We start from the raw sequence: 72,089 nt of genomic DNA, 5'->3' as shown, positions 1-72,089 counted from the left end.
GCACCTATGACCCCTGCAAGAGTCCAGTTAGGTCACCCGAACTTTGACATATTTTAGCATTTCTCAATGATATAGGGGTTAAAAGTGGTCCATTGTCTTCCTTATCTTTGAAGTGTGCATCAAACGAATCACAGGGTAGTGTAGGGGGCATATGGGGCTATTATTTCCCGGTCTCAAATTTAGGCTGTAGGGGTACCACCAAGTGGCTCCCAGGGGTTCTGGCTCAATTCAGAGGTTTATATCTCACTCGAGATTGACCACAAGAACTTGGTAACACTAGGATTAGGTAGAGGGCCTCAGGAGGTATTCATTATAAGCGTTAGAGGGCACCTATGACCCCTGCAAGAGTCCAGTTAGCTCACCCGAACTTTGTCATATTTTAGCATTTCACAATGATATAGGGGTTAAAAGTGGTCCATTATCTTCCTTATCTTTGAAGTGTGCATCAAACGAATCACAGGGTAGTGTAGGGAGCATATGGGGCTATTATTTCCCGGTCTCAAATTTAGGCTGTAGGGGTACCACCAAGTGGCTTCCAGGGGTTCTGGCTCATTTCAGGGGTTTATATCTCACTCGAGATTGACCACAAGAACTTGGTAACACAAGGATTAGGTAGAGGGCCTCAGGAGGTATTCATAAAAAGCGTTAGAGGGCACCTATGACCCCTGCAAGAGTCCAGTTAGCTCACCCAAACTTTGTCATATTTTAGCATTTCACAATGATATAGGGGTTAAAAGTGGTCCATTATCTTCCTTATCTTTGAAGTGTGCATCAAACGAATCACAGGGTAGTGTAGGGGAGCATATGGGGCTATTATTTCCCGGTCTCAAATTTAGGCTGTAGGGGTACCACCAAGTGGCTCCCAGGGGTTCTGGCTCATTTCAGGGGTTTATATCTCACTCGAGATTGACCTAAGGACTTGGTAACACTAGGAGTAGGTAGAGGCCTCAGGAGGTATTCATAATAAGCGTTAGAGGGCACCTATGACCCCTGCAAGAGTCCAGTTAGCTCACCCGAACTTTGTCATATTTTAGCATTTCACAATGATATAGGCGTTAAAAGTGGCCCATTATCTTCCATATCTTTGAAGTGTGCATCAAACGATTCACAGGGTAGTGTAGTGGGGCATATGGGGCTATTATTTCCCGGTCTCAAATTTAGGCTGTAGGGGTACCACCAAGTGGCTTCCAGGGGTTCTGGCTCATTTCAGGGGTTTATATTTCACTCGAGATTGACCACAAGAACTTGGTAACACTAGAATTAGGTAGAGGGCCTTAGGAGGTATTCATAATGCCTCATTAACCCCTATATCATTGTGAAATGCTGTAATATGACAAATTTCGGGTGAGCTAACTGGACCCTTACAGGGATCATAGGTGCCCTCTAACGCTTATTATGAATACCTCCTTAGGCCCTCTACGTAACCCAGTGTTACCAAGTTCTTGTGGTCAATCTCAAGTGAGATATAAACGCCTGAAATGAGCCAGAAACCCCTGGGAGCCACTTGGTGGTACCCCTACAACCCAAATTTGAGACCGGGAAATAATAGCCCCATAGGTCCCCTACACTGCCCTGGTATTTGTTTGATGCACACTTCAAAGATAAAAGAGATAATGGTCTGCCTTTCACCCCTATAATTATCTTTGTGAAATGCTAAAATATGACAAAGTTCGGGTGAGCTAACTGAACCCTTGCAGGGGTCATAAGTGCCCCTAACGCTTATTATGAATACCCCTTGAGGGCCTTTACCTAATCCCAATGTTTCCAAGTTGTGGTGGTCAATCTCAAGTGAGATATAAACGCCTGAAATGAGCCAGAGCCCCTGGGAGCCACTTGGTGGTACCCCTACAACCCAAATTTGAGACCGGGAAATAATAGCCCCATAGGTTCCCTACACTGCCCTGGTATTTGTTTGATGCACACTTCAAAGATAAAAGAGATAATGGTCCGCCTTTCACCCTTATATCATTGAAATGCTAAAATATGACAAAGTTCGGGTGAGCTAACTGAACCCTTGCAGGGGTCATAGGTGCCCCCTAACGCTTATTATGAATACCCCTTGAGGTCCCCTTATAATCCCAGTGTTTCCAAGTTGTGGTGGTCAATCTCAAGTGAGATATAAACGCCTGAAATGAGCCAGAAACCCCTGGGAGCCACTTGGTGGTACCCCTACAGCCCAAATTTGAGACTGGGAAATAATAGCCCCATAGGTCCCCTACACTGCCCTGGTATTTGTTTGATGCACACTTCAAAGATAAAAGAGATAATGGTCCGCCTTTCACCCTTATATTATTGTGAAATGCTAAAATATGACAAAGTTCGGATGAGCTAAACCGACCCTTTTCATTGTCATGGTTGTATTCTATGAAGGTTCACGTCAAAACATGGCTGAGAGAAATTAATCCCAATTTCACCTGATAATTTTCGCTGTTTTTGACTGCGACATATGATAATGTTTATGGAAATGAAATCACAATGCTGTATGTTCTATTGTCGCATATTCGTAATAATACGATGTCTTTTAAATTTTCGATTGATGTTGTTTCCGGGGGAGTGAAAAGGCCCGAGGATAAATTTTTAAACACGCACATGTTCAAGTTCGATGTAAACAAATTATCTTGCCACACTGGATTGGCTTGGGGTTTTATTGTATTTGTATCGTTTTATGCGGCCTTTTAATTTACTTTAATTTATCATGGCTTTTATATCATAATACATTTGCATATCACTTTATACGATGCATATAGTTTTTCTATTTGTATCAATAAGACTACACTTAGGATAACATTATTTTCATAACTAAAAACCCCTATAGACGTAATTCATTTCTATTTAACAAAGACGCATTTATAACTCTTATCCAGGCGAGCTTTACTGCTTCGGAAGTCCTCAATGCTCGTACAAATTATTGAGCATTAATCATTTTGATATTATTTAAAATATGTCGATAATTAGGTAAAATATAATTTTCTGTTCGAGTACTCTCAGTACTTTGATGAATTTCCTTATTGGCTGCTAGCTTCTACGGGCTTAGTGGCTGCTGTTAGTGGCTGCTAGCTTCAGCCTGGCATGTAAAGCTATCCACTGAACAATTAAGTAATCGAGTAAATCATAAGGATATAAGTTAATGAATTACAAAAATCACCTTTCATTGAAAATGTCCAACACTATTATTGTTTACCTCAAAAGTTCACATCGTATAAAATTATTGGCGTTTGATTAAAACACATACAGATTTATCTCCCTTTTTTGCCAATCAAGGCGACCACTTATGTGAAAACTCGAAACACTTTTGACCAACATACTTTTTTACGCAAAAAATCATACAAAAAGATGAACATGAATATTGTCGTTAAAATAGAATGGGATGAGTAACATACCTCCTCCATTTTTGTAGCAAAGATATGGGAATCTCCAAATGTTGCCCAAACCAACTGCATTACCGATACAGGCGAGCAGAAAATCAAGCTGGCTTGACCATTGGGCACGCTCCTTCAAGCATTCTATTTTGGGTTGTTCGATTTCCACTGAAGTCTTCGGTTTGTTTCTCTCATCCATAGTTAATACTGGTGTTTAACATTAATCTGCAATGTTTATAAGTAAAATATCGTTTGCATTTTTATGAAAGTAACATTTGGGTAAGTTTAAAGTGAAGTTGGTTCTTTGTTTCCTCTTTCCATATATGATATCTGCACACTATTGTACAGACATTGCAATTATGTATCTAACCCCCCCCCCCCCCCCCCCCCGCCACTGGTTGGTTTTCTCGTTACGGCCATCTATATCTGGCAGAAGGTGGAGGTTTAAAAAATGAAAATGATATTTCTGCATACATTATTAAAATGCAATTTTTAAAATGCATTTTGCTCTCAAATGTGCACAGCTCGTAGTCTTTTCTTTTTACTTTCTACCTCTTCTGGTGTTTACAAATAATCCTCATAGTCAAAACCAATAAGGTGTATTTATAATGTTCTAAAACATTTAAAATACAGTTTCCTGTTTTGATGCACATTTGATACAGGAGTTACCTCCCTTGACTTAGATGCTCATTACATTTGGCTGAACTTTTAAAAATCATTTTTTAAGCAATATGCTTTTATATTTAGCAATATAAAATAAATTAAAAAAGATTATTATAAGTGGAATTCAACACAAACCCACTAAATAAATATAATTTATTTTAAATATTAAGCCATATGAACTCAAACTTTTATTTAAATCACTTTGAAATTTGAGGGCGATACACCCCCTTAGTTACAAAACGAGATAGATTGATCTAAGATTTGAGAGCAACACAGCCCTAGCACCAAACAGCTGTCTCACCTAGTCCAAAACACAAGATTTTTGTGCTGATCCACCACTAGTGTGTGTGTGTGTGTGTGTGTGTGTGTGTGTGTGTGTGTGTGTGTATATATATATATATATATATATATATATATATATATATATATATATATATATATATATATATATATATATATATATATATACACACACCATCGTTACATTCTCACTTTCATTGAACCTAGATTGATAGGTTCAAAACTTCAGAAAGGAATAAAAAGCAACACTAATTGTAAAACGTTAGTGCTTTTATTTCATACCTGCAGACGTTTTACAGTCGTTAAAATGATAGTTTGATGACTTTCATTTCACACAAAGTTTGCCTATTTGCGGGCAAATGCAAAAGTGTAAAATGTCTACTAGGTTTCATTTGTGTGATTCCATCATTAACGTTTTGAGTTAAGTTGATGAGAAGATTTTTTTTTACAGCAAGTGTAGTCTCTACAATTTATGCCACGTGTCGAGGAATCTCATATATGTATTTAATTAAGATCCATCGTGTTGGAAAAAAATAAGATATTGTAATGATCACCTCTCCTTGCCTGAAATCTTGTAAAAAGGATTATGAAACCTACATGTATAATTTTGGTTAAAAACTCTAAAATCATAATAGAGTGTATGATCTGATATTGAAAAGGTGCAAGACTGAAAGGAAATAATTTCCCCATATTTGTTAGCTTTCAAGACAGTCTTTGTATGTATGTTTTCATAGACAAGCTAAGTGAAGATGGCTAATATACATAATATTTAAAACAATCTCCAATCCCCAGGGAACAGACAGAAACTTTTTTCTTAGGGCATTTATATGAAAAGAAACATGAAAATCTACCTTTTTTCTCTCATTTCTCATCCTTTCAGATTTCCAATATTTCATCTTTATAATATTTTCACCATCGATAGCTGGCATTTATATTAAATACAACCACACCCGTCTCGACATCAGAGGTGAATTTTAAACATGAGGCGAAATAACGCGATACCCTTTTATGTCGTTTGTTTTGCACATAAATCTATTCATTGAAATTCGGATTGACTGCGAAAACTACGACAATGTCTATTATTTTACAAATATTGAACATAACCATCGTTTTAAAGCGTGCACAAAATTTGATATAGAATTGGACCAAGCAGCTTTAAGAATTTATTGCACGCATTTTTCAAAATTTATTGTTTAAGATTAATTGTTATATTTCATTTTATCAATACGAAAGAATAGAATATAAAGACAGGCATACGTATTATACCTTTTGTTCTTAATTTTCCCGATCCCTTAAACTTCCGCCAAAATTGACATTCACAGTATCATCATGCCTGTTCTTCGTATATAGTTACTCTCTAAAGATGTGAACAAGCACTGCAAATATATGTGTACTAATACATATTTATGTACATAGCACTTAATCGGATACATTCAATCAGGATTAATAACAAGAGAATTAGTTGTGCAAACCTAGTTGTACAAATCCTGTATCCGGTGTCAAATATGACAAAGACGTCAGCAGCAGATGTACGTGTAACCTTGACACAATTTCAATCTTAGGGAGCAGGCAAAATTTGTCACAATGATGGAAGCGGTAGAAATAAAAATTCATTTTAAAAACATTGACATGTCCCATGGCTTTTACATTGAGAAAAATAGATGTTGTCCATGCCTTTACGCTTTAAAAAAAGGCTTTAAATAACAGTTTTAATTTCAATTTGTACCAATTTTGCTCTCCGATTCTATCAAATAACATTAAAGCCCGAGGGGCTCGTAACATAAAGCATGCTAAGATTTTGACTTAAGTAGGGTCATAAGTAGGACTTAGGCGGAATCTTAGGACCTACATAAGTCCTGCTTAAGTATGTCTTATACCGTAACATAAAGCAAACATAGCAATGTCCTACCTAAGTAATGTTAAAAAGTAAAAACGTATTTTTCATTTCTTTTGTCGAATTTGAATGTATTGGTTTTATAGATACACGTGCATGACATCTTTGATATTAGATGGGGTAGATGTAAATGTACAGACACAACATTGTAGGTGGCATGAATATATATACATATGTGCCTAAAATTTCTAAAAAGCTCAAAGCGATGGATCTCGGACAATATATTCAGTCATTGTTGTTGCTTGTTTATTTTGACGAATATTTAGGTCTTTCCACCTTTCATGTGAAAGACCTTTTGTATTTCTTATGTTTTTTATTATTTTTAGGTCTTTACACCACAGTGTAAAGGCCTATAGATATTGTTCTGTTTATTAGGGTTTTCCGTTTTTCAACGGAAAACCCTTCTGTTATTCTACTGTTTCTTATTAGGGTTTTCCGTTTTTCAACGGAAAACCCTTCTGTTATTCTACTGTTTCTTATTATTATTTTTTTTTTTCCCGCAAATTTTGTGCACGAGATTTCTCGAACATTTTTTGTCTGATTGCTATGAAACTTTCAGGGTATGTAGATGATATTAATATCTCTAGACGTTTTTTTCAAATTTTTAAAATTCACTTCCGGTTATGAGTTATTGCCCTTTAATTGAAATTTGGGGGGTCTTTTGTCCAGAGTTGATCTCGGGAACTACAGATGATAGATGCATGAAATTTGGCAAAATTGTCGGTAACATTTTATAGTTTTGCTGGCATGAAAATTCTGGTAATTTCTTTGTTAGTTTTTGAGCTATTTGTCGCCAAAGTTTAAGATTTTTTCGGGGCTGAAATTGTGTTGCTTTTTGTATTATAACCTTTAAACTAAAAATGTTTTGTTAATACATATAGAACAAAAGTTGTTTAGAATAACGAGAGCTTTCATTTAAAATTAGGAAAAAAGGGCTGGCCCCTATAATTAGGGGTCAGCAGCTCATACACGTATTTTTCTGATAGCAAAAATCGTTATCATTTTATGAAAAAAAATTAATTCAGTTATTGTTAATATATTAAATAATGTCATTTGGTATCAAATTAAACAAGTTCTGTGCTATATTTTTTTTCAAATTTCATATAACAAATATGTGAGAATCGTACATGAACGAGTTAATATGTCTACATAGACACACAAGCGAACAAATGCCACATTAAGGCCCAGGAATTTACTGCATTACGTTGTGTTGCGTCTTAGATAAATTGTTGTGATTCAATTTCATTTTTTTCATCTATATCATTTATGAATTCAATGAACACACATTATTTAAACGTTCTATGTGCAACTATTTGTCGGGGCGCCCCTGTTTGTAACCCCCGCGCGCGCGCCGAATGTAAACAGTAACGAACGGCATTGTAGAAAAGAGAGAGCCGTAATGCAGAAGAGAAGTTGTGTATTCTTTCGGTGTACACATGCATTTTCAAGTTACTGTGAAACATATGAACATGCACAGGGAACAATACTACACATTTGTATAAGGAGGGATATGTTCTCGTGTGAATCGTTTACGAGGAAATTCTGACAGCCACACTTCTGTCGACGATCAGCCGTTGATAAGCTACGAGTAATAAAGGAGAAAAGATGGACATTAAAGTGTGTGATTTATGTGGATGTTACTGAAGAAGGTGAGGCTTTTACTCCTTTTAAAGTTTCTTGTTAACTGGTTAAAATTTAGTATATAGTATAGATGTACATGTAAGTACGTGCACACTGTTAGATGTTTTTGTTATGGTGTGGGTGTTTGTTTACTAACGTGTAATTTTTACATGTTTCATGGATGTTTAGACTCGCTCGAGGTTCATGGGGGACTGGAAAGGGTAACTGAATTTATCTATTTAAAAAAATAACAGATTGTGAATTTTCAACTCAAAATTCAAAGCAGGGTCTAACTAGAAACATATCATATATTCTTGTGCAGAAGACTCCAAATGTAGTCATGAATACCCTGTAGACATAACTTAAAGTAAATAAAATTGTATACTTCAGACTTCAGAGTTAAAACATGACTTTAATATCTTTATGATGCCGATCATTGTATCATTAAAGAGGTTTAGCAGACCAACGGGTACCCGGTACATGTACTTGTACATGTACATGTAGGTTACAAGTTAGAACTATGCCTACCATTCTACCAGTTCACATAATTTTTCTTGTTTAGCAGTTATGTTGTGTACTTAAATTGTCCTTGTTAATGTTTTAAATGTAATTTTTTATTCTCTGTTTTTAATCTGACTACTGGCAGTACTGGCGTGCGAGCAGTTCTCGCCGAGGACCATTTCTCGCTGGTGCACTGTTACATCATATTTTCGTATATAATTTTATGTGCTGATAATATGACGTAACAATGCACTGGTGAGAAATGTTATTTTTTATTGAACAACATTGTTTAAAATAATTCTTTATATATGTGACGATCAGACCGGTTTGAATACCAGTGCCAGATAGCTCAGTTGGTAGAGCACCTGACTAGAGATTCAGGGGGCCCAGGTTCAAATCCCGGTTTGGTCCTTCATTATTTCTCCCATCCTGTTACAATATTGGTGTTGTGACCAACCCCTGGAACTAACAGGTTAACTCCTGCCAGGGGTGATCTTCAAGGGTGAAGATCATTTAAGGGGGGAGGAATGTGACGGTCAGACTGGTTTAAATACCGGTGCCAGATACATGTAGCTCAGTTGGTAGAGCACTTGACAAGAAATTCAGTGGGCCAGGTTCGAATCCCAGTTTGTTCCGTCGTTATTTCTCCCATCTTTTACATATACATGTATATCAGATATATGACAGATGATTAAGGGTCATCACATGTTTTGCAATATACAATAAGTGTTAAAAACCTTTACTTTACAACACAATACATTTAAGGGAATATTTATGTTTCTTGTTATTATTTGGTGTGGTTTTCTTGACAGTGTCGCATAAACAATTTACCCGCTCCTAAAACACAAACTTTCTTTTTGTGGATTCAGCTTACCGCTTATTGGCTGCTGTTGCAGCAGACAAATAAGATATGCACGCACAAAACACAATGAACTTATCAGAGAATGAGTTGAGTTTATTTAAACTGTTGGAATTTTTTTTTTAAATGTATACTTGTGACAAAACATATATGTGGTACATACAGCTGTAGCTTTATGAAGAAAATTTTGGTTAGACCATATATACCTATCGTGCAAGTAAATGATATTTACAAAAAACTTGCAATTTATGGCGCACGAAATATACGCTAGTTTTATAAAGATTGACATACATGTAATGTACCACATTCTTTGAAAAATAATCTATTAAAAATTCTTCATTAAGTTTACTCTTACATGTTTTATGCTTATTACACGTAGTATTGTTTTTAAAACATGTAATTTATAAGAAAATAAACAAAAACCCTCGCTAAATTTATTTGCCAAAAAAAAAAAACACAGTAGAATTGATAAAAAATGGTATACCAGAAGCTAATACCAGTACATGTACTTTGACGCTGTTCGGTGGGTAATATTCGTTTGTAATTTACGAATTGAAATATTGACTGTTGCACTACAAGTACGGTAATAAACTCTCTCTCTCTCTCTCTCTCTCTCTCAAACTCTCTCTCTTTCTCAATTTGATAAGTGTTTATACCTATGAAAATTTTTTAATATTATATTATGACTTGATATGCAAATTTTTGATCTTGTACTGCCTAAATGTTATGTCATGTATTGGGATATGTCATACTTATTACACTGCATGGTCAGTGTATTTTTTCCAGAAATACTATGCATATGTTAATGTAAACACAGCTATTACTAGTACATGTATGTAAACACAGCTAATTATTTTTTTTATTTATTTCAGCTCAAAACAGACTCTTGTTACCACATGGCTTTTACCGGTACCTGTTGATTCTTGTGGGTCAGCTCCTGAGATTAACCTGTCACCTCTATCCACATGCATATTCCTTGTGTTCTACAGACTATTTACCGGTAATTCAAATTAAATCCGATAATGCATGAACAATAATTGAACTTGCAGAAAGCATCATGCCATGTTGTGGTTTGTGTTTGATAAGAAATTATGAAAACAAAATTAAGGCTGTTTAAAGAAATTCATTATTGCTGTGAAAATTTGTTTTTCAATAAAAGTATCCAATTATGTTTCCTTTATTTTTTATTTCATAAAGATATTTAGATGTTTTTACATAATTGAAAAATCCCCCCCCCCTCTATTTAATTGTCTGCATTAAGATTACATGTAGGATATGTAAATGTACATTTGACTTTGAAATTACATCTGCTATGATTATTACTTTTGAAATGAACAAGAAACAACCTATTTCTACCTTTCTAAGGTATATATGCATAAAAAAGTAGAAAAACATGTCAAATTTGAACATTTTTCATTGAAATCAACTCTGTCTCCAGCTACCTGGGTGTGTTTGAATTTAATTCTAATTTAAGGCAGATGTCTAACTTGTAGGTTGTAACTTACTGTTTTAGCATGGTTAGAAGAAGACTAGAAATCAGAATAGATTAGATATTCACTAAATATGATTGTTAGCTTACTTTTTTCATGAAAACAAGAAATCACAAGCAGGACAGCTGTCTATTTGTTAATTAAAATGGTACAAATCATACAATAAACAAATAAAGATCAAATTTTAGAATCATTGATGATTGTTTTCAAATATGTGTGAGAAATGACTCAAGGAAATTGCCACACGTTTCATAAAATTAGGTAAAACATTTCAAACCATGACTTTTTATGAAAATCAAAAGATTGGGGGGTGGGGGGTATACATGTAAGGGTATTTCTAAGTGATGTGAAGCTTTTATCATGATTATATCATGTAGGCATATGTTGTATTGAATAAGGTTTCTTTTTAAAGGTGGTTGAACAAAAGTTGACCTCTAAAAGGTCAGGTAAAGATGTTTTACTATGGAGAACCCTGTAAATCTGTGTTTACTAAAGGAAATTGGAAATGGTGGGTTCACTTAAATGGCCATATTTTTATTAAACCTCAATGGAATTGGCAATATGTGGTATTCTTTTTCTCAGAATTGCATTAGCTTTCTTATTCTAAGACAAACCGTCTTTTCATAAAAATGTTAGTGTACTAAGTTAAAGATACAAGGAACAGTTTCGGATAAAGTACCGTCAATATTTTTGTAAAATTGAGAGTGACTGTACTTGAAGGTTTATCATTGTTGCGTAGATTCATGAAATGAATTTTAATGATTATCAATAGTTAGAGGGATGTCTCTTGTTGGAATTGGTAAGCAATATTAAGGTCCCTAATTTTAAGTACATGAGAAGCAGAAATAAATTGTGAAACTTGCGGCTTTGACAGATATGTTGACTTTACAGTGAAATTGAAGGTTACAAACGGGAGGTTATATAACATGAAATGTAGGTGGATGGGATATTATATGCCTATTTAGTATTTACTGGGTATGAGGACAATAGCAAGTTTATTGTCCCCCAAGACAGCAACTATTTAATGAGGCAAAGCCAAGGGAAATAGTTGCTGTGGAATGGGACAATAAACTTGCTATTGTCCGAATAGTCAGTTAATTGGTATTTCATTATACAGAAAACTTTATTTGTCAGGGATGCAGAATTTCTTGATGATAAACAAAGTACAGTTAAATCAAACTTTGTATTTAATGCGGCGATCTTATTAGGTCAGAGGTGTTCCGAGTTTAAGGTGATATGGGACACTTCCATGTTGTGACGTATTGTTTATCGAAATAAACAATAAAATAAAGTGTAATTATATAAGTACATGTAGTTTCTTTTCAAAAATGGTCACCTAACTCCTTAGCACAGTGGGTTAGAGGGTTTACTAGGAACCTGTAAGTCATGAGTTTGAATCCCGCTGGGGTTTTTACAATTTTTACCTTTTCAAATATTTTTAAAAGCTATTTTTTGGTTAAATATTGTAAAATGTGAAAATTCTAAACCGGTGAAAAGTTTTCAATTATATAGTACTTTAATCCACATTAATATCGACAGATGTCCCATACCACCTTAAAAAGGAGGGAAATCAAATTCTGCTGATGAATGGTTTTGATGACTATTCACCATGGGCAGATAGCATGGATACTATTTTAAATTAGATAAAAAGGCATGTTTATGCGGGCGCCTTCTAGTGATCAATTTGTCCGTCTGTCCATCCGAGATGGCTTGACAGGAGCATAGTTTTTCTCCCCTTGGCCCAATCTGGCTCATACCTCATCCACAGGGTTCCTTTGGTTGAAGGATGTGCAGTGACCTTGAACCATGTTTTTAGGTATAAGGTTAAGGTCATAGCAGAATTATATATATAAAATCCTTGTCTGGGGCATATCTTTTTTCCCTTTGGTCCAATCTGGCTAATACTCACAGAGTGTCTCTATGGTTAAACAATGTGCAGTGAACTTGCATGAAATTTCTAGGTAACGGGTGAAGATCATATCGGATCATGCAAAAATCCTTTTTTGAGAGCATATATAATTTCTACTAACCCCTGTTTGGCTCAGACTTCACATAAGCAGAGCTTTTGAGTAAAGGGTGAAAGGGTGTGTAGTGACCTTGAACCTATTTTCAGTGAAAAGAAACTGTGAAGGTCATACCAGAATTATATTTTTAAAAATCCTTGTCCGGAGTATATCTTCTCTCCCTTTGCTCCATTCAGCCTCATACTTCACCCACATGATGCCTTTGTTCAAAATATATGCAATGACCTCGAATGATATTTGTAGATGAAGAGTCAAGGTCATATCAGATCACACAAAAATCCATATTTTAACAGCATAGATATACTCTCCTTTTAGCCCCTATTTGGCTAATATTTTACCTTTACAGAGTTTATTGGTTAATGGCGTGCAGTGACCAATAGAACCAAGTCTGTCAATGTGAAGGTCATAGCAGATCTTTTTAAAATTAGTTTTAAATAGTAGATTATTTTCCAAATATGCTTAATCTTGGTCAGATTGAACAAAAATGCATGTGTGTTAGGGGGAATGAAATTGAATTAAAAGTTCTATGCCAGCTGGAAAAATTTCAAGTTATAGGTCAAGGTCAAAGCAGAATTCTCTGAAATAACATAAGCGGGGCCCTTTGAAATGTTCACCATTTCAATGTTGTCTGGTTCATAGTAATTTTACATAGAAAATATTCACAGAAGTACAGTAAAGTAAACTTTACATCGATAAGTTTCTGACAATTAATGACGCAACGAGCACACAGTACGAAAGGTCAACCTTTTGAAAAGCAGTGAAGAGGAAAAGTTGCTCAGAATTATGTTTTAAACAAAATTGATTTTTTACATAAATTTTAATTTTGCATTCTGGGTTAAGAAAAGATATGTTAGTTCAAGGTAAAGTAAACTTGTACCTAAAATGAAGTCAAATTTGTTAAGTCGTACTTAAACACATTGTTTTTTTTGTTAAGTCGTTCTTGAAATGGTTAAGGGTTTTTGGTTAAGTCGTACTTAAAAACAATCGGATCATGTTAAGTTGTACCAAGAATCATTCGATTTTTTTTTTATCATTTTGTACTTAGGTTTTTTTGTTTCTAGATTAAGAACTCTGCTTCTTAGACGTACTTCTAGCGTTGCTTTCGACAATAGCGGAAAACCCACTCGTTGCTTTGCAACGAGCTTTGCTCTAGTTATTATTTTTTTTTTTATCCGCAAATTTTGTGTAGGCCATTTCTCGTACATTTGTTGTCTGATTGTTATGAAACTTTCAGGGTATGTAGACAATGTTAATATCTCGAGACGTTTTTTTCAAATTTTTAAAATTCACTTCCGGTTATGAGTTATTGCCCTTTAATTGAAAATTGGGGGGTCTTTTGTCCAGAGTTGATCTCGGGAACTACAAAAGATAGTTGCATGAAATTTAGCAGAATTGTTGGTAACATTTTATAGTTTTGCTGGCATGAAAAGTTTGGCAAAATGTTTTTTAGTTTTTAAGCTATTTGCCGGTAAAGTATAAGGTTTTGGGGGGTCTGAAATTTTGTTGTTCTTTGTAAAATAACCTTTAAACTAAAAATATTTTGTTAATACATATAGAGCAAAAGTTGTTTAGAATAACGAGAGCTTTCATTTAAAATTAAGAAAAAAGGGCTGGCCCCTATAATTAGTGGTCAGCAGCTCATACACGTATTTTTCTGATAGCAAAAATCGTTATCATTTTATGAAAAAAAATTAATTCAGTTATTGTTAATATATTAGATAATGTCATTTGGTGTCAAATTTAAAAAGTTCTGTGCCCTATTTTTTTTCAAATTTCATAAAACAAATATGTGTGAATCGTACATGAACGAGTTAATTTGTCTACATAGACACACAAGCGAACAAATGCCGTTTTAAGGCCCAGGCATTTACTGCATTACATTGTGTTGCGTCTTAGATAAATTGTTGTGATTCAATTTCATTTTTTTTTCATCTAGGCTATATCATTTATGAATTCAACTACTTATTTAACACGTTCTAATCGGCCACGCAGAACAAATGTTTGCAATGTTTGTCGCGGACCCGCGAATGTAAACAGTAACGAACGGCATTGTAGAAAAGAGAGAGCGTAATGCAGAAGATAAGTTGTGCATTTTTCGGTGTACACATGCATTTTCAAGTTACTGTGAAACATATGAACATGCACAGGGAACAATACTACATATTTGTATAAGGAGGGATATATTCTCGTGTGAATCGTTTACGAGGAAATTCTGACAGCCACACTTCTGTCGACCATGTCGACGGATGTGTATGTTTCCATTGATCAGCCGTTGATAAGCTACGAGTATTAAAGGGGAAAAGATGGACATTAAAGTGTGTGATCTATTTGGATGTTACTGAAGAAGGTGAGGCTTTTTATTCCTTTTAAAGTTTCTTGTCTATAGTGGTTAAAATGTCAGCATGTTAACTGGTTAACATTTTGTCTATAGATGTACATGTAAGTACGTGCACACTGTCACTGATGTATGTTATTTTTCTAGTCCAGACAATATAAATCCTTTTAACAGAATTGAATCCCAAATGTTGTACCTTTCACTTGTTTTTTTCTCCTTTTTACCAGAATTTTGTGTAAATTACAATTCAATTTATTGACAAAATCCACATGTGGCGAAAGTCATACATACAGTATACAAATATACATGTAGTTGGTACTGTACATAGATTTTCTTATGATATGTCCATCGCGTATGAATTTACAAATATATCGTGATGATTTAACATCTGCTGGGTTAAGAATTTTATAAGAATTACAGAGTTAGATGTTTTGGGGATGGTGTAAAAGTAGTCCGGGACATATGTCCCGGACATATGTCCCGCGATGTCCCAATTTTCTACTTCGCGTCTAACTTATTTTCCAGTTACTTTTTTCAAAAACCGTTAATCGGATATCAAATGGCATCTTAATCTAAGTCGATGGTATTCTTTCTGCTTCTTAAAAAACACTAATAAGTTGAAAATCGCAAATTTTCCTTCGTCGAAAGTGTAAATGTAGTCCCGAGAATTTTTGATTTCCGGTTTTTGTTTTGCCTTTGTATATACATTTAATATACATATTTCTATGTGTTTTTTCTTGTTGTTGTCTCTTTATTATTTGTTTATGGTAGAAATATTAAATATTTATCAACTTTAAACCTTAAAAGCAGTTATTTACACTTTTCCCTGCGGGACATTGAAGTTTACGTACAGCTGAAAAGATATAGTACAATTGGAAACCCAACAAAGTTACATGTAAGAGTTCCGAATAAAATTCACGTTTATCAATAATTTCATATAATATTGAGATGAATTGAAAAATATATATTTGTAAGCAAATATTAGTATTATTATTAATAGTAATTTTATTTATATTACTTTGATACTACTGAGAAAATGCGTTCAATCATTAATAAAAGGATTCCAACAGCAATTATCTTCTCAAAATCATTGAATAATTATTTGATTATTTTACTTGTTGTTACAATAATTATTGTCTCGATCAGTATTAGAATTAAGATTCTCGACAGTGATTTAATGATGAGCTGTCAACACGAATATATTATATGTAACAATGTTATCAACATCGTAGAATTTAAACAATGCTATATTAACATGCTTGAAACATGTACACATAGTAGATTAGTGCTAACATGCTTTATTTTCAATCACGATATATCGTTTTTCTTTAGATTCATAACTGTCCCCATTGGATAATATAAAACGTCTGTAAAATGTACACATGTAAATAATAGATTTAGTGCTTTTAACTGCCTTAACAAATATGTTTTACTATTTTTCTAACAATAAAATGGCTTTTAATAAAGGAGGCCTTCACGTGGCAAGAGCTGGGCAACGGTATATGATATATAAATGATATACCGGCTAACATCCTTTACAGAATCGTTATACGGAATTGTATATACTACCCCTGTTGGGTTTTCGGTTTTACTTTTTATTTTCTGTTTCTTGTGAACTGCGATGTCCCGCGAAGAATTGTGTAAACAATTATCTTAGGGATTGAGAATGACTTAATAATTATGTTTATATTATAAAACAATATTTGATATTCAAATACAGTATATAAACATATAGAAATATGTATATTTAATGTATATACAAAGGCAAAACAAAAACCGGAAATCAAAAAAACATTGTCGATTTCTCGGGACTACATTTACACTTTCGACGAAGGAAAATTTGCGATTTTTAACTTATTAGTGTTTTTTAAGAAGCAGAAAGAATACCATCGACTTAAATTAAGATGCCATTTGATATCTGATTAACGGTTTTGGAAAAAAGTAACTGGAATATAAGTTAGACGCGAAATAGAAAATTGGGACATCGCGAGACATATGTCCGGGACATATATCCCGGACTACTTTTACACCATCCCGATGTTTTGTTATGGTGTGGGTGTTTGTTTACTAACGTGTACTTTTTACATTGTTTACTGGATGTTTAGACTTGCTCGAGGTTCATTGGTGACTGGAAAGGATGACCGAATTTATCTATTTAAAAAAAAATCAGATTGTGAATTTTCAACTCAAAATTCAAAGCAGGGTCTAATTAGAAACATATGTCATTGATCATATTCTTGTGCGGAAGACTCCAAATGTAGACATAAATACCCTGTAGACATACATGTAACATCAAGTAAATAAAATTGTATACTTCAGACTTCAGAGTTAAAACATGACTAAAAAGTCTTTAATATTTTTATGATGCCGATCAATGTATCATTAGAGAGGTTTAGCAGACCAACGGGTACCCGGTACATGTACTTGTACATGTAGTTTACAAGTTAGGCCTAAAAAAAAAATAGGTTTGTTTCCGCTTTCCCGACCGACCCTAACTTAAACCCGCCGACCCAAAAAATTTTTTCGAGTTTTTTTCGTAAATTTCCGTTTTTATCCGTTTTTTGTTCAAATTTCGTTTTTATCCGATTTAAAAATTTATTGTGTCCTCCAAATTTAAGTCGTAAAAACGCTTATAGAACTTATTGAGATGTCATCAGTGTTGTGTAGATGTTTGTTATTTACAAATGGCAGCACATGTTCGTGCCAGTTGAGCTCGAGAAATGTTCCCACCAGCCGGGGAAAAAGTTCAACACATCATTTAAATAATGACAACAAATACTTGGTTTTTTTTATCTTACCCAGTTTAATAGATTAAATGGTTTAATATGCACAATTGAACAGATGGAGAGGGAAAAAAAAAAAGATTGAAAAAAAAAAAAAAAGCCGACCGACCGACCCTAATTTTTTTCAGCCTGAAAGCGGAAACAAACCTATTTTTTTTTTAGGCCTTAGAACTATGCGTACCACTCTACCAGTTCACATAATTTTTCTTGTTTAGCAGTTTTGATGTGTACTTGAATTGTCCTTGTTACTGTTTAAAATGTAATTTTTCATTTATATTCTCTTTTTTTAATCTGACTACTGGCAGTACTGGCATGCCAGCAGTTCTTGTCGAGGACCATTTCTCGCTGGTGCAATGTTACATCATATTTTCGTATATAATTTTATGTGTTGATAAAATGACGTGACAATGCACTGATGAAAAATAGTACTCAACGATAACTGATCGCATGCCAATATTGATTAATTACAGACAAAAACTGAAGATTGCAAGTGTTATTTTTTATTGAACACCATTGTTTAAAATAACTTTTTATATATGTGACGGTCAGACCGGTTTAAATACCAGTGTTCAGTTGGTAGAGCACCTGACTAGAGATTCAGGGGGCCCAGGTTTAATTCCTGGTTTGGTCCTTCATTATTTCTCCCATCCTGTTACAATATTAAGGCTTGGACGTTTCTGTACTTAGCCGATTCGGTACATATCACTATACATGAGATGCGATACGATACATATCACGATACATTGCAACTAAATGAAAACATGAATAAGGGTTAAAAATTTATTCAATCTGTCGATGTATTACCGCATGTCCAAAGTTATTTTGATATATTTAAAATGAGCGTTGCACAATTTACAAATTACTTAAGTCTCATATACACTACTTTTTCATTAACAAGTAATCCAAAAGTTGTCCACACTCCAGATTTAGCTTCCTACAGGTTTGACAACTTTACGAGGTTATCCGCCATATTTGTACTTTCATATTAGGCGCGCAGACTAAAAAATAGCCGATATATGAAGCTCAGATATTTTTGGAAAATAAAACAAAGTCCGCATAGGTATCGTAATGTATTAATGGTAAATGTAACAATCCAAATATCGTCAAAATAAATACCGTGATGCACCTGTGCATCGGTGGATCGTTCCATCCCCATACAATATTGGTGTTGTAACCAACCCCTGGAACTGACAGGTTAACTCCTGCCAGGGAAGGAGCCAGGGGTGATCTTTGAGGGTGAAGATCATTTAAGGGGGGGGGGGGGATGTGATGGTCAGACTGGTTTGAATACCGGTGCCAGATACATGTAGCTCAGTTGGTAGAGCACTTGACTAGAGATTCAGAGGGCAAGGTTCGAATCCCAGTCTGTTCTGTCATTATTTCTCCCATCTTGTACATATATATCAGATCTATTCAAGTCAGTGCCAGCTACATTATGCATAAACAATTTTACCCGCTCCTAAACCACAAACTTTCTTATTAGTGGATTCAGCTTACTGCTGATTGGCTGCTGTTGCAGCAGACTTATAATATATGCACGCACAAAACACAATGAACTTATCAGAGAATGAAAAATTCATCGAGTTACTTTCAACTGTTGGAATTTGGGTATTTTTTAAAAATGTATACTTGTGACAAAACATATGATTATGTGGTACATACAGCTGTAGCTTTATGAAGAAAATTTTGGTTAGACCATATATACCTATCATGCAAGTAAATGATATTTACAAAAAAATTGCAATTTATGGCGCACGAAATATACGCTACTTTTATAAAGATTGACATACATGTAATGTAACACATTCTGTGAAAAATAATCTATTAAAAATTCTTCATTAAGTTTACTCATACATGTTTTATGCTTATTACACATAGTATTGTTTTTAAAAAATGTAATTTAAAAGAAAAGAAACCAAAACCCTCGCCAAATTTATTTGCAAAAAAAAAAAAACGGTAGAATTGATAAAACATGGTATACCAGAAGGAAATACACGTACTTTGAGCTAATTATTTTTTTTTTTTTATTTCAGCTCAAAACAGCCTCTTGTTACCACATGGCTTTTACCGGTACCTGTTGATTCTTGTGGGTCAGCTCCTGAGATTAACCTGTCACCTCTATCCACATGCATATTCCTTGTGTTCTACAGACTATTTACCGGTAATTCAAATTAAATCCGATAATGCATGAACAATAATGGAACTTGAAGAAAGCATCATGCCATGTTGTGGTTTGTGTTTGATAAGAAATTATGAAAACAAAATTAAGGCTGTTTAAAGAAATTCATAATTGCTGTGAAAATTTGTTTTTCAATAAAAGTATGCAATTATGTTTCCTTTATTTTTTATTTCATAAAGATATTTAGATGTGTTTACATAATTGAAAAATCCCCCCCCCCCCCTCCCCTCTATTTAATTGTCTGCATTAATTTACATGTAGGATATGTAAATGTACATTTGACTTTGAAATAACATCTGCTATGATAATTACTTTTGAAATGAACAAGAAACAACCTATTTCTACCTTTCTAAGGTATATATGCAGAAAAAAAGTAGAAAAACATGTCAAATTTGAACATTTTTCATGGAAATCAACTCTGTCTCCAGCTACCTGGGTGTTTGAAGTTTATTTTAATTTAAGGCAGATGTCTAACTTGTAGGTTGTATCTTACTATTTTAGCATGGTTAGAAGGAGACTAGAAATCAAAATAGATTAGATATTCACTAAATATGATTGTTAGCTTACTTTTTTTCATAAAAACAAGAAATCACAAGCAGGACAGCTGTCTATTTGTTAATTAAAATGGTGTAAATCATAAAATAAACAAATAATTAGGATCAAATTTTAGAATCATTGATGATTGTTTTCAAATATGTGTGAGAAATGACTCAAGGAAAATGCCATAAGTTTCATAAAATTAGGTTAAACATTTTTAACCATGACTTTTTATGTAAATCAAAAGATGGGGGGGGGGGGTATACATTTAAGGATATTTCTAAGTGATGTGAAGCTTTTATCATGATTATATAATGTAGATGCATGTTGTATTGTTTCTTTTCAAAGGTGGTTGAACAACAATTGACCTCTAAAAGGTCAGGTAAAGATGTTTTACTATGGAGAACCCTGTAAATCTGTGTTTATTAATGGAAATTGGAAATGGGGGGTTCACTTAAATGGCCATATTTTTATTAAACCTCAATGGAATTTGCAATATGTAGTATTCTTTTTCTCAGAATTGCATTAGCTTTCTTATTCTAAGACAAACCGTCTTTTCATAAAATGTTAGTGTACTAATTGCAGTTAAAGGTACATGTACAAGGAATAGTTTCGGATAAAGAACCGTCAATATTTTTGTAAAATTGATAGTGACTGTATGTGAAGATTTACCAGTGTTGCGTAGATTCATGAAATGAATTTTAATGTTTATCAATAGTTAATGGGATGTCTCTTGTTGGAATTGGTAAGGCCTAAAAAAAAAAATAGTGTGTTTAGGGTAACACTGATGAAAAAATTAGGTTAGGTAGGTGGGGATTTTTTTTTATTTTATGTATTTTTTTTTGGCCTGAATCCTAAGAATGTTTGTTTGTTTCATATTTAAAAACGTATTTTTTATTGGAAATAAGATGAAATTCACAGTCGGATAAAATCAGGCATCTAAAAATGGTAGGATCGGGCCATTTTTGTAGGTTAGGTCGGGTTACCTGAAACCCACAACTTTTTTTTTTTTAGGCCTAAGCAATATTAAGGCCCCTAATTTTAAGTACATGAGAAGCAGTAATAAATTGTGAAACTTGCGGCTTTGACTGTTGTGTTGCCTTTACACAGTGAAATTGAAGGTTACAAACTGGAGGTTATATAACATGAAATGGAGGTGGATGGGATATTATATGCCTATTTAGTATGTACTGGGTATGAGGACAATAGCAAGTTTATTGTCCCCCAAGACAGCAACTATTTCATGAGGCAAAGCCAAGGGAAATAGTTGCTGAGGGGTGGGACAATAAACTTGCTATTGTCCAGATAGTCAGTTAATTGGTATATTATTGTACCGAAAAAAACTTTATTTGTCAGCGATGCAGAATTTCTTGATGATAAACAAATTAGAGTTATCAAACTTTGTATTTAATGCGGTGATCTAATTAGGTCAGAGGTGTTCCGAGTTTAAAAAGGAGGGAAATCAAATTCTGCTGATGAATGGTTTTGATGACTATTCACCATGGGCAGATAGCATGGATACTATTTCAAATTAGATAGAAAGCAAGTTTGTGTGGGCTTCTAGTGATCAGTTTGTCCGTCTGTCCATCTGAGATCGCTTGACCGGAGCATAGCTTCTCTCCCCTTGGCCCAATCTGGCTCATACCTCATCCACATTGTTCCTTTGGGTTAAGGATGTGCTGTGACCTTGAACCATGTTGTTAGGTATAAGGTTAAGGTCATAGTAGAATTACATACATAACATCCTTGTCTGGGGCATATCTTCTCTCCCTTTGGTCCAATCTGGCTAATACTCACAGACTGTCTCTATCGTTAATCGATGTGCAGTGACCTTGCATGAAATTTCTAGGTAAAGGGTGAAATATCATATCGGATCATGCAAAAATCCTTTTTTCAGAGCATATATACTTTCTACTAACCCCTATAGGGCTCAGACTTCACATAAGCAGAGCTTTTGAGTAAAGGGTGTGTAGTGACCTTGAATCTATTTTCAAGGTAAACTGTGAAGGTCATAGCAGAATTATATTTAAAAAATCCTTGTCTGGAGTACATCTTCTCTCCCTTTGCTCCAATCAGGCTCATACTTCACCCACATGATGCCTTTGATCAAAGGATATGCAATGACCTCGAATGATATTTGTAGATCAAGTGTCAAGGTCATATCAGATCACACAAAAATCCATATTTTAAGAGCATATATATACTCTCCTTTTAGCCCCTAATTGGCTAATATATTGCCTAAACAGAGCTTATTGGTTAATGGCGTGCAGTGACCTTGAACCATGTCAATGTGAAGGTCATAGCAGATCTTAATAAAATTAGTTTTAGACAGTAGATTATTTCCCGGATATGCTTAATCTTGGTCAGATTCAACAAAAATGCCTATATATTAGGGGCAATGAAACAGCTAAATGCCAGCTGGAAAAATTTCAAGTTATAGGTCAAGGTCAAAGCAAAATTCTCTAAAATAACATCAGCGGGGCCCTTTGAAATGTTCACCATCAATAGTAATTTTAAATAAAAATATTCACAGAGGAATAATAAAATTAAGTAAACTATACATCGATAAGTTTCTGACAATTGATGATGCAACAAGCACATAGTACGAAAGGTCAACCCTTTGAAAAGCAGTGTAGAGGAAATGTTGCTCAGTTTTATGTTTTAAACAAAATTGATTTTTTACGGACATTTTAATTTTGCATTCTGGGTTAAGAAATTAGATGTTAGTTCCAGGTAAAGTTAACTTTTACCTAAAATGAAGTCAAATTTGTTAAGTCGTACTTAAAACCATTCGGATTTTGTTAAGTCATACCAAGAATCATTCGATTTTTAAAATCTTTTTTGTACCTAAGTTACTTTTGTCATTAGATTAAGAACACTGCTTCTTAGAGGTACTTCTAGCATTACTTTCGACATTAGCGGAAAACCCACTCGTTGCTTTGCAACGAGCTTTGCTCTAGTTTTTATTCTTTTTTTTTTTCTTCCGTAAAGCAAAGTGAATGTTTGTTTCGCGACTTATCGAAACGCTTTCATTCACGTCGTACTGCTTTCTGAAAATGATGTGGGCATTTGACCCTGCGTCTCAGAAACACCTCGCGTTTCGTTACTATTGACGCGCGCACGTAAGAGTTTGTTATCGCTACTCCGCTGAAGCCACAACACTCGCAAGTTGGAAACCTTCGCGGATGATGTCGGCCTGAAGGGGGGTCGCAGATGTCCGAAAGTCGAAAGGTTTCGCAGTCTCCGCTTACAATAACTGTCGACCGAAATTCTTAATTTTTAGCGTATAATTTATAAAATGAAAACGACTGATCGAAGGGACACGGAACCACTTGCGATGACTTTGTTACCTTTCCGCATGCTGAAAAGGTCAAGGTCAAAGGTCAAGGTCACTCCGAAATGGGGAACGCTGTCTTGTCGGAGAGACTCCTGCGCTTACGAAGCAGTCGTATCCGCTGAAAGAGTAACCTTGACCTTTGACTTTGACCTCGTGACCTTGACCTTTTGACCCTGAACTACGGTAAGCGCCCAAACATTTGAATAATCTCATCCAAGAGGCATATTTTCTCTATCCTTTCCCCCACTTCCAGTTTACACGTTATTGAAGCTTTTTTTTTTTTTTTTACAAATTAAAGATGCCTAATTTCATTCTTACACTCTTCTGCAGCATTGCTCCAAAGATCAGACCCAAACACGAATTAACAAAGATATCAAGTTTACGGTTTTTGAGTCTACAATGTCGTTCTGAGGCCTTCAGTGCAGAAAAGATTCCTACTCCCGATTCCTAAGACCAACCAAATAGAAAGATGGAAGAAACGTACTTCGAAACCTATATTTTCTGCCAGTTCAACTTGAAAACAGATTTAAACAATGTCAAACAAGAAATTTTTACGGCTAAAGGCCGACAACTCTAATTCTTGCTTTAGAAATTTCACCATGTCCTGTCTGTCGAATGTAAATAAAAGCTTGTGCTGCATGTTTGTGTCTTGTTTTCGTTTTAATCCACAACTGGGATAGCATCTGATGAACACACGAGCATTAAAACCCACAACTATTCATTTCCCGATTTTATACGAATTAAATTTGCAATTTCTTTTCTGTTTATCCTTTTTCCTCAAATTTCACTGAAATGTATCAGCAATCTGTTTAAGACCCACGAAGGATAACTCTTCCTTCCCAGACCCCGATTTCATTTAAAATCAGGAATATCCCAGAAATATTCAAGAAATCGTTTGTACCTGACACGATCAATAAATGGAATAGTTTAACTTTACTTATCAGAAACAATTCCTCCTTTACAGGTTTCAAAAGCAGTATTCAATTAAACCTCCGTCCTATTTTTGCTTCGGTAAGAGACGACTTAACATCATACACACAAAACTTAGACATAACTGTATCTTAAACTTCGACCTTTTCAGGAAAAAATATTATTGAAAACCGTAATTGCCAATGCGGATTACCAGAAGATTCTTATCGTTTGTTTTTTTGGTTGTAAAAATTATACCAATGCACGAAATGAATTGTTTTCTAACCTTTTGAACTTATATTAATTGTCATTTACTTTTGTGGGGAGATGAATCTCTGAGTGTCAATTTAAACCAACATATTTTTTTAGCTGTTCAAAGATTTATAAGAGATTGTGGCAGATTCTTTTAATTTCAATTTTACTGCCTAGACCAAATTCAACAGAACTGTTTATACATGTACGTTTGTTCAATAACTTAACTATATTAAAAATATCCATTTCTATGTACTTTCCATTCTAAACTACTATACAGTTGTAAATTGTTATACTTGGTTAGAACCTCGTAAGTTGTAAGAATTTGTGTTCGAACCATTTGTATATGTTTATGCAATAAAATATGTTCAAACCAATATCCAAATCATGTAAAAGAACAAGAGGAGTAAGACAGGGATGTCCAACTTCAGCAATGCTGTACATTTTCATAGCAGAAATTTTATCATTAAAACTAAAGAACAATAACACATTAAATGGTTTTCAATTTAAAGATATGCATAAAGAGATTAAATATTTACAATACGCAGACGATACAACCCTTACTTTAAAAACACCTCATTTCTTAAAAAAAAACATTACAGACTGTTGAATTATTTTGCTGTCACAGAGGATCAAAAATTAATTTGAATAAATCCCAATGTATACTCATGGGCAATTTAAAAGATAGGCATAAAATTATCGAAGGAGTAAAAGTAACAAACAGTGCAGTACGATGCTTAGGAATTCACACGATAAAATTATAAATGTAATGAGTTAAATTGTAAAAAAAAATGTCATGGAAAAACTCTTTCAGTAATGGAAAAAAGAAAACTACCTATATTTGTGAAATCGTGTGTTGTTAATAGTTTAGCTATGTCAAAATTAATTGACACTGCATCTTTTCTCCCAATTTCTGAAAATGATTTTATTCAGAAAGTCAATAGAGTCATTTTCAATTTTATTTAGAACAAACATGACAGAAATATTGTAATAGGAAAAATAGAAGAAGGTTGGATTGATGTAATAGACATAGAACTTAAGTTAAAAGCATTGAAAGCATTTTGGGTTAATAGATTATCAGAGTCATGTTTGATTAATGAGGTCATTAATGCTTATTTGAAAAGGATCAACCTAAATCTGAATTACACATTATCAACGACTGAAAAAAATATAGAAGATTTAACATTATCAAGAAACCTTTTGTTTTTTAATGGTTGTAAAAACAAATTCTGAAGTACTCTGAAGTTGACATTAAGAAGATGCTTGAGTTTCTGATAGACAACATCTATGTAGTTATTGGAAATCAAGTCTTCCAACAATCTGTTGGAATTCCTATGGGTACCGATTGTGCCCCATTGTTAGCAGACCTATTTTTGTATTCTTATGAAGCAAAATTGATTCAAAAACTTACACGTGAAAAAAATAAATCACTCGCTGTGACCTTCAACTCAATATTTGGGTATATCGACTATGTATTATCAATTAACAATTGTTATTCCCATTCTTAGGTCGACTCGATATGTCCCAGTGAACTTGAAATAAAAGATACCACAGAGTCTGCTTCATCTGTTTCATATTTGGATATTTTACTGGAAATGGACATTGATGGTAACCTAACAACAAAACTTTGTGATAAACGCGATGACTTCAATTTTTTTGTAGTCAACTTTCCTATCTATATTGCAATATACCTTCATCACCTTAATATGGTGTTTTTGTCTCTCAGTTAATTCGATACGCAAGGGCATGTTCTTTGTATGAATAGTTTCTAAGGCGAGGCAAGCTACTGACAAACAGGTTGATAAATCAGGACTGTCAACAGTCTCGTTTGAAGTCATCTTTTCGTAATTTTATGGTCGATACAACGACCTTGTCAGCAAATACAATCTTTCACTGGGTCGCATGCTGACTGACGTTTTTCATACTAATTGTTAAACCATAATTAATCACCTAATTGTCAATGGACTGACATATAAAACTCAACTCATAAAACGAAAAAAAAATCTTTTAAATGCAGTTTACATGTACGTAGACAAATGCAATTATAATAGTATACAAAATCTCAAAACATCCAAGTTTATGCTCCTTCCTGTCCAAAAGTGATATTTTAGTTGTATTCATATACATAGTTGACCCCCCCCCCCCAACCAATTTTCCATTAATTGTCTCCATTACATGAAGGATATGTTTAATTAATGTACATTTGATCTCCAAATTACATCTGCTATGATTACTACTTTTAAATTAAAAAAAAAATCAACATCTTTTTACCCTTTTATAGTACATGTATATATGCATCACAAATGTAGAACCATGTAAAGCTTTATCATTTTCCATGATATTCTTATTGGTGCTCACCTACCCTGATGTGTTTGATTTTTTTTACTTTAAGACAGGCATCGCACTTGTAGGTCTTACTGTTTTAGCGTGGTCTTTAAAAGGGGACTTAAAACTATGATATATATTAAGATATTCACTATATATTTAACCTTTGGACTGTTTAGGTTCTAAACAGTACTATTGTATATACATGTTTTTTGCTTGATGAGGTAGTATTTTTTATAACTACATTTCTTTTTGTGTATGTATTGTGCATACATGTATTTTGTTTTAGGAGTGTAGCATTGTTAGTTGGTTACATTCCTTTGTTTAGATATTCTTTGTCATTTATTTCCTCAATAAATGACCATTCTAATTCCTAAAAATGTGTTGTGTTAATGTGTCAACAAGTAACATGTCAAACGGAGCATCACCCTATCAGTTATCCATAAATATGTTTGTTAGCTTTCTTTTTCATGGAAACAAGAAATCACATGCAGGACAGCATGTCTATTTATGAATAAAAATGCTACAATCATCCACTACAACCAAAAAGGAGTAATTCTTAGCATCAGTGATGATTATTTTAAATATGTGTGAGAATTGAATCAAGGAAGTTTCACAATATTAGGTCAAATATTTCAAATTATTGCTTTTTGTGAAAATCAAAAGATAGGGGGAGGATACATTTAAGGGTATTTCTAATTCATTTGATCCTTTTATCATGGTAATATCATGTAGATGTATGAAGCATTTGAATAAGGTTTCTTATTAAAGGAGGTAGAGCAACAATTAACCTAAGGTAAGTAAATGTGTTTTATAGAAGGAAAGTCCTATGAATCTATAATAAATAGGGGAGAGTGGAAATAGTGGGTTCACTTAAGTGGCCATAATTTTCTTGAACCTCGATGGAATTGGCAATATGAGGCATACTTTTTTCTCAGCATTACATACGCTTTCTCATTTTAAGACAAGATACCTTTTCATAGCTGTACAATGATTGGAGTTGCCAGTGGCGTAGCGTGACCCAAATATAAGTGTAGGCAAAAGGCTTCACTGACACACGAACCGCGAAAGGGGGTAGGTGCGGGAGGGGGTACCACCCTCCCGCGGGGGGGGGGGGGGGGGGGTTAGGGGGGCCTCCCCCTTGAAATTTTTTTAAAAGGGACGCAAAAAAACCACTTTTGAGAGTACATTGTTAGTTTCAACAAATTAGTTATGAGTGTTTTTATGGAACATTATGTAAATTATGTGTAGGCAATTGCCTTTTTGCCTTATAGTACGCTACGCCACTGGTTGCATAACACAAAATATACTTAAGAACAGTAGATAAGCAAATAAAAATGGACATACAAGCATAAATAACATTATAAAAATACTGTTGCTATTGTTGAAAATCATATTCATATTTGGAATGATAAAAATGATTCAATGCTATGGAGAGCCCAAGTCCAAGTGAAATTGTTTGTAAAACAAGAATGAAATGTACTTAAAAAGTTTTTTTTTTAAATTGTGTGTTAAAGTGTTTTTAAAGATGTTTGATTCAAAGGTTGTGCCTGTTTTATGTGGTCTGGAAGGTCATTCCACAAGTGCACGGCGACCCAGCTAAGCTGGCATTCTTCATATGTCTTCGTCCGAATTTCTGGAGGCACAAAGCGTGATGAAGCCTCAGGTAGCAGTGATCTGGCGAGCTTATATTCAAGTACATAGTATCAGGCCCTTGATATATAAGATGGAGCTACCCCGTGGGGCGATAGATAAACATGCCAGTATTTTGAACTGCGGGCGAAAGAACATGGTTAGACAATGGAGATCTGCCAGGAAAGGAGTTAAATGCCTACGTTTGTTCAAGTGCTGCAGTGTTTTGGACACGTTATATTCTCTCGAGTGTATATTTTGTCACTCAATATAGGAGGCAGTTCCCATAGTCCAATCTGGCAGTGATTACAGCGTTAACCATGGTTTTGCAGGTTTCTTTGTGAGGAAACGCCGTATACGCCCAATGCTGCATATCTGAACATGCCACGACTTGACAATCGAGAATACCTGTTGTCCATAATAAGCTGTTTAAAATGATACCTAGGTTCTTCACACAAGGTGTACTTTCAATGGTATTATCACCAACTTTAAGCTGAATTTTTGGTAGATGCTTCTGATGCTGCTTTGTGGTAAAGATTATCAACACAGTTTTATCTTGTTTTAGTTTTAGTAAATTTGATGTCATCCATGAGCATATGTCGTTAATGCACGCCTCCAGTTGAGAAAAATAGTTGTTCTGATTTTGCAGTTGCCTGATTTTCATTTAAAGACGTGTACCATCTGCATAGCAGAGATAAAAGGTTTGAGATGTTTACTCGTACGAACGATATACCATGCCGCTATAACAGAATTATAAATCATACGATTCAAAACCTCAGTAAAAAGCCGTTAGATTATTATCGAAGTAAACCGTGGAAACGATATAAATTAAGGCATCCATCAACTTATTTATTCATTCCATTTGTACAACTTTTGCATACGTATTTTACATACGTAACACATGCGTTTCATTTTTTGTATATTTTTAGTTTAAGACGATTTTTATTAGGTCAGGTGAAAAAGAAAATTCATTGAAACACTAATAACTTATAACAACAATAAACAATTTTCCTAACAAAATCACAATTAAGAAATAATCATTGAATGAAATCAAAAGAATGAATCTTCTAAACACTGCGATCTCACCCCTTTATAAACACCAAAATATAAATTTTCAAACAACAATTTTTCAATATTTAAGCTAAAGGTTCGAAGCATGGTCTGTACGGAAACATTTTAAAAGATTTTTTGTCTGGGGGACTCTCATTATAAACATATCAATCAAATAAAATTGCATGCTCCGCTGTTACGGCTTTTTAGGTCAATCTATTATTTGAAGAAGGAGGCGGAGCGTCAATCAACCGTAAAAATAGTATGCATGATTAACTATGGTGTGTTTGAAGTGTTTGCTAAGTGATAACAAAAAAAGCTATCTAAAACTACAGGGAAGGGGCAATTTTTTTTAACGTTTAGAGGATTCATTCTTTGATAGAATTATGTCGGCCGCCATTGTTATGTCTTTCATTGTTTGAGTTAAATAAATATTGTAGCTTATCAATGGGTTATATCACTTTCAGTTGCTCTTTGATGCCAACAAATAATGGACGGAGAAGGTTATTATAATAGCTACAGATTTAAAAAAAAAAAAAGCAAGGTTAAATTGCATATCAAGAAATAATGTCTTTCGCATTTATTGCCGTATGTTTTACATGTAGTATAAATGGTCTTAACACTCCGAATATTTTATGTGAGATATATGTATATAGTGACACATAGTGATTTTGATTAAATCTTCTGTAGTAATAAGGCACCATCTTTGTTCATCCACTTCTCACAAATCTGATCTTGTGTTAGCTTTGGTACAATCGCTTTTTTGAGTCGCTAAAATATAAGTGAGGGAAAATAAGGTCAAGATCTAGTAATTTATTTTAAATTCTTAATATATCATAATTAATTATATTAATTTTTATTAACAATACGGGTGTAAATAACGATTTTTCTCCGTGTTTACATAATATTTAAGCTCTGAAACACCTATTCGACCAAACTATAGCTATTAATTAATGTTCAAAGAGTTCATATCATAGATTTCTAAAGTGTTTTTTAAAGAATACTTTTTTTAAAATCGGTCTTAGATTGAAAATTCAAAACCAAAATATCAAATCGCTAATTTTGTTCAAGTATAAAAGTTTGCTATTGATGATATCAAGTTTTACAGCGATCGTGGTAATAATTTACATGTATATACATGTAATTTAAGATTCATAAAGGTCCTATTTTAGGGGGAAAAAAGTGTCATCCTTTTTAATAGTTTTTGAAACATCAAAACACTAAAATTATCATCATGAGAGCAAGAATCCAACTTAATGATACATACCTCTTTGATTGGACCTTTGAGTGATAAAAGTTTGCCCACCACGTAGAAAGGTATACAGCACATGGACACCAGGGCCAGCATCAGTCCGAATCCTTGAGCCCACGGAGGGTACTCGTACTCATTATTGTATTTCAAGGGTTTAAATCCAATCAGGTGAAACGCAAAAATGCCCTTAAAAACCCCACATAGATGATTTATGCATGAATTACTAAACAAGATATCAAATGAAGTAGATTATGTAATATTTTACACTTACTGTGCATACAAGAGGTGTGATGTATTTCCAACATATGTGGAACCATTTGTTGATTCTGTATCCTATCATGAGTTCTATGGCATCGTTAAACTTTTCTGACCCTACATATTGAAGAGAAAGAGCCTTGTTACATTGCACTAAGAAAGAAAGAAAGAAAGCAATACTCTGTAATTTACTGATCATTTTATGTTGCATGTAATTCTGCAAACAATCAGATATAAGTTTACTTGATATTATTGGAAATTATGTTTTAAAAGAACAGAAGTCCAGTACATGCAAGTACTTAAAATGATAAGAATAATTCCTCCTTGTGAAAATCATGTTCTCTGCGTAGTTTTTACCTTTCTTCAAGGTTTATACATAAATTAAATAAATATCAAATTTTATTTTTTATGAAAAAGGGGGGGGGGTATAATTTGTCACATCGCATTCTAGATCAGTTCGCGACGTTAGTATCAGTAAGATGGCCAAAGGCCCAAGGACCGATATTCGTCTAGGGCTGACACTTGATGTGATATAGAAAAGGGTATTTATGAATAAACGTATTTCAGTTTTAAAAATAACATACCAAACACTATAAAACCTGAGCAGTGTGCCATTACAAAAAAAAGAAAAAATAACAATCACAGAAAAAGTGATAAAATAAGAAATAAAGTATAGGTGTGCAGTTGTCGTGGTTTAATCAATATATGATATGACAATAAAACTTAAATGCGTTTCCCAGTAATTATAGTACAGAAATTTAAACACGAATACATTGAATAATTTTTAAACAAAAAAGTCCACATATGTTTAAAAATTCTTCAAAATCTCAAATCCAAATTTCGAAGTGGAAACCAGCAGAGGAACTCTGCAAAAAGACTGATAAGATTCAATATTATATATCCATCAGTTTTCCTCTCTTAAAACTGTTAAATTAACACAGTGTGATCCGATTTTGTGGATCAACACACTGTAGTTTTCCAAATCCATATCACCACTCTCTAAAACTGATGACGAAGTACAAAATAAATAATATCGGTATTTTTTGCGTTTCAAAAGTGTTCATTGAAAGATGGTTAAGATCAGTTAATTAAGAAATAAACAGAATGTTTGACGGTTCACTTAATATGAACCTGGTTGGCCACGTGATCAAATCCTTCGAAGCCAAAAGGGTTTCTTTGGCGATTTAATCACCATCCAAGTTCATTTTACGGTGAATTTTGTAGCATTGTTGTGTATTACTTATATTTATATGAGAGAGGCAAACCATTCATAATTATTAACATAACAGTGTTTTTATATTTTTATAATAATGCAAAGGAGAAGCGTGCGTGGAAATTATTGTGGCGTCATTAATTAGTTTTAAAAAAAAAATGAAATATATTGTGATTATACAATGCAACGTAAACAACGTACTAAAATTAATAAATAAATAATCTTCATCTAATACTGGGTGGGTAAAAATACGATTCTTTTCATAAGAGAAACGTAATCCAAAGGGTCGGATGACGTTATTGCTGTGATGATGATAAATGAAAAGCTCTGCAGAATTATTATATACTAGACTAGACTAGCCTCTCCCGAGACCCAGTTAGATTATTCAAACGAAGGAAAGTGTAGTGAAATTAATAGCATTATTGTAGGCTTATAGCTTTGTTATGTAAATGTCAATATTAAGGTGTGTCGATGTATCTATTTCGTAAATGTCCGATATGCAATGTCAACCCGTGCACGCACAGGTCAAAGTCTAGTTATATATTTTAAAAACCCATATTTATTATACAGTATGTAATAGCTATAATTACCAAATACCCATCCAATTACGATGCTTTCCCAGAAGCATACCCAGAGTACGACTACACCGCTGGCTGAATAGTAGTCATATAGCTGGAAGACGTACATTCCTCCCTACAAGATTGATTGATTAATCAATGAAAGATGTTGATTAAATGTAAACATTGAGACAAATCTTCATTGAGCCATTCCGACATGTACAAAAGGAGCATATTCGCAATTAATTAAAACAGCAGGTCTTGAATTGTATTATATCATTAAGTAATGATGAAGTCATTAATAAGGGGGTTTTTTTAAAATAAAAATAGACTTATAGTATGTCTCTTGTTGATTTTTTTAATGATTTTAGCATATTTTTAGTTTAATTTAGAATAAATGAGATCATCGGCTATTTTCCTGTAATATTCTAAGCATTAATTTGCATCGAATATGTTTCCGGCCTTTCAATTTCAACATGTGCTAATTATATCATTACACTCAAATATATATGTATACACATATGTTTCACTATTATTGTAGATGCTGTGGAGGCTGGAGGGTCGACAAATAAACCATCAAATTGGCCTTGAACTTTTAAATGCGATATTTTTGGTCATAAAGTATCATTAAGTAAAGAAAAAATGTAAATCTTTTAGCTTAAAATTTTGAACATTTTCCCATGTCTTTATACAGAGATCCCCGTTTAGAGGAGGTTGTTGGAGCTTAAAGGTCATATGAAACGATTTTTAACACTATGATTTTCTTTCATGAATATAAAACTTGGTATAAACAAATGTTAAAATACATGATGTAAGATTTTTTTGCCTTTGCATTACATAGAAATAACCGTGAAAACTGAGCACCTGAAAAAATTCTTGCCCGCTTATCGTTCTTGAATTTGTGGATTTATGACGTCACAAAGACCCACCGATGTAAACAATGCATTAAACCTAGTGTAATTTTACAGTAGTTTATCGATTAAATTTGAGTAATTTTTGCATATATGAACGTGTTTTTCTCTTCAAATGAGATCATTTGATTTCGTAGTAGCCTACAGATGACTTAGTTTTAATTGGTCGTTAATGAATAAATCTAATATCAGTTTCTCACAAAAGTAAAATCATGATGAAGATCCCATACTGGAGTGGAAATTTAACGAAAGAAATGCTCCAACATTTACAGCTGATTAATGAATTATCCTTATTCTTTTGAAATAGAAACATCATTTTCTTCTTCGGTACGTATAATGATTGAGCTACATTTAAAGGGAATTAAAGCAATTAAATTGATTTGATTTATCTTGTCACATAAAAAAGTATATAAGGCAGGCCAATGAAAATGTTTGAGGCATTGTGTACATAGTTTGTATTTAAGAGCTGCTATAAAATGCCGCAAAATTATTCTTAAATTTTATTTCGAAATAATATAAATTTCTGACTTATTGATATATACATGTAGCAATATCTTTAGAAAATAATTTGTGTACACGTGTATTAACGTTTTATTAAATTAGATCGCGGAAATATGGCATTTAAGGATTTAGAAATGTATCGGTAAAATAAATCGGTTGTTTGATAAAAATAGTTGTGAACGAATGTGAAGATAATCAACAGATTTTATTAAGAACAAGCATCAATAATGATAAAAAAAAAAAAAACCGAAAGAAAACATTGCGGAAGAAAGTGAGATAAAAGGGATCTGTGAGCAAACACCTCATATACACGTTTTAAAATCAAAACACGGCACATTCAAGTACACGTTTCAAAAACAAAACATTTGAAGAAATTTCTCTTAGACTAAAAATAATTAAATGGTAACATATTTGTGAATTTGAAAGTGAAACACAAACAATATAATCGTGAAGCGAATGAGGCACAATGAGGCCTACAAGTTGTTTAGAAAAAAAATCTTAATGAATTGCATGAACGTGCAAATGGGAAAAAACGATCAGACTTATTTTTGAATTTGTCAATTTCATTAAAAAGATCAAAATAAAACATATAAATATGCTTATATTAAAATTATATTATACTTGCATGTGGATCTATGAAGAAAATCATTTATTCTCCCTGCAGTCTCGAAACTGAATATCATTATGTACACGCTATTACATGTAAATAAAAACGCACACGATTTCATTTCTTGAGAGAAAAAATACTGACGTGGTTGATTATTGTATAATTATACACGTTTTTATATTAAATAGTATTTTTTTTCTTTTAAAATGCTGCAAAATGACATGGATATTTGTATTCACAACATAGCTTTATGAGGCGATTGGGTCTTACTGACGTCATAAGCAAGGGAGGTAAGCCGCGTAAGTCAATGTTCCTTTTCCCGATTAAGTAATTTTGATCGACTGTGGCGCTCACATTTTGCATAAAATATCCAAAAAACAATGTCAGTCTTATTAAATAGGCACTTATGAACTCATTCCCGTATATAACTCAATATGGTCAGGATATTGTTTCATATGACCTGTTGCGACCACTTAGCACTCGTTATAGACAATCCTATCACATAAGTTCAAATTATGTAGGTATTAATACATTTCTTAATGCTGGTTATTTTGTCACCCCGTTTAAATTGTTAATAAAAAAATATGTATACTTACCCTGGACACCATTGAAAGACCCATAACAAACCATAAACAACACAAAACCACCGTCAGAATCATTCTTCCTTTAGTCTTATACAGTTGTCGAGGAAACAAGTCGCTTATATGTGCTACCACAGATTCTACCATCACAAACTAAAACAATTTCATCGAAATTAGAGCTATTCATATACTAATACATAAATGTATTCGTATTATATGTAACATATACATATATATTACATTGTTCAATTTAAATGTACAGATGACAAAAATTAAGAAAGTATTCAGTTGTTTGAAATCTTCCTCATTGTATATCAATATCCTAAACATTACCTCACTGTCAATTCCAATAAGAATTAGCATCATAAAAAACAGAAAACCCCACAATTGTGGAAGAGGCATCATGGTGACTGCCTTGGGGTACACGATGAAAACCAATCCGGGACCTAGATTAGAAAATGAACAATTTGGTTTGGTTATAACTCGAAGTGTAGTAAGACATTTTCTCATAACAATTTTCCAACACAAATAGTTTCATGTACAAATAGTTTAGATCGGATATATTTAGTAGTTTTTGTAATTTAAAGTTGTCATTGTTTGTTACCTGATTCGGCGACTTGGTGTATATCTACATTCTGTTCTTGAGCCATAAACCCAAGAACAGAAAACACTGCAAAACCACTGAGGAAACTGGTACCACAATTAATTCCGGCAACAATCAACGTATGCCTGCAATATTCAGAATAGGGGCAATCAGGTTTTTCAATAAGCCGCAAAACTATGATTACAAATACCTTGGCCTTGAGACATCTAACGTTTAGAAATTTATCTAAGATAACCTGGGATATTTTTAAAGAAGATATAATGCACTGACTTGTAGAAATCTGTATTAAAAGTGTTGTAGCTTCCAAGGCTGGTCATGGCTCCCAAGGCGAGAGCTGTCGAAAAGAACACCTGTGTCCCTCCGTCGATCCACACCTGTAAAAGGGCAATGTATTTAACAAACATAAATACAACAATTTGTTTTCTTGAAAACAACTCATGGAGGTTTCATGTATTAGTTTGTTTAAACCAATTGCTTTAATATTAATAACTATAAAACGCTCCTGTTTTATTTTTTCAACCTCTTACATCAATTTAAGTAAAATAATTGAAATTTTAATACTTTTAAGTAGTGACTGACAGACCGATCACAATTAATCACCTGAGCGTCCTGTAAACGGCTAAAGTCGGGAGACAGGAAGTACTTAATTCCGTTTCCGGCTCCTGGTAAAGTCACACCACGTACCAGTAATGTGATAAGGATAACGTAAGGAAAGGTAGCCGTAAAGTACACCACCTAGCAACACAGAATCTGCATCACAAACAAATAGACAGTTTGTTGATTTAGATGTTGGTTTATTTACCATTGAATCCTCAAAGACACTACAGCTTTGACAAGCTACACGAATAGCCTGTTCTATGTACATTGAAAGTATTGAATGAAACAATATGCATATGAATGTTATTCTTTTCCATAACATAAACTTTTTACAAGCATATACTTGTACATGTATGTTTTCGATGAGATATTACTGACACATACCAAAACGTAAACCAGATATATATGTTAAATAAAATTAACACCCTGGTTATGTGATGTTAATAAATAGTCGACCGGCTGGCTAAAAATACGTTTTAAAATGTGTTCTAACAAAGTAAATAATAGAGCGCTAAATTCGCACATATCAAATATCACTTTGAGCCTGCATGGTAAATGAAAACAATATGCATGTATTCATATTTTCTTTTCTCTCATGAAATTTGACAGATTCGTTGAGCACTTTAATCATAGAATATTTACCCTTGGCTGTTGATTCATAAAATTTACCATTTTAACCATATCTAGCTGAAATAAACTATGAAAATTTTAGCGATGTAATTATTGTCATATTTTTGTAAATGAGTATTAATTAATGACAACCCTAGTCATTTGATTTTATCTAAAGGCATTTTCATATAAAAAACAAAATACAACTGACTCGGATTCTAATATTAGGCCAGCGTTGCGCCCCCCCCCCCTTTTTTTAAATGTTGAATAACACACCTGGAGAAAGTCATTCATATTAACAGTAAATTATTTGATTATGAAAGATATAATGATAAAATATACTGTACAAATGTAAAAATTAAAAAAATTAAAAAAAAGAAAAGCGAAAATTTTGCATTTTGATAATAAAAATGAATATCTAAAAAAAATTCGAACTCATGATGTACGGATCACAAGCCCGACACTTTTTCCACTCCGCTAAAGTTACGTGTAGCCGTCGATAAAGTCCTTTTAATAAAACGAAATGTCGTTTCGATCAGAGGTCAACCAGTTTGTGATGATGTGCCATTCCAACTTATTACTAAAACCGATTTGGTTTGACTTTACCGATCGCGTCGTGTTCAACTCTTTCAGCTACGTCATACATAAACAATACCCGCACCTTAACCACAATTTTTTTATTGGTGGATTCAGCTTACCGCTGATTGGCTGCTGGTTAACTAAGACTAAATTATGCACGGACAGAACAACAACATATCAGAGAATGAAAAATTCACATGGGTACTCGTGACTGTCGAAATTGGGCTATTTTTCGAAAGTGTACACTTGTGATAAAACAATACATACGGTACATAACATATATAGCTGTAGCTCTATGTATAAATTTTGGGTTAGAAAATATAAAGCTCAGTGCATACAATACTTACATGTACAAAAAACTTTACGGCAATTTGCCGCATATAAAAATAACGTTTTTTTGAAAAAAATAATAATTCTTCATTTAGTTTACTACTGTTAATAATTGTATTTTACTTGCCCCAAACTTTCTCCTATTAAACAACCTTCTTCCGTACTCGGAAGGCGGATCAAGAACTGTATTTTTTATGTATGTAAACAAACCATTGTTCATGTATGGAGCTGGTGATCGGCGGTTCAGAGACAGGTAAAATAAAGAAATCTGCAGTAAATGGTTTGTGGATATTTTAGTATATATATAATATATTACACCGAAAGTGATAGGGCAACAGAAGAGAAACGAATCGGACACTTGTCTAATGAAGACGCACATGTACAAACCCCCTTGCACTCTCCACTTCCGTCTCGTTCTTTCACACCATCGTTCAATTCTTTTATTGACTGTCGATTGCCGATCGAAAGGTGTAGAAATCGAGGAATTCATATCTATCACTTCGACTGGCAAGTTAGTAGGTAATACATGTGCATATTACACATTTACGGTATTTACATGAATTGAACGCTTAGCACATGCAACTTCTAAATATTATATTTTTTATAACGCCGTACTCTGGACCGTAGCTTGAGTTGAGGCTATGGTTTAACGCCCGTTTACAGAGACAGAGAGAGAGAGAAAGTTTTGCACAGAATTTAAACATAGGGGATAGTCGATTTTGAATGAATAATATTGGGGGGAAATGAACTGTTCTGAGAAATCCTTCAGCTCTGGCATTGCATAAGCATGTACTGATAACTCCGCCTAACTCAACCAATCATAAAGTTTTCACAACGGCGGCGTGTATAATTTATGCATGACGTAGCGTGACGCTATAGGAAAAGTCAAACCAAATCGGTTTTGATAATAAATACGAACTAGACTTGGACCCGTGCCATGCGTGCGTTGCATATGATATTGGACATTTACGGTATAGATACATCAACACACCGTATTGTTGACATTTACATAACCAAGCTTTAAACCTGCAATAATGCTTTTAATTTCATTACACTCTGCTTAAATAAGTTAGAATAATCTAACTGTGTCTCGCCACAGTTAAAATGCCTCACATATACCCGTAATGTAGCAAACAATTGCAGAATCGCTCCGAAACGATTTTAGAGAAAATTAAGGAAGCTACATTGAAAAAAATATTTAAATTATTCATCTCAAACCATTTTGAGGCTGATGATATCTTTCATCTAAAAATTTGATTCATATTTATGAAAAATTCGACACTTTTTCACCAACGTTTTTTACTTGCTTCGAATTTACACACCATGTTGACATTCGAAACTCTCGGGATTTTTCATATTAGAGTTATTCCCCGTATTTCCTTATATGACAAAAATTCAATGACAATTTACATGTATTTGAATTTATCCATGCAAATGTGATATTGTGGAAACATAAACTAAAGAGCCTCCCGTGATTTAACGTGAATGTAATGCGCATGCGCAAGATTTTAAAATCCAAAAAATCCAGATAATTTCTGGATTTTTTAAAGGCATTTTCGTTGATTATTAATTAGCGAAGCTTGATCGAGAAAAAATAAAAACAAACTAAGCTTTGACCCGTGCGTGCAAGGGTTTACATTGCATATTATATAGGACATTTACGAAATAGATACATCGACACATTGTATTGATGACATTTACATAACCAAGCTTTAAGCCTACAATAATGCTATAAATTTCACTTCACTCTGTTTTGTTAGAATTATTATAATCTAACTGTGTCTCGGGATAGGCTTTCACCACGGTTGATATGCCTCCCATATACCCGTAATCAGAGACATATAAAAGATGTATAACACGTATCTATGTCTCTGCCGTAATGTAGGCCCTGCAGAAAATTGCAGATCGAATCGCTCCGAAAAGATTTTGGAGAACATTCATGATGCAGTTGCATTGAATTAAACGTAAAATTATTCATAACAAACCATTTTCAGGCTGCAAATACCTTTCATTTAAAAATTTAATTCTATTCTTAAAGAATTCAACACTTTTTCACCAGCGTTTTTTGCTCGCTTCAAATTCACACCCCATTTTGACAATCGAAACTTCAGGTATTTTTCATAGTAAATGCACTGTGTTCGAGTTATCTCCCGTATTTTCTTTGCTGAACAGCTAGAATCAATAGCATATTTCCAATGAAAATTAACACGTATTTGCATTATCGTTTCTGAGGTTATCCATGCAGATGTGGTATTTTGGAAACATAAACTAAAGAGCATACTGTGCTTTACCGTGAATGTAATGCACATGCACAAGATTGTAAAATCCAAAAAACCCAGATGATTTCCGGAATTCTTTCAGGAAATTTCGTTAATTATTAATTAGGGAAGCTTGATTGAGAAAAAAACAAAACAAATTGGTAATCTTCAAGTTACAATGATGTTTAAGATATATAAAACAAAAGACAGTACTCTTCCGATTTATCGGTATTAAAGCCCAAAAATTCGAGTCTTATTATTTTAATATAGTAGTATAGATTGGTAATCTTCAAGTACCAATGATGTTAAAAGTATATAAAACAAAAGACATTACTCTTCCGATTTCTCGGTATTAAGACCAAAAATTCGAGTCTATTATTTTAATATAGTAGTATAGATATGGATTACGAAACATCTGTGGATGTGCATAGTAAACTCTATGATAAAAAAAAAGAAAGATTTCTATGACAAACCTTTCCACTCCATTTGACACCCCTCCAGATACAGAAATAGACAACTATCCACATCACCAACAGACAGACAGCCAGGTGAGGCACAACACCACCACCATTTTCTATGGAATCCGAGATTTGGATAACATGGTTTCTTATTTTAAAAAAAATCGAGGAATTCGATTTGAGACATTAAGTTTAATACCACAAAGGTCATGTCAAAAATTAAATGCGTTATCGTTACTATCGTAAAATAAAAAAAATTTAAAAGTTAACATTTGAGAAATTCGGTTTATAAAAAAAAAATAATAATTGTCCAAGAGACTTTAATCCCCCCCCCCCCCCCCCCCCCGGGAGCATGATTCAAAGATTCACAGAATGACAATTTAGTATTTATAGAATATGCAAAATAACCTTACGTACGAGACGTTTCTCTTTATTTATCAATATATGCAAAATATATTCACTTGACATTAGTGTTTATATCATCAACAAAAAATATCGGGAAATTATCATCTTTTAATGAGCACTCACTGCCAAAACTCGACGGCCGGGTCTACAGCAGTTACGTTACTCAAGGAACAGTTTGTGTCGGTTGTGTTAATCAGGTTGCTGTACAGAGTTCCATTAATCAAGCTCTTATTTTCCCATGTTTGTCCATTGCTGATTGAAGAATTGTATGTACTTCCGGATGTACAGAGGCGTCTCTGTAATTCTTCATTGGAAGATGCACATCTGTAAATCATACTTAAAGATTATCTATAAAAGCATAAGTATAAACGTCTACCAAATTTTTGCCAAAATTGATTGATTTGCTTACTTTAGGGCAAAATGAATTGAATATAGATGTAATCTTTCAATCATCTTTTAAGCTGCTGAACAGCTGAAGTTTCTCATTTTAAAGGGACCTGAACACAATTTTAACTCAAAATTTCCAAATTTTACTTTTCCATTTTGTTATGTCTAGAAAGGTTAATATTGGTATTTTTCATAATTCCTCAAATTTTGAAAGTCCAATATCGAGTTAAAAGCAACTTCTCGGGTTTGTAAACAAAGCTCGGGTCCTGTAATTGAATTTCAATCAAATCTTTCCTTTGTTGATTTTTATGAACCCATTGAATTAATCAATATTGTTTTTCATGCACTATTTCAAACAAGTGATACCCTTACTTTACATTATTTGTAAACAAATACACGAACAAGACTATAGCTTTGTTTTAAAAAGGAACTAAACAAAAACAGTGATTTTTTTAAAATTTGTAATCCTGGATAAGTTCTTTCACACATTCTAATAGATATAATCCGCTTTAGATTATATACATAGATATTTTCGTACTTTCGAACACAATTGAAACCCTAACTTTGCTGACAAAATTAAACTATATGAAACGCTATTGGTTTTCCAGGTTACAAAAAATAAGTTTCTTAATGGAGTGATTGACTTCGGCAATCAAAATAAATATGACCACACTTTAAACGTGTACACTTTCGCATTTCATTGATTAGGAGCATAAAAAAAAAGAATTTGCCAAGGTATTTTCTCCATGATAAAATAATATAATATAGATATAAGTAATGTTTCAAGTATGTTTACGTAAAAATTTTACTTTCTCGTTTTAGAATAAATAAGCCCCATGCATGCTTTTCCATGTTTCCATGTTTGCAGTTAGTTATCTGACTTAAGTCATAACATGAATTTTTAAAACTGTGTGATATACTATACTCTGTCCCAAGATTTTTTGGATTCACGTTTGGCTTAATTGTTTGATATTTATAAATACCTCAGGATCCAAACGATGTTCATTCAAAAGTATGAAAAATTTCCAAGATTTCTCAGTCAAAACGCCCCTGTTAGCTTATCAGGTTTCAATACAATGCTAAAAAATGTGATGTCTACGGAGATTTTGCATTGCAGCAAGCCCGGATGATAACATTGAAATATTGCGCGATGTATTCCGAGTGTATTCCGAATGGAGAAAAGATGTAAACATTCCCCATTATAAATCTCCGTAAGGAATCTAATTTCGTTCCTGTGAATTTTTCCGAGTGAAAGATGATAATGTGTCAATGAAATTATCTTGGAAAATATCCCTTTCAACTATTTCAATTGCACTTCTTTCACAGGTAAGTGTATTTTTATTAAAAATCGTCCAAACGTGAATCCAAAATATCTTGGGACAGAGTATAGATATATAGCTTAAGATTACCACTCCTTATATTCTCTGTTCGATGTACAATCCAATGGCTAACATGTATCTGAATTCCTTATCTACACAATCCAAAATGTTTTATCATTGAAATTGTAAACAAGGTATATTATCAAACTGAACTGATTTTAAAACAATGGTGAGAATACCTGTCTGTGTTCCAGGCATTGAGACAGGAACCCCACGGTATCTCCTTCGCCACACTGGCGTACATGTAGTATAGACCCCAGGCAAGAATCACTATATAGTATGTACTGCACAGGAAAGATATCAGAAGAGTGGAGATGCCGATACCTGTCGTAAAAAAAATAATCATTCCTGGAAGCTTTGTAAACAATACATGTACTATCCATACAAATTTTTATTGCTATTCGTTGTTGTGGTTTGGTGTTTATTACATGCTTTGCTATAAGCCTTCGATCACCCCTAAACCGTGGCTGTCAAATATAAATGGGATTTGCCACAGTTCTTACTTAAAGGAAAATTTTATGTTCAAATATAAACTCGATTTAACAAACAGCAACCATTTCATCATAGGTTTTTAAAATGTAATTGACAGAGATATTTGTATACATATTTTATAATTGTGAACACAAGTTTTATATAAAGATTTGTGCTGCTTAATAACTAATATCAGATTCCCTCTAATTTAATTTTGAAGACCCTTTGGCATTGGGACCTTGTCACAGTTGCTGCTAAAGACATTTCCACACGAGTTAATTAGAATAATGATTATTATTATATTTTCAATGGCGTAAACAAGCACAATAAAAGACACACGTTGTTCAACAAAAAGACGAACCTTGAAACAAAGGGCAGATAATCCAGGACTTCAGTCCTCCCCTGCACATGTACTGACCCAGACCAATCTCTAGTAACAGAATGGGCAGTGCTCCACAGAACACCATGATAAAGTATGGAATCAAAAACGCTCCTGAAATATATTAAATAGGAAGAAAAGTTGCGTCTTGAACAATAAACTGAAGTATATAAAGGCACACTCTGGTGAGCATTTCTGTACAATATTCTATATCTTTTATCTGATTACCCTTTACGATTTGATTCAATCATCTTCAAAGAGAAGTACCAAAATAGAGGAAATATCAATGGTTGTTAATAATTATGTCGCAGATCAAGTATATGTTAGATGAGTTATTCTAATCGTTTTTCAAATTTATTTTATTTATCTAATACTAAAATCGATGGGACCCTGTGATTTTACCATTTTGTCAACATAACTTATAAACTGAGTTTATTTTAACAATGACATTGTCAGTTCCCTTAAATCAAGTTACATGTAGCTAATTTGTAGGATCGACCCAGCTACCAGCTCGTTACAGACCTTTGTTTCAACAAAACAACACTATTGTATATACAAAACAAGTTACACCATGTATGAAAACTCGAAAAATCAATTATCTAACGCAAAAAAAAACTCACATCAAAGAAAACATGTTGTTGCTATAAAAAATCAAGATTTAAAGTATTGGGTTAAGTTACATACCTCCTCCGTTTTTGTAGCATAGATATGGAAATCTCCAGACATTGCCCAGGCCAATGGCAAAGCCGATACAGGCTAGAAGAAAATCAAGCTGACTAGACCATCGGGCGCGCTCCCACAGGCTTCCCGTCTTTAACTGTTCGATTTCCACTGAGGTCTTCAATCTCTTTTTCTCATCCATGGTGGACACTGGTGAGAGCTGCAATGTTTGCATACAAGTAAAGTTTTGAAACTTTTATGTTGTATCATTACATTAATGGAACAAATCTTTTTCAAAAGGACGATATCTATCTAACTGACGTTCAAAAACCGAGTAAATGAAAGGAACCTTCAAGTTTGAGAAATATTAGATTTGAATCCTTTTTTTCAGAATGCTTGGTAACTCAAACGTGTTTACTTAGGGTGAATCAGAGCTTAGTTTCTAGGTAAAACAATGAGAAATTGTGTTATTAACGGTAATTCTTAATTAAATATGAAGAAAGTCATTCAGTGTATAACATTTGAGTTTTTTTTAATGTCTGTGAGTGAAATGTATAATTATTCTTTATATTTGGCCTAATTACTTTTAATATAAATTCGCATCGAATGTCTAGCAAATGTTTGAATCTATCATGCATTTAATTCAGTTTAATTTAATAAGTATTCTATTCAAGTATATAAGAATATATGCATTGGAGCGAACAGCATCCACAATGCCTATATATGCTCTCTCCTACAGTCAACGTGTAATTCATTTCAATTATGTATGATAGTTGATGATATGAATAGCATTAGAATGAGGTACAGAACAAGGAAAAAACTAGAAAAAATGAAAATGGGGAAAATAATAATAATTTTAAAAAATAACAGTAATCAAATAATGATAATAATGTAAACAGATTAATTACAAGAGAAAAAAATCCTGTTAAGTAGAAGAAAAATGAAAATATTAACAATAAAACATGTTGTTATACTTTCATGTTAAATACTGAAATCTGATTGGTTAAGACGCAGTTAATAATATTTACTATTACCCTCAGCGTTAGCAACGCACTTGGCAACGGGTAACATTAAAAAATGTTACATGCGCGAAAATTATGCGCGTACGGTTCGCTGTAGAATTCACGTTATTCCTATATAAAAGCAGTAAAATTTTCTTAAAAATTTTAAAAAAGACATTCAGTATAACAAAATAAATAGTGCCTGTTTGGGAGGATAACAGTTGAAATTGACACCCCTCGAAAACCATTGTCAACCTCCGCTTCGCGTCGGTTGACAATGGTTTTCTCGGGGTGTCAATTTCAACTGTTACCCTCCCAAACAGGCACTATTTATATAATAGTCGACATATGAAAAGCTTGTGGAAGAAAAACAAATAAACAAATAAAGAAAAGAAGACTGGGAATGATGAAAAGTAATAATAATATTTAAAAAAATAATAATAATGATTATAATAAAATAATTATAATATACTGTAAAAAGAAAAATCAAAGTTACCCATTTCGATACAATTTGCATAAACAGTGTCTGAATGTTTACATGGCTAATTTGAACTTTTTTGTAGTTTTGATATAAGAATGGATTTTGTCAAATAGCAGTCAGTTATTTTGTAATGTTATTTTATCACTTCCAAAAAGTAGATGCTTATTTGTTTTAGGTATGATATTGTCATCCATATACTTATATAGTGACTGCCATTGTGGGGCATAAAATGAACAATATAAAAAGAAGTGTTTAGAGTCTTCCACATCTAACAGACACTTCTGACATCAATGATCAATGAGTGATGAATCAATGAGGTGATGTGACAAGAGATCAGCATATCTAAGTTACTACTGTTATTTCTCAATTGACAATGCCAAAATAATATTTTCTAATCTTTTACTATGATAATTAAATTTATATTTTTTTGCATTTTTAGTTTTTTTAACTATTAATATTTCAAGGCTGTTCTTAAATGCGTTTTTATTGTTTGCTATTGTGTTTTTGACTAGCATGGAAGGGTAAAGCACTGTAATCATTACATTCATAAAGTAATGTGGTGTATTACTACAAAGTGTATCACAAACCCAGACGACGAGGTTTAGCTGTCATAGTTAGCTAAATCTGAAAATAGTCGAGGAAAAGCAATCCTGTGAGAATGTACAATTTGAGCACTTCGGATGTGTCGTGTACTCACGAAATCATAAATTCAGAATGTCTGTAGTACATAGACCCCCATCATAAAGCGTGTCCAGTTTCACTGAGAAGTTTTCTCAACATTTAGCAACATTAGTTGTAACATTAGAAGAACTTTTCTTCACAGGCGATTTCAACATCAATGTCGACAATCTGAACATCGCGGAAGTTCCTAAACAATCTTGACGAGTTTGGTTCAAAACAACATGTTATTGACACAACCTACAACAAGCATCAAATACTGGATTTGCTAATTACCAGAAAGTCTAACACCATCCTGTTGTCTAAGCCGATAGTGACGGATCCTTATTATGATTATACACTTAAAAAGAGGCCAAATGCCTACAACGTATGTTTAGCATATAAAAATGAAAAACAAAAATAGAAAATAAACTTTATGAAACAGATGAATAATGAACAATGACAAGCAATTTATTGGTTACAAATCTCAGTAATAAAATTCTTTCCAAGATAATAGAGCTGTTTATGGGTGGGGCAGGTCTATGGGTATATGCAGTTTCTGCAGCGCTCGCCCCAACGGTCATACCGTAAGACATATTACAAATATTAATTCTGTTTTGATATCTTCTCGACTATGTTTATAAACATCTGACTATTTGTATCTATGTTTATTCTGTATATTGCTTCCTTTTGTACCCAAACAATTTTTGTTTGCATAAACTATATAACTAAACTCGAACTTGAACTTTGTCCACAAGCTATGTCTGCGTAAATATTGCTTTCCTAAAAATAATTTAATCGCATAAAAAACTGACTCTTTAAAGACATTAAAAAAGCAATTAAATTAGAAAAGTCAATCATGTGTAAACTACATTGATTCGACCTCAAGGTAAAACCTAGATATTGGTGATGGTTGATGTATACTATAAATTACCTTTGGAAAACTCATTTGAAAGCTTCATATTTTATTAAAATATGAAGATTTGCAATGAATAGTCATGCTGATTTTTTTTTAAATAGCGGCCGATAAATAGCGAAGTTTGAGTTGCAGTATAAGAAATTCTTAACATGCTAGAATATTTCACCAAGATTAATATTCTTATATTCTCTCCAGATAAGAAAAACATCAACTGTAAAGCGCAAACAGGTACTTTATCGGATAATTTTATATTGGATTTGAACTAACACTTCCAAAGTATTTAAATATCCGGAGGGAAATCTATCTGTTTGAATCAAATTTCTGTGGGAAATACTTTATCCTCTATGAAATACAATTCATCGAATTTTATAGAAAATCCTACAAGATATCTTGAAACAAAATGATTTATTCATTAAGATTTATTAGTTTCCTGTGGGAATTAGATTTTTGAAATTAAAATATATCATCTTTTTGGTGAGCCCCGCTTGAAAAACAAGTTGTAATGCAATAGATATAAATAGTTATCAATATTACTTGATATGAATGGATATTTTAAGCGTGTGAAATAATACAATCTTGGTACTGGCACAGTGTAAAATCCAATTTCTCATCGCTTTTAATAAACCTTTAATTAAAACACATCAGAAGATGTAAAAGAACAGTATATGCATCACCTAATTATCCTTGTCTTTTTATTTTCACTTTTATACATGTAACTGTTCTTAGTTTTAAAATTCCTCTAGATCTGTTCGGGTATGCTTTATTTGATTCAGATTCGTTTAATTTCATAACTAGCTCCGAAACAAAACAAGAGTTTTTATATGATATTTTATAGAAATTATTATTAACCGAAAAAGAGACTGGATTTGTTTTATAGAAATATTCAAATCAAGCAGAAAATAGTTACTTTGGAACATCTGTAGCATTTATTCATGGATTTATTGTATTAAGCACATTCTATTCCCTGTTGTCTATCTAAACATGGATGATCAGTTATGGTTCAACTCCAACCCAAAATCGATCACCGCTTGATAAACTCTATATTTGTGTAATTAAACGTGGTAGGCTGATATAAATTGTTCGTCAACAGATGCATGCTGGGATATAACATGTTTAAACCAAGCTTTGTTTGTCTATGTATAAGTGTAATACCAAATGTTTCTTAAATTTCGGTCAGATCACCAGTAGAGATGAAAAAGGGACAGGTGTACTCCACAATGACGAACGGTTACATAAATATTTAAAAATATGGACGGAAGTAGCAGAAAAAACAAAACATTCTTGAAAGAAGTGCTGTGTCACGACTTCGGATAATTTATGTTTAAAATATCATTATTACAGACAATATATATTTTGAAAGTTGTGTTAATTATTATTTGTGCAGCTTCATTCTGTCTACGTTCTCATCCTAATTTACTTGGGTGAATGGGTATAGAGTTCAGTCTAGGAATAATAGTTCTCCCTTTGATATTATCTTCTTCTATTCGGATATAAATATTTAAAACTAATTATCCTACCTGTCATATTTTACAGCAAAAAAGTATGCGCTATTGTGCAATGTTCTATCACTAGCATGTATAAATTTTTGTTCTTGTCATTTGGATAAACACTACTGTTGTCCATTTTTTGTGTGTCTGAATCGTTCCATACATCTAGTTTATCTCTAATAAAAGTATCAAAATGACTAGATTATATATTCGTGGACAAAGGTGTGATAATCCTTGAATCTACGAGCTGACAAAATTATTTGTCGCAAGTTCGATGAAATTAATTATACGATAGTTATTTCAGGGATCTTTTTAAGGTTAAGCGGACCTACATGTCAATATATCTAAAAAGATAATAAAAAAATATCACTTTCATTCAACAAAGAGGTCCGTGTCATCGAAAAATTATCGGAGACCAAATATAACGACCAAGGGTGTAGTAGATAATCATTAATAAGAATTTATGAAATAAAAAAAATTATTCCACGATGGTCCATATAAGGGATGCTAGTTAACTCAATAACATAATGTCAATTTTTATGCAAGAATATATAAAAATGTGAAGTGGTTTTTTTTTCAACTTGGATAAATGTCATTGCATTGAATCCAAATTAAGTTTAAAGCTATCAAAGTAATTCCCATTCAACTGAGTTTTTTGCTCAACAAATCTACTTTTACTTCTATTTTCCAATTCTTTTTCATTGATCAATATAGATGCTTAAAATCTTACCTTTCAAATGATGTAAAAGAGGATCTTTCGGTTATTTTCTCTTAAGTGTGATGAATTATGCAGACCGTGAAAGCTAAACCCGTTTCGTGCAACAGCATGTTCTCTAAAATGATACAAACTTTCAAAGCGTTACAAATTATTCAAAATAAAAACTGAAATTGTAAAGACCTTTCATTCCTCACTTTTTAAGCAGATTTTTGTTTAGACACTCAGTCAAAAAAATCTTGTTTTTAATACATATTGTGTGATAATCATTTACTGGTAATGTTTCTACTTGGCGCGGCTGTCAAATTGAACTTGATAAAATTTGAAAAGTCACACCAATAAGATTTTATATTGTCCTAAAAACTACATACTGATTTTATTGTTAAGAATATTGCAGGGCTCAATTTTCGTATTCTTGAAGATTTTTCCTTTTTTCTACATATTTCTGCTGTTTTTTTTTGTTTGTGAGAACCTGTCTGCATTACCGTTCATTGAAGATCTTTTTTAATATAACATTGTTCTACTGTTGTTGTGAATATTAATGATATAATTTGCGTCAAAACAAGATTTTCTAGGTTTCGAAACCATGGTTCCCATTTGTTCGCTGGATTTAGTTGCTATCCCAACACTGGATATAATTTTGTATGATTACGGCACAGAAAATCGTGTTCATAAAAAAAAGATTGTATTGCTTACCTTAACAACATATTATATGAAATCTTCATTCGTGTATCATTTGAGCTATAAACGACATAAACGATTTATTGAAAAGAAATACAACTGCATTCAAGAACCTAATCAACCTTATAAAAATAAAGAAGAAAAAGGAATTAATATTATTAACAAATGAAAGACGATTATAAATTCAGAGGCTTCAAAGAATAAACTTATCTACTTTTTAATTTGATGACCGTGACAAGCAATTGCTCGTTATTTACCAGTTTAATGGATATTGGTTGAAGTAATGTGGGTAGAATGCGTTACAACATGAAGAATTTTTAATGGAGGGCATCACTTTCCCATGGCATATGATATGAATTTTTAAAGGTAAATAGCTCGTCAGTCAGGCGCAAACCACTAAAACCAAAATAGTTATTTACTCTATATTCAATGGTCTATCATAATGGGAATGTAAAATATCACCTTGGATGGATGCACTGGCATAATTATCAGACAGTGTTTAAAATTCATGCATATCACAACTTGCTATTTCTTAATTTGCTCCATATAGATAATTGTCAGGAGATAAATGATTCATAAAGAATCCAACTATTCAGTGTGCTAAAATTTTATTCATGAATTCATGCAGTGTATATATGATTATCCGCTGTCTTTTGGATGATTTAAAAACACATTAATAGTAAACAACCTAAAGTAAAGATGCTCTTTAGACAAGCTATTGATGATTTAGCTTTATTCTGCTTGTATATTTTTTTTCAAACTTAAATTTTGAAAGCCAACAAATGTTGCGGAACAATGAATATTCACTATTATCAATGAACAAAAAACGCAGCCGAAAAAAAGTTTTACTGGCCAGTTGTTTTTTCAATTTACAGAAAAATAAAAATGGATAATTTAAATCAAATTAAATTTTGTAGAAACATGATTGTAAAAAAAGTAGTTAAAGTGTTAACTGTGTGCGCTCTCTCTCTCTCTCTCTCTCTCTCTCTCTCTCTCTCTCTCTCTCTCTCTCTCTCTCTCTCTCTGTGTGTGTGTGCAAAGGCAAAAATATGTCGATTGAATTTAATGAACATCTATTGTTAACTGACTGCATCAATTTGAGTTGGTCGCTGTGTCGGTTAAAATTATCTTTGGACTCAATGTGCAATCAATGATACTGCATGTACTCAATTCAAATGTTTAAAAAATGTAAAACGAGATATAACTAAGCATTCCGCACTGAGTTGTTCGTGTTACTTTTATTGTACTGGTGTTTTTGTATGATTTAATGTTCTTTAAATCCGGGATCGATTTTCAAAGCTCCACAGCTGGTGTAGTCTCTTGCTTAGGTCTTTAAACTACATTGTCTCTAACACCTTTACCTGTGGATTAGCATGTAACCTGTATAAAAAGAAGAACGACATCTTCCATTTGACTACTAATATTGTTTAATAAGCAACATCACAATGCTACAGTGGCTATCATGAAGATATTATATTGTATATATTGTGTACAGTAGGTTTTGAGTACAATATCTTTCGACATCCTAGTTTTTCGTCCTATAATAAATGAGTAACAGTGGTCATAAACATGATATATACCTATAAAAGGAACGAAAAGTGGGGGGGGGGAAATACATTTGTACGTATTGATTGATATATTGATATATTGATGTAATGCCGAGTACTGACTGCTAGAATGGACAATCTTTTGTTTTTCGTCAGGTTCTATTTTTCAAAAATCCACTCATTTCTGTAAATCGTATCACCTTCATTGCTTTGCTTTGTCACCAACAATATATAGTCTTTATCTAGCCATTACTAAAATATGAATTGTGTCATTTTGATATCAACACTAGTAATGTATACCCTATTTAAACATGATAACATTATGATAACATTACTTTTTATATATAAAGTATATATAAAGATATGTATGTTCCTGGTTACCTTTCTACCTTTACTGCGTTTACGGTTTTATGTTAGGTTAGGAGGGAAACATGTCGCTAGAAATCTTGTCACAGGCCAGTATCACACTAATTAGTGCTTCCCTCTCCGTCATTGGAGGACTGGCACTCTTACTGACATACGTGAAGATTCCGATATTTCAAACTTCTGTCCACAGACTTCTTGTTTTTCTGACGATTGCTGATATTCTGACTGCTTTTGGATACATCATAGGGACTGTGAACTTTCTCACACTGAACGATGATCAGAGGAACACTACAGATCCAATGTGTGAAGCACAGAGCTTCATCACTACTTTCTCTAGCTTATCTTCCTTTGGTTGGACGTCTGTTATTGCAATTCATCTGTATCTTCTGATCAGGTCTCATAGAAACTTTGAAAAGGATCGTTTGGTAAAAGCTTGGTACTTTACCATAGGATGGATTTTTCCTGGTGATGATTTTTTATTCAAATTTTAAATAAGTTGCATGGAACGCTATTTTTTTCATTTATTTGTATTCAAAAATTAACATTTGTGCATTTCTACAAATTTTGCTATCAAATAATATCTATAACATAGACGTTAAAATACGGTTAAATATTAAATTTATTATCTATATAGCAACCATAACCACTGTTGTTCTGGCAATAAAAAAGCTTGGTAGAGATACCCACGGACAGCAAGCAGGAACTGGCTTATGGTGCTGGATCAAACTTGATTACAAGGACAACAGAATTCACCCATCAGATATACGTCTTATGTTCATATCAGGAAAGCTCTGGGAAATTCTAACATATGTACTGTCATTCTCTGTATACATGTTGTTAAAAATTACCACGTTTTTAGAGGTATGACTTAATACACATTTTTGCACTGCCTTTGGAATTTACACAGAATGAAGCTTTTTCACTTAGTCAACTGAAATATGACTGAAATGTAACAAAAAGGTGACTGAATTGCATATCTCTGCCATTCAATTACTTTTCCAAAACTTTCAGTTGACATTTAGTTAGCTGAATGAAAGAGCTTTATCATGTGTTATGTATTGTTTACCTACATGTATCTCATATGGTTGAAAATACGTGTTCAAATCTATTTACTTCTAGAGACAAAGAAACAGTAACTACAGCTGGGGTCGTGTCAAAGGAACGGATCTAAGAGACGAAGATGAAAGGTTTTGCTTCACATGGCTTATTCTTTATTTACTGAGACTCTGGGGAACTATAAGATTTTTCTTTGCAATCTCTGGTGACGGATCTAATCAAAAAATTACAAATGCGGACAACATCCTTAAATATTTTCATTGTGCTGGGGACTGTGCGCAGGCCTTGGGAAACTTTCTTTTATTTTGTGTTTTTGATAAAAACATCAGAAAGAAGTATGGAGAAATATTTTGTAGATACCGTTATGATCGAAATCAAAATGTATTGTTAAATACTTCAGAATCTACAAATTATCAAACTACATTTCGTATCAAACGGAAGGAAAATGACGCCATGTTAATGTGAATCGAACTGACTCCATCTTGTGTATTGTCTTGGAAAGAAATATAAACATTAGGTCCATAACGGAGGAAATAAAACTTGTATAAAAAGGAACTAAATTATATGTACCAAACCTAACTTTAAGTGTAAAATAATGTCTGAACAAGCTTATCTTTTAAAAAGATTGGTGAGCTAGCGCTGTAGCCATCATAAAACACATAAGTAGATTTATAAAACATTGGTTTAAATTTCTGAATCTATTAATTAACAATAGGAAGGCACAGTGGTGTACTGAAATCGTGCTGGAATGGGGTCTCAATTTAAAATTGTAAATCTAGAGTGGGCTTCACATCGGCAATGACATAGCTCATTGACTGTGCCTTAATCATTATGTATCTACTGTAATTTCAATTTCTATGTGAAAATTTTTAAGAACCATATTGAGACTGTTTTGTACCAATCGTATCTTCTCGGGCCTTTCCGACAAGCTCGGAAAACATTATCCGAGGTTGTTTTCCAAGCTTAAAGGAATAAAGCTAGCTATTTATCATAATATTTAAAATTACTTTGCATTATAAGACCTAAGCTACTGTTACTTTTTGACATTTACAATAGAACACAAAACTTCTTGTGAAGATTATAAAACGAAATTCAATTGGTACAGTTTATCTACAGTAGCACAGTATTCCCAGAATCCCTTACTATGGAGTCGAGCATGCGTATTCCAGTGAAAAAGACTAACGTAGTTGCTAGCGCTCGAGAGCGCTAGCAACGAGTGTGTCTGATTTTTTAAATTTAGAATTTCTATACAAAGTAAAGTAACCTTCGTAACAAGGCCTAGCGAACGCATATCACTGAGGGAATAACAATAGTTTCATTTATCCCCTTTCTCAAACTTAAAAAAAAACAATGCATATTCAGTAGAAATCTTCCTCTTCAGTGTGAAACTTTAGGATGAAATTGATGACTTTCCAGTTCATGGTTCATGAACGATTTAATATCAAATCCAAAACTTTTTGTTTATTTTTTCGTCAATACATCATGATGGGCCTTCTTTTAAGGTTATTATAATGAATATTGTAGCACAATATCATTATTTAAAAAAACAATTTGTCCTTATATAAACCTGATGAAATAGAAAATAACAATCTGTATTTTGTGTTTAATTTACAATTTGCATGTGGTGTTTATCTTCTAACATAAACACTATTTGTTTTTACTAGTTGATTTGTTTGCTATCTATATTACGTTATCAGTCAACCGTCAGTATATTCCAAATAACTTAGATAATTTTTATATTTAGAAATTAATACGAATGTCGTACATTGTAATCAGTCTCACTATATACTTAGCAATTCAATGTGTAGAAATTTTTGAAATATTTTTCAGCAAAGGATGATGTGAGTATAATACGGCCACTCTGTAGGACTGAAAAATGTGCATGTATCCTCAAGGACTCCCTTTTCTAACCAAAATAAAACAACCAAATGGAAGATATGCATTGTAATTTATTGTAGGGGTACACTGTTTATATTCAATTCCCGTAGATCTTTTACTCAGCTCACACTTGAAAGTCTTTAAAATATAGTAGCGCAACTGGGTACATATTTTTCTTCTTCTGCTGACCAATGTATTTTATCAAAATATTTATATTAAAGGACAAAATGTACCCCACTGCGCTTAAATGTCACTTTTTAAAAAGATGTAAAAGTGCTATTAGTCATTCCAATTATAAATTGATGTTGTTTACCTGGTGCGAACTCGCTTAAGGTGTTCACTATACGTTAAGATGGTTCCTCAAATCAGCAGAAAACGATAGCATGATGTATGAGAAGAATACAAGTCAAATAGGCAAAAAATAAACAATTTAGGTAGGGGGATATAATTTTCTATAATTCAATTCAGTAAATATGAATAAAAGCGGGCGGATTTTATCATTTTGGAGTATGGATAAATGCACTGGAAACAATCAAATAACAACCAAATATAATCAAAATTGTTTACTTTTGTAATTTCGTTTTATTTCATCCATTTTATGATATGCAGTAATTTAAAGTTTTAACTAAACAGTTTGATGTCCTTTATCTCAAAAATAACAATGCAAGAATAAATAGCAATTATAATGATAAGCAAATAAAATTTGACAAACTCTGAGAAAATATATTAACTAGTGTAGAATGATAATCAATCTAAAACAGATTTATATTGTGATGACCGTCATTGTATACCGACAAGTCTTTGCCCATCTTGTTTCCTTTTATTGTATATTAAACATTTATAAAAACTGACAATATTTCATGTACGGCAAATGTTGATCGATCATGTCCAACTTTGCTGCATTAGTAACGCATCATCTTTGTACATCCATTTTTTACAAATTTGATCTGCTCTGAGTTTTGGTACAATCGCTTTCTTGAAACGCTAAAATATAGAAATGTCCTTTTAAGCTGACTGGTTTGTCTGTCATTGAAAGTATATTTTTAAATGATATTTTGAATATGAAATAACAAACTTAAAGCCTTGTTACTTATTTTTGTTTTTAAAAAAGGCGGGGGTTGAACACTGTAATCTTAAATCAGTATCATCATCCGTTTATCTTTGCTTAGTTTACTGATAAAAAAAAATCTTTTAGTGAAGAAAAATAGATATTTGTGATTAAGACTTTCGTTTTCTAATAACTGGGCCAATACACCAATGTAACGTTTGTCACCAGCAATAGATCGTCTTCAATATACCGACCTCTTTAATAGGACCTTCGAGTGTTAGAAGTTTGCCCATCAAGTACAAAGGAATGCAACACATGGACACCAGGGCCAGCATCAGCCCAAACCATTGAGCCCACGCAGGGTACTCATATTCGTTCTTGTATTTTAGTGGTTTATATCCGATCACTTGAAATACAAAAATACCCTGAAAAAAACCCATAAGTTTGGTTTCCTAAAGGTTCCACGATGAGTCAACAGAAAGTGATCAAAGTGATGTTCCTTGCGTGTTTTTTGTAACTTTTTGGGTTTAAACTTACGGCGGTTACAAGCGGTGTGATGTATTTCCAACATATATGGAACCATTTGTTGATTCTGTATCCTATCATTAACTCTATGGCGTCGTAAAACTTTTCCGACTCTATTTGTATGAAACAAATCAAATTATTTATAATTTCCGTACATCAAAATTCTAAAAGCTACCGTTATATATGAGGTTGCTTGAAAATCTGAAAGGTATTTAAGATAATAAAGGATGTTTAAGAATGTTTAAGAACCTTATTGTAAAAATAAATAAGTAAATAGAAATCTTTTTTTAACGATGCGTCTAAAATATAATAACAGCATAATGTACAATATAATATAACCGTTATCAGTTGTGCCTTAACTTTATATACATTTACCAAATATCCATCCGATGGCAATACATTCCCAAAAGCATACCCAAAGCAGAACCATACCAGAGGCCGAATAGTAGTCATACAGCTGGAAGACGTACATTCCTCCCTAAAACATTGAGAGATGGAGGGATGGAACAGAAGTAATATGTATGTAGAGGTCTTAATAGAAGAGTGTTGTAAACTATAAAACACTTGAAAATGAGGGCGGTGCCACTTTTGACTGAAAGTCCCAGTACCTACTTTCCACGAATAAACAGAATGAATAAACAGCTGTTGAAATTGATTTCATTTTATATTTTCTTAATGATTTAATGGTTGTCTTTTTAATTTATGCATGTTTTGTAATATATGATTCATATCTCTGTGCCGAATTATATGTTAGGCAATATGTGATATTTGTAAAAAAGATTTTATTTTGTTCCATGTGGTCATACTTGTATAACTTAAGTTCCATTATATGCCAATTTATTATGTGTTCTGTTATGCTCTATAACTAATTTAAATGTTCTTGTCTTTTAAAATATAAATTTAAACTTACCCTGGACACCATTGAAAGACCCATAGCAAACCATAAACAACACAAAACCACCGTCAGAATCATTCTTCCTTTGGTCTTATACAGCTGTCGTGGAAACAAGTCGCTTATATGTGCTACCACAGATTCTACCATCACAAACTAAAACAAATCATGTTACAATTGAATCCACTGACATTGCATGCCCTATAATCATATAACAATTAAATTCACTGACATTACATGTCCTATAATCATATTTTTTTTTATTTGCAATTTTTTGTAATTACATTTTTCACATTCATACATACACAAACACACATACCATAGATTATAAGTAATTATACTATAAAGTTGATACAATCAGGAAAAAAAAACTATATGACTTCTGCTCTAGATCTTGTATATATTAAACATCACAGAAAAGATTTTTCCATTCAGACCATATTGTATTATGTTTGTAAAAAGAAGAATTTCTAATTGCTAGACAACTTTCAATTTCATATCTATAAAGTAAATGACACATTAGTCCAGCAATGTTTGGGGTTTTTTTATTACAAAGACATTGAAAAATATACTGTTTGGTAAATAAAATTAGAAAATTAATGACTAAATTTGACTTTGAGAGAGGAGCCTCTCCGAATAATACATTGATTACATTAAAACCAACTCTCTTTGAGACAGTATTGTAAATATGCATACTCAAACTATTCCAGATAGCAAGTACAAAGAAATTATAAAATTATTCAAGTTCACCATATTCAAGCCTCCTGCAAAGAGGTTTTGTGTCACGACTGAGCGTTTAATTTTATCACACTTGGATTTCCAAATAAATCTAAAAAAATCATTGTTCAAAAAATTAATTGTTTCTATTCTTGGATTTGGTAATGAAATAAGTAAATGGTTTATTTTTGGAATAATAAGACTCTTAAGTACAGTAAGTCTTCCTATGGGAGTAAGAATTCGCCTTTCCCATTGTTGGATGAGTGCAGAGATTTTTGGAATTTGAATATTATAATTTAATTCTGGAATTTGTTCCAAGTCAACAGAAAAATGAATACCTAATAATACAAATTCAGTGGCTCCCCAATCTAATTTCCATCTAGAGTGATGAAAGACTTCAGATGAAAATTTTTTTGAGCCAAACCATATAATTTTTGTTTTTGAGCTATTAACTTTCAACCCCGATATTTTTGAAAATAATTCTAAAGTTTCGAGAGCATTAATTAAAGATGAAGCAGAACCGTCAAGAATAAGGGATGTATCATCTGCATACTGGGATATTTTATGTTCTCTATCATACACAAAAATGCCTCTAATATCTTTATTTTGTTTAATTAGTATAGCCAATATTTCAGCACAAAGAATGAACAGACATGGGGCTACAGGGTCACCCTGACGACATCCTCGCTGTATTTCAAACTGTTGCGACAGAAAGCCGCTTTGGAGAATAGCCGCTTTAAAATTTGTATTGAGAATTTTTACCCATTTGATGATATGATTTCCGAATCCAAAAAAAGGTAACACCTTATAAATAAATGACCATGAAATTGAATCGAAAGCTTTTTCAAAGTCAATAAGCATGAGTAATCCAGGGATATTCTTGACTTCTGTATAAGACATAAGATCATAAATAAATCGTGTATTTTCACCAATGTATCTACCCTGTATGAAACCAGTCTGAGTATTAGAAATAAGTAAATCAAGAGTAGATTTTATCCTAAGACTGACACATCCAGATATTAACTTGTAAAAAACATTCAATAGTGTAATTGGTCGCCAATTTTTTAGGAATTGTCTAGGTTTGTCACCTTTAGGTAGGCATGATATAACTCCTAACCTCTGAGACACTGGCAATTCTCCACGTAAAAATATTTGGTTAATTGCTTTTGTTATATAGTTTTTAAGATCAGCCCAAAAGAACTTTAAAAATTCAGCTGTGAAACCATCACTTCCAGGCGACTAGTTATTTTTCATGCTTTTTAAAACATTTAATATTTCACCTTCACTGAAGTTTTTATCTAAAATTTTAGATGTTGATTTATCTAATTTTGAAATATTATGAGGCTGGATAGTTGATTCTAAATCTATATCAGAAAGCTCATGATCTGCATTTTTAAAAAGATTCTCATAATAAGCTTTCACCTCATCCATGATTTCTAACTGATTATATAAAGTCTTCTCTTCTGATACTACAACTTTTTTAATAATTTTATTAAGAAAATTTCTTGACTCTAAATGACAAAAATATTTAGTAGGTTTTTCTCCTTCATCTACCCATTTTGCACGAGAGCGTATAAAGTGTCCTCGTAATTTTTCTTTTCTGAAATTTTCAAGAGCTGCTTGTTTTTCCTCTAACAATGAAAGATCAAATACATTACTATTTTCTAGCTCATTAATATCCGATATCAGTTGCTTTTCTATCTTGTCATTGTTCTTCTTCCTATAAGATGAATAAGAAATTGTCAAGCCCCTTATTTCCATGAGAAGAATTTCCAAAAATGCAGACTCATCTATAGAGTTTTTATATTGATCTTTAACTGACTGAATGACTTCTTTAACTTTTTCAACATAAGTTCTATCCCGAAGTAAATTATTATTAAATTTCCATAGCCCTCTACCTCTTAAAAAAGTATTAAATTTAAATTCAAATACAACAGCAGAGTGGTCTGACCTATACCCAGATTTGATCGAGACATTCTCAACAATATTTGAAAGATTTTCTGAAATCAATATATAGTCAAGTCTCCCTTGTTTTAATGGATTTCTCTTTCTCCATGTGTAAGCTTTTTTATCAGGGTTAAGAATACGATAGTAGTCAATCAGACATAAGTCGCTCATAATTTCTAGCAATTTTTCTTTAGCTTTTGGATTATTAACATGTGAATAATTCTGAGTGTCAAGAGTTTGATTGAGGGCTATATTAAAATCACCACAAAGAATATAATAGTCATTGTCAAACTCTAAAAACATTCACGTACTTCTTCAAAAAAATCTGGACAGTCAGTGTTGGGACCATAAATATTAATCATTGTAACTCTATTGTCATCAATACTTAAATCCAAAGCCAATAAATTGCCATTACTGTCTTTCTTTTCTTTATGTAACTTTAATTCAAAATTATTGTTAAAAAAAAACAGCAACCCCTCGTGAATTTGAACAGAGAGAGTTAAAAATGCACCTATAACCCCATTGAGTTTCAACAATAGTCTCAAGATCGAACGTAAAATGGGTGTCCTGAAAGCATATAATTGAATACTCTTTAGATTTGTTAAAATTCAACACATCTTGTCTTTTGGATGGAGTACCGAGTCCTTGACAGTTTACTGTTGCAATTTTGATTGTATCAACCATGATCTGATATGGAGACTAAACAGACATTCATACTACACATTCATACAAAAAGGCCTAAAGAAAAAATACAACGGTGTAAAATACAATAATGGTTTAAACAGCACTAGTTTTAATAACACAAAAACGTTCCTGGTAGGTACATGTACTCACGTCCCGTTGAAAAAGAGTTGACTGAAAAACAGCACAGGGTTGCACGACACCGGAAGTCAATGTAGAGGAACATAAAATACAATTGTGATCGGACAACAAGAAAAGTTCCGGAAAAAAGTTTTTACGCATCGTATTCATCATCATAATCATATTACAATTGGACCCACTGACATTACATGCGGTATAATCATATAACAATTGGACCCACTGATATTACATGCGGTATAATCATATTACAATTGGACCCACTAACATTACATGCGGTATAATCATATTACAGTTGGATCCACTGACATTACATGCGGTATAATCATATTACAATTGGACCCACTGACATTACATGCGGTATAATCAGAAATTTAAGTGGCATCAAGAGTTTAAAACAGTTTCAAACATGCTCTCATACAACTTTTTCCAATACTTACGAGGATCAAGTCATGGAAAGAATGTTAAAATATCATTTTCTTGAATGAAATGATACTCGTTATACACATCTTTAACACTGAGGACTAAAGGGACAAGGAATCTTGATAACTAAGCATACATATTTTCTATATGCACAAAGATACAATACCATAAGCAAAATTTTTTTATCGTTTTGTAGATTGAAAAAATGACAATAACAAACGTTCACCATCTCAAATATCCATTAAACGAAATACAAATTCAAAGCAGAGCAACACAGACCTCTATAAAGATAAAAGTAGAAATGGTATATTTGTTCAGACAGACAGACAGACAGACAGATAGACAGATAGATAGATAGATAGATAGATAGATAGATAGATAGGCAAGCAGATATCATTTTATAAGCAGATACCATCATTTTAATTTGATAATTACTTGACTGTCTATTCCAATTAAAAATAGCATCATAAAGAAAAGAATGGCCCAAAGTTGTGGAAGAGGCATCATGGTGACTGCCTTGGGGTACACGATGAATACCAAACCTGGACCTAGTATGGAAAAAACAGTCTGTACTACAAGATAAATGTACATGTACATACTTTAAGTAAGTGAATTTACTGAGATTTTTATTTTCTTTTATATCAAATTTACCCCAAATATCTCCCAATATAGTACAACTGTCGACAAAAACGCGTTGGTATGCAGTTCTTCTTTACATTTCAAGTTGTGTTACTCTCTACCTGATTCCGCAACTTGGTCTATGTCCACCTTTTGTTCATGCGCCATAAACCCAAGAACAGAGAACACTGCAAAGCCACTGAGGAAACTGGTACCAAAATTGAATCCCGCTACGATCATAGTATGCCTATAAGATCGTAAAAAGCTTATCATTTACTTTAGGTATTCGATCCATATATCATACCCCCAGATTCAATGAATCTAGATACATAACAGATATGTATGGGCTTAAAACTCATTATACTTAGACATCATTTCATGTTTAAGTATCAGTAGGTAAGAGCAAAATATGTCCAAATAAATGACCTTTTCTTTTTCTTGAAGAGTTGTCCCCCTGTGCTTATAATTTATAAAAATCAATTTCAGAAAGATTTATCCAGAATAAAAATTGTTTTAAATACTGATAAAATACATTTGTTACATTAAAAGTTCAAAATTTATCAATTTAAACTTAACTATAACAGTTTCCTGTTATAGTTAAGTTTAAAATGATAAATTTGAAACTGTTAATGTAACACATCTTTCCACCAGAGTATTTATTGATATTCTTTGTATTTACTTTTTTATTGTCAAAGAATTGCTTATCCCTATAGACCTCAATGCAATCTTCATTACTTAATTACTGATAAGGTAATATTTTACACACGCTTAATATATATAATGATTAGTTAATATGTATTTAGTATATCATCATGTTTCAATGTGTATTAAGTTTGTTGAATGGTTTCGTTGTTTTTTGAAAGAGTTTATACGAAATATATATTTTTATTCAGTTGCCCCGTTTTTTTAACCCACTTGAACTAAATTATGAAAAGAAATACTAACGCTTCTCGGTGGGATGTCATAGTACGAAAGACAAATAAAGCCACATAAAAAAATATTTCATCTCGTAATAACGAGATTTTTTCTCGTATTTACGAGTTTATCATCTCGTTATTACGAGAAAAGATCTCGTCATAACGAGTTAATTATATCGTTATTACGAGCAATATCTCGTTATAACGAGATAATTATTTCGTTATTACAAGAAAAGATCTCGTAATTACGAGAAATGATCTATAAAAAATGGTGCCTTTCACTGTTCTAATTGTACTCTATGTTAAATGAATGAACATATAGGCCTATTAAGAAATTTATTGAATTAGTGAAAGAAATTTCATTAGAAGGAGCAAAGCAAATTGATTAATAAATTAACTGACCAATTTATTAATCTGAGGGATAAATTAAATTTGTTTTCAGACTCAAAAATGTTAATATACAAAAATAATTATTTTCAATATACATGTAGGTTGTGTATGAATACATGTATGTAAAACATAATTCGACGTAACTCCCGTATATCCATGATTGAAACTATGTAGTTATCTGTTACTAATAGAATTGTGTTTTTATGACTTGGACTACCTAGTATTTACTTCAGAGTGGGACTGTATTAAACATTGAAAAATATAAGTATATGAACTTCTTTCCACCTATTCAAATAAGATAAAATATCATTTCCGATCATTTTAAAAAGTCAGAACTAAAAATTTGCAGTTTTATCCACAAAAGCTAAGGTTACTGGACATTTTTAAAAAAGTCAAATTTTGAAATTCAAGCATTTAGTTTAAATTAGGTATTTAACAAAATACTTTACATGGTCATAAATATATGCACAAAGTCAACATTATATCCATCTACTTAATATAAAAGTATGATGACGTGCCAAGGGCCAATTTAAGCCATTTTTATACTTAGAAGTCTTTACTGTGATATCTATATAGAATTTGCAATCCATAAATAAATGTCAAAATAGAGAAATCTTCTAATCATCCCGAATTAGTTGTGACATTTATTCATTTTTATCATAAGCGCTATTGTTTCACTTGAAGTGGTTATTTCTTCTCAATTTTGCAATAGTATAAGAATGTGTTTAAACTGTGATATGACTTGTTGGCTTACATCTTAAAGCTTTTTGACCTTTTTTACAAAAGGAACCATTAGATATTATGACATTTTCATCACTCCAAAATCATACTTTAACTGGCAAAAATTAAGAAGTAATTACATTTTATATATCTTAGACAGCTTAGACATACTTAACAATCTATAGGCACTGACTTGTAGAAATCTGTATTAAAAGTGTTGTAGCTTCCAAGGCTGGTCATGACTCCGAGGGCGACAGCTGCCGAAAAGAACACCTGTGTCCCTCCGTCGATCCACACCTAATGAAAGAAATAAAGATGTATTGCATGCCTAAACTCTGAAATCAGTATGTATACTGGCACCAATATACAATAGATAAATTCTAAAATTAAAACGGACCACAAAAACAACGCGGTCGTTGCTCGGAAACGTCGTTGGAAGAACGGAATATGTTAGTGACTAATTGAATAAAACCAATAGTAATTTTAAATTGAAAAACCATTAACTCATTTCAGTATCTTCTTGTTCTAGAAACAAACTAAATAAAACTGAAACTGTTGATTTCTTTTTTTTTTTCCTATTCATATCATAAAGCGTATGGGTGAGGAAGCTGTGTTTATTGGGTGAAATATACACACAAGTGGTGTATATATACCCGGTATATATATATATATATATATATATATATATATATATATATATATATATATATATATATATATATATATATATATATATATATATATATATATATATATATATATATATATCAGTGAGGCATCAGAGTTGATAACAAACTACTTGGTTAAACAATATTGGTACAAAAGTTTGATATCATATCTATTAAAGACGAAACAAAAAAATCATGTCATATAGCTAATTTAAAAGGTTTTTCAAGTGAAACAATTTTGACAAATGGTTGAATGTGGTAAAATAATTGTTCATAACACAATTACCTGAGCGTCCTGTAAACGGCTGAAGTCGGGGGACAGGAAGTATTTGATTCCGTCTCCAGCTCCGGGTAGAGTCGCACCACGAACCAGTAATGTGATGAGGATGACGTAAGGGAACGTTGCTGTGAAGTACACCACCTAAACAGACGGAATCTGCATCACAAACATAAATCCCATCGACAGCATTGGCAGGTTATTTTAAAATGTGTTGCATGTTTTTATCCTCCAACCAGATATGTTTACCGCCATTGTTATCTTTTATTAAACTAGACGTGTGTACATGATGACAGAATATAGTGGACAGATAGTTCTAATGTAAATTTAGATAACATCTCAAAAGAAAATATATTACAAAACTGTAGCTTAATTTCTCTATTACCAACCTTCCCACTCCATTTGACACCCCTCCAAACACAGAAGTAGATGACGATCCACATCACCAACAGACAGACAGTCAGGTGAGGAACAAGTCCCCCACCATCCTCTATGGAATCCGAGATCTGGAGCACGTGGTTTCTAATTTTGAAAAAGATGAATTTTTAACCCGACATATCTAATCAACCTTGCATATAATTTTAAAAGTATAATCAAAATTTCTTCATATTCGATTTAAGAAATTGTGTTTACAAAATGTACAGTCATAGAACATTGTATAAAAAAGGTTTTTGGAATGATTTGAACCGGATATAAGGGTCATGTAAGGAACACTAACTCCCAAAACTCGACTGTCGGGTCTATAGCAGCAGTGTGATCTAAAGAGCAATTTACGGCTGTAGTGTTTAAAAGGTTGGTGCGCAGAGTTATGTTGATTGAGTCTTCTTTTTCTGGTATTTGCCCCGTGGTTACAGGAGAAATATATTGACTCTCAGTTCCACATAGACGGTCGAGTAATTCCTTATTTGATGATGCACATCTGTTGATATAATTTGAATCACTTTTATATACAATATCAATAAAGTTAAGTAGAACTTAATGAATTTCACAGTCCTGCTTCAAAAAATTCATGGACGTAAAATTTGGAAAACCTTTCCGTGTTCCAGGCATTGAGACAGGACCCCCACGGTATCTCCTTCGATACACTGGCGTACATGTAGTATAGACCCCAGGCCAGAATCACTATGTAGTATGTACTGGCCAGAAAACACATCAGAAGGGTAGCTATCCCGATACCTGAAACAGAAAGAATCATTCTTACTGAGTTGCATGTGATTTATGTTGCTTCCTTTTTGTGTTTAGATACGATACGATAATGATTTTACTTAAGCATTGTCAACATTAAAAACGGGGGGGGGGGGGGGGGGGGGGGGTAAATAAAAACCACTAGGATAAAAATCAGTTTCCGAAGCTTTCGTTGGTTTTTCGCAAAATTCGACCCCAGGGCCAGTGTGTCCCTTAAACTTTTCTTTCTATCTTAATTTGTTCCTTTGAACAAAACTTATCAAAATATCTGAGATTTTTTAGGGCAGACTGGTCTTGAAAGATATCTAGACCAAACACCATGCTGTTTTCGCCAACTTTGAAGATTAATAATAAAATTGCAAGAGCAATATGATAGGTTTAAAATGCAAATTGGAAAAATTTAGAAATATGTACGATAGAAAATAACAAAGGGTTATTAATTTTCAAAAGTAATTTTTTCCGGGAAATCCATCTCCCATATAAGTCAATGTAATTGTTATTCGCATTAAATTCTCTTCATCTAATTTTTCGACTTATTGTTATATCATTGGAATAAGTAACGACGACGAACCTTGAAACAAAGGGCAGATAATCCAGGACTTCAGGCCTCCTCTGGACATATACTGACCCAGACCAATCTCTAGTAACATTACAGGCAGTGCTCCGCTGAACAGCATGATAAAGTACGGTATCAAAAACGCTCCTGAATATATAAACGTATAAACAATAGACTGAACCATGTTTGAACTGCGATATAAAGTGGAGGACATGCAAGTAAAATCCAAATGTAATTATACTTAATATTACCAAATAAAATACTAATGTTTGGCGCAAAATTTATGGAAAATGATTAGATTGTTGTATATGTAAAGGCGTTTATTCTTTTTTAGTGAATTACCTCCTCCATTTTTGTAGCACAGATATGGAAATCTCCAAACATTGCCTAGTCCAACTGTATTACCGATACATGCGAGGACAAAATCAAGCTGACTAGACCATCGGGCGCGCTCAACCGGACTTTCTGCATTAGAATTTGTGACTTCCAAGGAAATCTTTAGATTCTTCTTATCCATGTGGAATACTGAACACAATATTAAACGTTTACTAAGTAATTTCAGTTTTATTTATAGTACTATTTCGTTATAAAAGTGACGAATTAAATGCAAAGCATGATTTTACACATTAACTTGGATAAATGCAAAGCAGGATTTTTTACATCAACTTGGATAAATCAAGCAATAGGGTTAAGGTATTCAGTGTAAAATGAAGGAATGTAGAACAGTTTTGAATAATTATGAACTTGTTAAAGATTTACCCCAAAATAACGATGAAAGTGAAATAAACGAAATTCATGACTGATCACACACATGTATAAAAAGCAGGTGTAACGAAGGATAATGACCCCCGTACAATTATTCTACAGCTAGGGGGTCATTATTCTAGTCGAAAAATGACCCCAGGTCATTATTCTACGGAGGTCAGTATTCTTCTTTACACTGGCCATTTTGCTCCTAAAACTTTTTTGAAGAGTTATCTTCCCTTGATTATAAGAAAGTTTGGGTTTTTTTTCAAAATATCTGCGGTAAAAAATGATTCATTTCATTTTGTATTTAAAAAAGAAAGAGTTAATGCATAATAATATTCAACAAGAGATTTGTATGAAATTCAAGTTACTTTTTACAATATCTGAACAAAACGTTCACTGCCCATAAACTACAATGTAAAATTCAATGTGCAATTGATTGGATTTGAAAAATCCTTTGGTGGTTTTTTTTATTTAACAACACCTTCAAAATGATATTTAAAAGATTGTCCTGAAAAATATTGGACCATTCATTCATTAGGTACAAGATTTGGTCGTCATACTTTGAATACCTTAAAGGGTTACACAGGGAGAAAAAGTTAAATGTAGAAAGCTCTAGAAGAATGCGTATGCCCAATAATACGAAAGCCCATTGAGCTCATTTTCGTAGGTAAAAATTGCGAATAAACGCGAAACTTTCGCGAATAAACGCGAAACTTTCGCGAATAAACGCGTAACTTTCGCGAATAAACGCGAAAATTTCGCGATATAACGCGTAACTATCGCGATATAAACGCGAAACTTTCGCGATATAACGCGTTACTTTCGCGAATAAACGCGAAAGTTAAATATAAATATTGTTATTTCATAGAAGAACCCCTATGAAGAATAATTACTGAAAACAAATATATTATAATAATTTAAATAGAACAAAATAATATTATATAAAGATGTAAGTGAATTAGATTTAACCTTATGCAAATTGATATAAATTCAAACGTAGGAAACTTTTAAAATCTTAGTACTGATTTTCAAAGGACATAATGCATTGCGCTTCTCACATTCTAATGGGCGCTGTATTATTGAAAATGAGGCAGCAACATATTTTAATCATAGCAATTTTAATTCGAATTAAACGATTTATTAAGTATCATTTTCGAATTTTAAAGATATCATTGTTTAAAACGTTATTATATATGTTATATCGCCGCGACATAAATTAACGTCTAGTTTAATATCAGAAAGATAAGTCAAGCTGTGAATTGAAATTTTTAAACTATTGTTCAAATTAATCTAGATGACGTAAATTCGTCCTCCAAATTTATCATATATGTCATTCAAAAATTTATACGAAGATTTTAAAGGTTTCCGTCGGTTGAATTTATATCAATTTTATAAGAAAAAGATAATCAATGAATGCCTGTAGAGACACAGGGTCAGCGAAAAAATGAAAATCTTAATATGATGCTCAAACTTATTATCTACTTGTTACATATAACATATAAAATTGTTATAAAGTTTTATCAGATTTATTAATATCTATATGTAAAAAAGATAATTTTGTCTTCATAAATCAACGTAACACAGATATTATAATTATAATGAATAATAAGTTTTTTATGATATAAAACTTAAAATGTGTTTGTTTTCGATCGTTTTTCTTCATAAGGGTTTTGTATGAAATGACAATATTTATATAATGGTTTCGCGTTAATTGGCGAAAGTTTCGCGTTCATTTGTGAAACTTTCGCGTTGATTCGCGAAAGTTACGCGTTCATTCGCAAAAGTTACGCGTTTATCGTGAATGTTTCGCGTTTATTCGCGAAAATAACGCGTTATATCGCGAAAGTTTCGCGTTTATTCGCGAAAATAACGCGTTATATCGCGAATGTTTCTCGCTTATTTGCGAAAGTTTCGCGTTAATTCGCAAAAAAAATATTTTTTTTTACCTACGAAAATGAGCTCAATGGGCTTTCGTACAATAAAAATATATTGAAAGTATTAAATAATATTTCCTTTGTATTGGAAAAGTTGCTGTCCCATTAACACATTTAAAGAATATGGTGATAGTGAAAACAAATTTATAACTAATATAAAAAAAATTAATTATGAGGAAACTGACAACAAATTTCTTTTTTTTTGTCTGTCAGAATAGGTATAAAGATAAACAAGCTGAAACGGGTTTTCTTTATTTTTTAGACTTTAAGCTAGTCTATCAATTTTTAAAAGGATTGTTTGGAATTTTTTTTGTGGAATTGTTTGTAGATATAATCGATCGAAAATATCTTGATAGTTTGTGGAAAATATAAATTCATTGAGAGATATCCCAAACTTTACGAAAATATTGATGATTCACTATTGTAAGACTGATTTTTTTTAAAAGTTGCGCATTTTGCAGTAAATTTTTTATTCCTTTAAAGGCAAAAAATTTCATTTTGCAAAAACAAAGGGAAATATCTTGATAGTTTGTGGAAAATATAAATTCATTAAGAAATATACCAAACTTTACGAAAATATCGATGATTCACTGTTGTAAGACGTTGGGTTTTTGTAAAAGTTGGTGATTTTGCAGTACATTTTTTATTCCAGTGTTCTGTGACGTCACACTTTTTTGTAAAACTTTGAATTCTTAAAAAATTGTGCAAGATAGTTTTATTTATTTTATGTGAATATAATCACATGGATGTAATTAGAATTATTGGTAGGTTAAAGATATTTTCGCACTTAATTTTATACGAAATTTCCAAATTTTTATATATTTTATCTATGCAAAGGGGAAATAACTCTTTTTCTGACTTTTCTCTCAGTTGTATGTCTAAATGTCATAGTTTTTCTTATTCCAACGATTAATTTTAGAATATTTTTGTAATTTTTGTTTTCTGATAAAGTTGACTTTAAAATTAAACAAGAAAAACAAATTTCTGCCTACAAGATTTTACTTTTAACAGAAAAAAAATACATTTTCTAATGCTAAAATATGCTTTAGTTTATGTTTATCTGGCATATCAAAAAGTGTGATGACATGTATATTTTTTCTAACAATTGATGACATTTAAGTCTATTAAGTCGAAATCAGTTTTTTCAACTTCCCTCAGAGAATTTTACGAGTATGGAGCTACCTTAAAGGCAAGAAAATCTTATTTTGCAAAAACAAAGGGAAGATTACGAGTTTATGCTCATGTAAGACATTGTAAAAATTGAATATTAAAAAAACATAAAATACATGTGAACAAATACTTTTTAACAATCTACTATTTAAAAAAAACCTGCATATTTGTTAAAGCAACCAAGGGTTTTACATTTAAACAACTACATTGAATTTGTATCGTGCGTAATAAATCAACTTTACCTGATATTAAAGCTTTTATTTCCAAATTAATCCGCATGCACGTGAATACTATAGATCTACTTCCTGCTATACAGCAATCCGGGAACAGTTACCCATTACGCTGACTACTTGACCTACTCTTACAATACAGTAACATCCGCAATATGTGTTCCTCTTGATCTAAGTTGTAAGGAGACAAAACAGTAACGATTAACTCTATGGTTATGCCGGTATGTGTTACCGAGTATTCCAAAGCAGTACATTTCTCATTTTTCAGTCGGTTTTTGTTTCCGAATCGGCCTTATTTCTAAAAGAATTACATCATATTGTCCATTGAAACGTGATATTGAATATGCAGCTATATTAAATCGCCAGTTTACTGAAATACAATGCATTTCAGGGAATAAAAATAGTATGATATATTCTGTAGAAAAAGGTTGTTATTCTTCCTTTATTTCTTATAGTATCTGATGTCAAGGTGT

The 72,089-nt window shown here is 32.7% G+C and overlaps 4 protein-coding genes across 5 annotated transcripts in view; 1 reads left to right on the top strand and 3 right to left on the bottom strand.

Moving 5' to 3' along the window:
• LOC128190534 (sodium- and chloride-dependent taurine transporter-like) overlaps positions 1–5,733 on the bottom strand; it is a 20,248-nt gene extending 14,515 nt beyond the window's left edge. The window contains exons 1-2 of the mRNA XM_052862612.1: positions 5,589–5,733; positions 3,381–3,584 (exon numbers count right to left, since the gene is read on the bottom strand). Coding sequence (XP_052718572.1) covers positions 3,381–3,558 — 178 coding nt within the window. The 5' untranslated portion in view covers positions 3,559–3,584; positions 5,589–5,733. The remainder of the gene's footprint in view (positions 1–3,380; positions 3,585–5,588) is intronic.
• Positions 5,734–30,606: 24,873 nt separating this feature from the next.
• On the bottom strand, positions 30,607–50,392 carry LOC128188863 (sodium- and chloride-dependent taurine transporter-like). Its single transcript, XM_052860160.1, has 15 exons — positions 50,318–50,392; positions 45,067–45,262; positions 44,365–44,496; positions 43,712–43,856; positions 41,890–42,090; positions 41,377–41,509; positions 37,131–37,265; positions 36,801–36,904; positions 36,531–36,655; positions 36,260–36,372; positions 35,942–36,079; positions 33,360–33,462; positions 31,573–31,673; positions 31,317–31,487; positions 30,607–30,820 (listed from the first exon to the last, which is right to left on the bottom strand). The coding sequence occupies exons 2-15, from the start codon at positions 45,242–45,244 to the stop codon at positions 30,725–30,727; spliced, it is 1,875 nt and encodes a 624-aa protein (XP_052716120.1). The 5' UTR covers positions 45,245–45,262; positions 50,318–50,392; the 3' UTR covers positions 30,607–30,724.
• A 2,529-nt stretch (positions 50,393–52,921) lies between these two features.
• LOC128188864 (G-protein coupled receptor 157-like) lies at positions 52,922–55,890 on the top strand. Of its 2 annotated transcripts, XM_052860162.1 has the most exons (4): positions 52,922–53,361; positions 53,531–53,757; positions 54,016–54,083; positions 55,783–55,890. In XM_052860162.1, exons 1-4 carry the CDS (start codon positions 52,962–52,964, stop codon positions 55,790–55,792), a joined length of 705 nt encoding a protein of 234 aa, XP_052716122.1. In that variant the 5' UTR covers positions 52,922–52,961; the 3' UTR covers positions 55,793–55,890. The 2 variants fall into 2 exon arrangements, with proteins under 2 accessions (XP_052716122.1, XP_052716121.1); XM_052860161.1 differs by having other exon boundaries at positions 54,016–55,890.
• Positions 55,891–56,044: 154 nt separating this feature from the next.
• LOC128188862 (sodium- and chloride-dependent taurine transporter-like) lies at positions 56,045–71,873 on the bottom strand. The gene is made up of 15 exons (XM_052860159.1): positions 71,629–71,873; positions 67,875–68,057; positions 67,548–67,679; positions 66,823–66,967; positions 66,510–66,710; positions 66,181–66,313; positions 65,801–65,935; positions 65,040–65,143; positions 62,942–63,066; positions 62,637–62,749; positions 58,314–58,451; positions 57,779–57,881; positions 57,416–57,516; positions 57,133–57,303; positions 56,045–56,814 (listed from the first exon to the last, which is right to left on the bottom strand). The coding sequence occupies exons 1-15, from the start codon at positions 71,663–71,665 to the stop codon at positions 56,713–56,715; spliced, it is 1,923 nt and encodes a 640-aa protein (XP_052716119.1). The 5' UTR covers positions 71,666–71,873; the 3' UTR covers positions 56,045–56,712.
• Between the last annotated feature and the right edge of the window lie 216 nt (positions 71,874–72,089).

This window comes from Crassostrea angulata, chromosome 6 (genome assembly GCF_025612915.1).
Source record: "Crassostrea angulata isolate pt1a10 chromosome 6, ASM2561291v2, whole genome shotgun sequence".
Taxonomy (NCBI): Eukaryota; Metazoa; Mollusca; class Bivalvia; order Ostreida; family Ostreidae; genus Magallana; species Magallana angulata.
Note: the sequence above shows the minus strand (reverse complement) of the source record. Positions and strands in the feature narration are given on the sequence as shown.

What these genes read in the sequence shown, in the direction of transcription:
- LOC128188863 (XM_052860160.1), bottom strand. Translation starts at nt 45,244, where the DNA reads ATGGATGAGAAAAAGAGATTGAAGACCTCAGTGGAAATCGAACAGTTA. An exon ending in CCGGCCGTCGAGTTTTGGCA is followed by an intron (nt 41,510 to 41,889) that starts GTGAGTGCTCAT and finishes TTTTAAAATAAG; the next exon opens with AAACCATGTTATCCAAATCT. An exon ending in GCCGTTTACAGGACGCTCAG is followed by an intron (nt 36,905 to 37,130) that starts GTGATTAATTGT and finishes GCCCTTTTACAG; the next exon opens with GTGTGGATCGACGGAGGGAC.
- LOC128188862 (XM_052860159.1), bottom strand. Translation starts at nt 71,665, where the DNA reads ATGCGGATTAATTTGGAAATAAAAGCTTTAATATCAG. An exon ending in GTGTCAAATGGAGTGGGAAG is followed by an intron (nt 65,936 to 66,180) that starts GTTGGTAATAGA and finishes CCGTCTGTTTAG; the next exon opens with GTGGTGTACTTCACAGCAAC. An exon ending in GTCTTTCAATGGTGTCCAGG is followed by an intron (nt 57,882 to 58,313) that starts GTAAGTTTAAAT and finishes TCAATGTTTTAG; the next exon opens with GGAGGAATGTACGTCTTCCA.
- LOC128188864 (XM_052860161.1), top strand. Translation starts at nt 52,962, where the DNA reads ATGTCGCTAGAAATCTTGTCACAGGCCAGTATCACACTAATTAGTGCT. An exon ending in CATAGGATGGATTTTTCCTG is followed by an intron (nt 53,362 to 53,530) that starts GTGATGATTTTT and finishes TTATCTATATAG; the next exon opens with CAACCATAACCACTGTTGTT. An exon ending in AAATTACCACGTTTTTAGAG is followed by an intron (nt 53,758 to 54,015) that starts GTATGACTTAAT and finishes ATTTACTTCTAG; the next exon opens with AGACAAAGAAACAGTAACTA.